This window comes from Dermacentor andersoni, chromosome 1, assembly GCF_023375885.2.
Source record: "Dermacentor andersoni chromosome 1, qqDerAnde1_hic_scaffold, whole genome shotgun sequence".
NCBI classification, from domain to species: Eukaryota; Metazoa; Arthropoda; class Arachnida; order Ixodida; family Ixodidae; genus Dermacentor; species Dermacentor andersoni.
The window spans coordinates 321645050-321717138 of record NC_092814.1 but is presented as its reverse complement, the minus strand read 5'-3'; the positions used below and the strand labels follow the sequence as shown (position 1 = coordinate 321717138).

The 72089-nt window shown below is 45.8% G+C and overlaps 2 protein-coding genes and 1 pseudogene across 2 annotated transcripts; 1 reads left to right on the top strand and 2 right to left on the bottom strand.

Annotated features, from left to right (window-relative positions):
• The first annotated feature begins 18501 nt into the window (after positions 1-18501).
• On the top strand, positions 18502-20838 carry LOC140219206 (uncharacterized; annotated as a pseudogene).
• Positions 20839-23703: 2865 nt separating this feature from the next.
• Positions 23704-46010, bottom strand: LOC126516475 (sodium-dependent multivitamin transporter-like). The gene is made up of 7 exons (XM_050166601.3): positions 45907-46010; positions 41721-41788; positions 38269-38355; positions 37220-37380; positions 29951-30057; positions 25309-25403; positions 23704-24084 (listed from the first exon to the last, which is right to left on the bottom strand). Exons 2-7 carry the CDS (start codon positions 41766-41768, stop codon positions 24004-24006), a joined length of 579 nt encoding a protein of 192 aa, XP_050022558.3. The 5' UTR covers positions 41769-41788; positions 45907-46010; the 3' UTR covers positions 23704-24003.
• Positions 46011-58142: 12132 nt separating this feature from the next.
• Positions 58143-61031, bottom strand: LOC140219203 (sodium-coupled monocarboxylate transporter 1-like). Its single transcript, XM_072289041.1, has 2 exons — positions 60699-61031; positions 58143-58163 (listed from the first exon to the last, which is right to left on the bottom strand). The coding sequence occupies exons 1-2, from the start codon at positions 61029-61031 to the stop codon at positions 58143-58145; spliced, it is 354 nt and encodes a 117-aa protein (XP_072145142.1).
• Positions 61032-72089: the final 11058 nt, after the last annotated feature.

Below are 72089 nucleotides of genomic sequence, written 5' to 3'. Positions count from 1 at the left end.
GGACCTCATATATATTTATCTATTTTATCATTTAGGTATCGTTACACAAGCAGAGATTGTTAAGTATCTTGGCGTGACGTATGACGGTTCTCTGTCTTGGAAGGCGCACATTGGCTTTATTCGAGCAAACTGTGTTCGTGCGGTTGGTTTGCTACGTAGGGTGAACAATAGTCGATAAGGAATGCGAAGGAGAACGCTATCATCAATATACCGCATGTATGTTCGCCCGGTATTGTAGTTTGAGTGTGTGTTGTACTCTGGAGAACCTGCATATAAACTTCGCCCCCTTGTTCTCCGGGAGGGGCAGCGCTTGCGATAACGTTTAGGTCTATCTAAAAATAAAGTTTTACATCTGAAAGCTAGGATGCCTTCTCTTGTTACGCGTTTTCGATTGTCAGCTGTACAATTTCAAGGCTATGTGAACCTCCTATAAGGCCTTAACAAACAGTTTTTATCTCCCAGCCACATTTGTTTATTGGCTTGTACTGCCCGCGATTTTAAACACCTCAAATTATTTATATGCAAACCATCTTAGAAAAGTTAAACGTCCAAATTCGTGAATCAAAAGGAAAAAACTACGCACTCACTCACTGATGCAGCACCATGCCATCCGGTTCATCGGTCTGCTGTTCTCGGTTCCTCCGGACTCCTTGGATCGAAGGCTCTTTCTTCTTCGCTGTTCCCACTTCCTCAGTAGTTCTTTGGACGAAGGTTCATCCTTACGGCTGCTACCAGTTATTAGATCTTGCCGTTGAGGAGTGCGGGTGTTGGCCGACGTTGAGGATGATTTTGAGAACTGAATATTTATTAACATTATTTACAGTAATAACACGAAGTAATGAACAGTCATAAAGTCATCGACGGCCGACAGCAAATCGGACGCTGCGGCCTGTAAGCAAGAAGAACGAAAAGAACTCTTCTCCCTGTCTCTGGCTTTTAACCCCTTCACCGTCACTTTAACCCCGTCACGTCACTTTCGGCCAATCGTCGAGCCAGCTTAGATGTCATCATTTTCCTCCAATGGTAGCGCCCGTGCAAGTGCCTCACATTCGGCCAATGGGACGCTCCAGGAGCTCCATTTTCCGAGGGTTAACTTGCCTCGAACGACCTTCCAGAGCCACAAAACAGCTTTGCTCGGGACCAAGATCAACTACCTGGAACCGTGCCAGCTTCCCGTTGCACTTTCGGGAAGAGCCAAGCGGGGCAGAGACAATAGCTCGGCGTGCGGCGCATAAGATGGGGGTCGCCAACCTGTCTGACGGGTCCGGTAACGTAGTAGGCGCGCCCCGGTGCACCATTAGTAGAATACGATGGCGATTGGATGCGGTCGGTGAATTTGAGTGATGCCAGGAAAAGGGTCCGTATCCAACACCGCGTAGGCACTGCATCAGCCGACCGGGCACCACCACCAAGGCACTCTCCGGCAACGTGTATCTGGTGAGGAATGTCTTCCCCTTTCAGGCCGCTCTTCAGCTTGAGACGAAGGGTCCTCATGTTCGAACATTTCTCTGCTAGGCCTTGAACATGTCAATTCTCCCGGCTCAGCTCAGCCACCTTGCCGAAGGCCGCCAACGCAGACCGCAGATCTTATTCCTCCACGCCATGCAGCAGCCAGTGAAGCCGGAGTTTCACCCGCTGGTCCTCAGGGTCGACGATGACACATCGCCGCCCCTTCACTTGAAGATCCTTCAAAGCCAGCAGGCGCTTTGTTGCAGCCGCTTCACTGAGGTTCACCGCCCAGACACGGTTGACCTGGCCCCAAGGCAGGCAACATCCGGCAACAGGCTCCTGGGCGTAAGTGCATCCCTAAAGTCCTCGACCTTGTACGGCCTCGTTCGTACGTCACCGGGTAGGAACATGGTGTTACTACCACTTCGGTTTTTTGGCAGCTGAGTCAAAAGAAAGTGGTAGCCCAATTCTTCATCGTTTCTGAACCTGTCGTCGCGCCTCTTCAAGCCCACGATCCGATCAGCACGGCTGCCGGATGCAGAGTAACCGCTCGGGCACGGCTGTTTCTTTTTGTATTTACTGACTCGTAATTGAAATGCAATGCGTAAAACGTTGCTGAAAGGAGAGTCAGATAAGCTTTTTCTGACTCGACGCAATTAAAATCGTTTGAATTTAACTAACTCATCAAACAGCGGCAACCGGTGGGGTGGTTCTTCGCTTTTTACATTTCGCGCATGTAGGCGACACTTTCAATAAAGTTTTCTCGGACAGAACGGACATTCACACCAGCATCACATACTAACATTCTTGTGCACCATATGCTGTGGAGGTTCACTAGCATAATAATGTCATATGGAACATAGCTATTTTCTGTACCTAAGTATCTGATACCACGTAGAGTTATTGGTAATTCTTTCTTTAATGTTCGTTGCATGATGTCCCAATGAGGAAACGGCTACCAACAATCAATAAAGATGAGGTCAACAATCTCTGGCTTAATACACATTAGACAATTGGTAGCCCAGGACACCAATATTCCCTTCTCTGCCAGGCAAGTCCTTACTGGCAGGTTATTAGTGTGAAGTTTAAAGAATGATTTTACTAATGGTATAACATATAAGCAAGGACACTAACTTCACTGTGGCATAAAGTGTAGCCATGAAAACCCGGATTCGCAAGTACCTTTAATTTGTTGGGAGCTTGGTTTAGCGGAAGCAAGTAAGGCCCGTTTTTACAGGTTGAGAACGGAGAGTCGACTGGCTTTATTCAAAAGTAAAAGCAGGCTTGCCGAGTGGTTGTGGTGGCGGCACCGTCAAGCGAGCAGGTGGCAATGACTCACACGTCGAGGCATGGTGGGGGGAGCATAGTGCGATGACCCCCAGAGTAAGGTGAACTGGGTTTCCAAGGAGCGGGGACAACGAAGTGACGGATAGTCGCTACAAATACAAAGGGTTCCAGGTAAAGATGAAAAAGGAGTGATGGCAAACCACATACTTTATTTACAGATCATTCAACGCAAACAGTTTCCCTCAGTTTCTTATTGATCACAAGTTTTGCTGTACATTCATCGTACACCATTTTCACGCCATCTACAATTACAGATTTACATTCACATGGTTCAGGATTATGAACAATATTTCGTGCACATTTCTATCAAATGCTTTTTTCAAATCTGCTTGAAGCAGAGAAATTCGATCCTTCATGGCATCGTAGAATTGGAGATCAGTTTTTGCTGCGTGGATATTTGTAAGAATGGATCTACGTAAGATTCCGGAGGTCTGATGTCGACCTACAAGAGAATTGATGGCACCTTGGAAACGGTGAGCGAAAACATTCGTGAAGATCTTGTAGTCAGTATTTCTTACACTTATCAGCCGGTATGCTTCTATTGAAATCAGTTTCACTGTGTCATTACTTTTCGGAATGAGCATCATGTGGGATATTCGCAAGGACGATGGTGTCAGCTTACTTTCATACCATTATTTCATTCTTTTATAACCCGGTGTAGAGATTCTGCTGTTTCACTTTTGAAGTACTTGTATACAGCTGCACGGAGACTACCTGGACCAGGTGCTTTACCAGGATTGAGAAAGGACTGAGATTGAACTTCTGCGACTGTTATCGGCCTTTCCAAGTGACTTTTATTTTTCGTCATCAAGCCTAGGCATAAGCGGTACAAATGCACTTTAAAGCCTTTCAGTATGGCATGTTTTAAGACTAAATAGTTTTCTGTAATATTCAGCAGAGGCAAGCTCTGTCCTTTCACTCTTTTGAGTAAGGTCATTTAGAAAACTAATTTTGTTAATTTCTTTCAAATTTACGTTTCTTCTTATCGCTGAGCGCGCGTTTTATCGGCATCTCACCCAACCAAAGCCGCTCACTCCTCGCTTTTATCATCGAAACGCGAAAATGTTCTACTTCTGTGGTTTTGAGCTTCTCCTTGACTTCCTTTATTTCTTTCGAGAACAACCCCAGCTTGGCATTCTCTGCGCTGATTATGGAATATAACGCGCCACAGCTCCTTTTCCTGCTGTTTTTCTTTCTACATCAAAATGCTTGCACTTTCCAATGCAGCGATTTTGAAGTCGTACTTAAAATGTCGCAACACTAACTACAAATTGCATGTTCTATTCGAACGAATACTGTCTAGATATTCCTTTATCACTGCAGCAAAACTCTTACCTTGTAGTAATTTGCGGTTGAATTTTCACAAGTCCCAATTAAACTTTGACACTCTGTACGTGCGGTAACCATGACTAAACAACGATCAGCAAAGCTCACATGCTCCGTATGGTGTTGGAAACATAACGGTACAAAACTCAACTAGCACATAGAATTGATCCAATCTGCCATGAGAAACATTTTCAAAATAGATGTATGTTACTTGGCCCTCATGCCTCAACACTAAGCCAATAGCTTCGAGTTCATAATCCCCAATCGTTACGTGTAATACTTCTGCACTGAATCACTATGAGTATATGATTAGATCTATCTACGCCTCTACCTATGCAATAGTAAAACGCTTCTTTCGCTTGTGGGGACTCTCGACTCTCACGCGTCACGTGATATCGTTTTCCCCGCATGACGACCGCATCTCCTGTAAACCAGCTTCGCCGCTTAGCCAAGTGCCGCCAGCGGTCGGGTGTAGTTGCAGAATAGTACGAGAGATGACACGAATGTTGCGCGACTAACTCCACCTAACGGCGGGGTTTTCCGGCGTGAACGGGAGTACCCGCTGCCTCTTTGGCTGGGGGACGACGACATGCGCTGTCATCTCGAACGCCGGCAGACACGCTTCGCGGGACCAACTTCCGCAGATGCGGCAAGAAGCCGTCTATAACCACAGCAAAAGTTGGCAGTCACTTTAGCATACGTGAAAGAAGATAAAAGCGAAAGCCTGCGTGCTCACGAGACATTCATTAAATGATTTAGACATTCTCATTAGAATGCATTGTGCCTTCCTACTACTTGTCTTTTCCAGTCATCTAGTAATGAGCACTGGTTCTGAGTGTTTAATGGCAAGTTAGGTCATGGCAACTCAATGAAGACAATTAAGACACATAGGCAGATTCACTCAATGAATTTTTTTAACAGTTTAATCAATGAAGGTAGCTACAAGCCTTCTACTTTTTTGTAGCTCAGAGAAAATGAGAGGAACACGGAAAGGCAAATTAGACAGACAGATACCGCTAACTTTTAACAACAGATTTATTTAGTTTTCGCAGGCGTACTTATAATACTCAAAACGTCATGAGACACGGCAAATACGAACAAACCGGGAACACCATACGCAGACACTTTTGTGGCTACAGTGATTATTCAGAAGCGTTTCCGTTCAACGCTAGCAGAGATAATCCAGGTCTTTCTTTCTTATTGATAAAGAAATACTGGCGCATGCACTTGAATTTTGGTGCCACAACGCCGGACAGTCAATTTTCTGACCCATGAGCCATCTAAGGCTTGCGCCTTCTTATGTGAACAAGCACCGCACGCGCAGCCGGTTTCTCCCATCTTCCGCTGTACCCCCTAGAAGGCAGCAACTGTGGTCGAGAGTAGCGGTGCAGCTGATACTCGTGCTTCGAGGTTATCGAAAATCTTCTCTATATCATGGGATGGCCGGTACCAATTAAAAGTGCCAAAACTGTCCTTTCGGGTCAAATATAACATCAACCTCACACTCGTTGATGGTGGACGGCCACTCGATATCAATAAACATTCTGCTCAATGTAACACTGCGCGTCACTCTGCGCACCATTGCTGTAGAATATATACGCTGAGCTATTGTTTGATCATGAAAGGCGAGAAGGTTACACAGGTTTCTTCAGATTGTATTCACGAGTGGATGGCATTGCACAATGAGTACAAAGGAAGAGACCGGTTTGAAAAGCACTGCCATTCGCTTTGCGCAGGAATTCTTAACTCTTGCAAGCAGGAACTGGCAGAAGCACACCACAATGAACGAGGAAACGCGCACGGAATCTGGTAAGCGCGACCACCGCTTGTGTTTTCGTCAAGTTAACGCACGAACGCTGCTGAATCGATACCGCCGCGAAAACGACGATCAGGATTTAGTACTCGAAGAGAAGAACTTGCTCGTTCCGCCGTCCTTGCCTTCATTTCGGCAGAGCCCAGATACTTACAATGCTCGCAGTATCCCGTCCTCCGACACTGACCCTTCACAATCAAGTGCAACCACACGCCAGCCTGCATGCGTGGACTCGAGCTTGGAGGATGAAGATCACGCAGGGAAAATGGACGCCGCCGCATGGTCCAAGGACGCTCAACTGCCTTCGCTGCGAAGTCCTGAAGCCATAAGCGACTCTGAGGATGAATCCACTGGTTACCTCGACGAGAGTGGAAGCAGCAGACTCACGTGCTGGATCTGCCATGAAGGCGACGAAGAGGATCCACTCGTATCCCCCTGCAGCTGCTCTGGCACCATGGGCTTCGTGCATGTGTCTTGTCTGGAACACTGGCGGAACGAGCAGAACGTACGCTACTGCGAGCTCTGCGGTCAGCCTTTCCACGTGGCGGCCCAACCCAAAAGCATGTACCGGTTCCTCCACTATGTTTGGCAGAGCGAGGGGCACCAGCGACTCGCATTGCTCAGCGACCTATTCTACTTGGCCATGGTGACGTCAGCCATAGTGTTCTCCTTGGTCATGCTGATGGCAGCGTTGGGAGGGATTCAGTCGGAGGGTGTTGTCTGGCGATTCGCCATCGTAGTTTTAGTAGGCAGCGCCTTCCTTGCTTATTGCTTGCAATGTTCGTTCCAAATGGTGCGCAATCAGTACCATTCGTTCTCGACGTGGCATTTTGCAAACCCAGCGCGCCGGTTCGTGGCGGAGCCTTCGGCCAGAGAAGTGAATGTTGGCCAGACAGAACACAACGACGCGCGCGAAGCCGGAGAACCATCTACGAGCGGTAGGCGTTGTCTCCGCTAGCATCAACAGGGGGACCGATCTTCTGGCTACGAAGGATTCTGAAGATACAGGCGGCTAATAAATGCCGTTAGAACCGCTGCTAAAGGTGCTTTACCAGAAGACCTCCCATCTAGGTCTACAGGCTGCAGAAGACCAGCTACGTGCTTGAGACTCTAGTAGACTGCACCAATGAAGCGTTGAATGCATTGAGGTGTTCCGTATGTTGCTTGATCATTTTAATGCTTGAATTTGGTGATGGCAAGATATTATGTATTTAATTGGTACACATGTGCTCGATAAACACAAGCCTCGTATGTGAATGTGGTTCTAGCATTTTTACTACTCCCGCTTCGTCCAAATAAAATCCTTGTTTTATGTATCGTAAAAGTTGTAATGTGCGGACAGAAATTCTTTCAGTTGGAATTTTTCAAGAGTTAATAGTAATGTTTTTCGTATACATATATGGTGAGCCGAAGGAAAAAGCATTGGCGGGTATGAATCTACGTTTTCTACGCGCTCTTTTCGGCACTATCGTATTAGCTGGAGCAAGACACGCTTAAAAAGTCGTGGCTACGCAGACGCTCCAGTTCATCAACAATTAATGGTATTCGAGCGCTCGGCAAGGAAAACATTCGCTCTCTCGCTTGTTCCTTTGGCTGCTTAAAACACTATGGGGAACCAGCGCTGGCCTGGAGACACTACGATAGTTTCCATGTGTAACTATAGTATGTTAACACCGTCGGGTGGGGAGGCTACGAAGACGGCACGACATATTTAACGATAAGAAACGCGTGCCTGTAAAGTTTGCTCAGCCCGATGCGCCCAACCAAGTTCCGTCCGTGGCCATGCGCGTCGCGCTGAGCGCATGCGCAGCTGCGTCCTAGCACGTATATATATATATATATATATATATATATATATATATAGGTTTCCTGTCATGTTAGGAGCCGTGAAAGGTGTGTCTCATGACAATCAGTGAGCACGCTGACACGAAAATCGCTGCATGTACTAATGGAAACTGTGCGTTACGGCGCTGCTGATGGCACGTGAAGCTTTAGCACTAGTTGCCCGTAGGCGATCGAAAAGCGATAAAGAGCGTCTATGGCCGCTACAGGGCGCCATCAGCTCGACATGCGTGGGCATCTCTTGCTGCCATGATTCGCACATTGTGTGGCATCACGAATGGATGTCAATTCTACAGGTGAGTCTGTATATTTTGTTTCCTCATTGACACGTATTGCGGTATCGCCTGTGAAAAAATAACGCAATTATGTCCGTTGAGGTAGATTATATATGACGGCGAAGTTGCACACTTTTCGTCTATATCATTTATTCATGTGCTCGACCTTTTGTACGCGCATCTCTTCCTAACATACGCGAATCTAAAGAGACAGTCATTCCTTGCAAGTCGCGTGACAAGTTTAACTCACCATGTAGCTGTGAAGCGAAATGCGCCAATAAAGTTCCACGGCGAAATTGTATATGACTAGCCGATTCGTCCGTCTTTCGGTCGCCTGGGGTGCGATCGCAGATCGTTGTTCGGCGCAATCGTTCGGTTACCGGCGCGCGCGATTGGCCTAATCCGCGCAGATGTCGCCAGCCGCGGGTCGCGGCCACGATTTTGGTGACGTCAAAATGACGACACGCTCCTGTCAAGCATCGTGCACGAGCACGTCGTCTGCTATGCGCCGAATCCGACGGGAGTTGGGAAATTAGGAGCGATCATACGTCGTTACGAGACGGGCTTCGCATGGCGCGTCTGGTGGATTGGATTGGATCCAACCGGCGGCTGCGGAATGGCACGTTGCAATCCATAGTTTAATTAGAGAAAATGGCGCTTGCATTAGGAACTTAGGGTGCTATTCTCGACACGCATGGCGGCTGCATGGCCGCCATTATCCGCCATGTTGACTCTCTGATTGGCTGTGGCGAGCTCACGTGCCTTGAAATTTGTGCCGGAAAACGGAAGTTTTGCGAAATGTCATTTTGCGTTTTCATCAAGATGACGAAACGTGACGTGGAGCTGCAAATTTTATGGACTAATACATTTTTTGGTCCTTGGCAGATATATTGTGATGTTAGCGCTTCAAAAAGGATGTGAGCGGTAGCGTGCAGAAGCCAGTGCAGTGCATCTGCAATTGCGCGAATATGTGGTGGCGATCCAAGATATGCGCCATGCCAGCTTGCTGATTGGCTGAAGGAATATCTCGTGAGGAGCGTCACAGGAAGGGCTGTTTCGTAAACGTCATTTTGACGATGCGTGACGTTGCGCTGGGCCGCCATTGCTGAGATTATCCGCCATAATTTTTGCTCCGACGAGCCACCCGAATTATGCTAATGAGCAGCCATATGCAATGACAGCCGAGAGGAATGCGTATCGCCACATTTTCCCCGCCGTTTGGCGCCACGCAAATCTTTTGCTCATAACGCATGCTAATAGTATTTGCATCGCTCTCGGGTAGTGTTGGCATTTGTGTTTGGGGCCATCATTTTTTTAAAAGAACGCGTTTATACGAAATAATATTGGTTGAACATAGCAAACTTTCGGCAATGTTGTCCACTTTTCACTGCTACATTTGTATTGTAATCAAGATTAATGCCTTTTCGCACAATCAAAAGTTATGACAACGGCCTCTTTTTAATTTATAAAAAGAAATGTACGCAAGGCGGCGCCTTGAAGTTTCCTCCCGCACCAGCGAAATGAACAAGAGATGGCAGCGCCGGCGCTTGCGTCGCGCTAGTGGATATCTCTGGCGCGCGCAACGCTATCGATGATATTCGGCCGTTTCTCAGCCAGCCGAGTCCGGCTGAGTCACTTGCGTTTCACGAGATAGCGATAACGTGGCCTAGAACGTGCGCGCATCACCACTGGTAGGTCGCGTATGTTGTCTCAAGCAAGAAAACAAGCGCGTTGGCGCCAACATGCGATAACTCATTCCAATTTCCGGGGACACGCAACCTAGCTATTGAAGCAGACGACGGCTTGTACGCAGCAAACGACGGAAGCGAGAAACGTTTTCGAGGGAATAATCGTATGCTTTGAGATAGCTGCTTTATTTTTACTGCGGAGGAAAACTGTTTTGCTTTCACTGATAACGCTACATTCAGTGCCTTCATTTCAGTTTCTCAGGCGAAACGTCAAGATGGCGTCACATTACGTAAGCAAAACTGGGCCACCAGCGCCATTTCGTTTGCGTCGCGCCTACGTCACGCACCGAATAAAATGGCGGAATGTCCAGAATAGCGCCCTTAGCACGGAGGAAGGAAACTAAGGAGAGGCCCTGACGTCACTCTTTGTGAAGCAAAAGTGAAGCCGGAATTTGGCGTTGCTCATGGCGATGCTCCGCCTTTTGGGCCACCCTCCTCTCTTGTTTACATCTTTCGCGAAACCACGCCGCGCTGCGCGTGGTGTCGCGCGCTCGCGCAACATCTGGCAGAACACGTTGCAAGTAACACAGCGCAACAAGACACGGTGACTAACGCAAACCCGCCCACTCAGCGCCTTTGCCACGGCCCGAAACCTACCAGAGCAACACGTGTGAGCGCTCAAAACCATAACAACGCCGCCATTTTGGCCCAAAAGGCGTGGCCATACAACAAAAAAAAATAAAAAAGCAGCAAAAAAATGAGAACCTACTACGTCATTTCCGCCACACTTTTCTCCTAGCGCGCGGAGGGGGTAGGGCCTCTCCTTAGTTTCCTTCCTCTGTGGCCCTTAGCTTGGGGTGCTATTCTCAACACGCATGGCGGCTGCAAGGCCGCCATTATCCGCCATGTTGACTCTCTGATTGGCTGTGGAGAGCTCACGTGCCTTGAAATTTGTGCCGGGAAACGTAAGTTTCAGAAAACGCAATTTTGCGTTTTCATCAAGATAAAGAAACGTGACGTGGAGCTACAAATTTTATCGACTAATACATATTTTGTCCATGCCAGCTATTTTGCGACGCTAGCGCTTCAAAAAGAAGGTGAGCGGTAGCGTACAGAAGCCAGTGCAATGCATCTGCAATTTCGCGAATATGTGGTGGGGATCCAAGATATGCGCCATGGCAGCTTGCTGATTGGCTGAAGGAATATGCTGTTGGGAGCGTCATAGGAAGGGCCATTTCGTAAACGTCAATTTGACGTTGCGCTGGGCCGCCAATGCAGAGATTTTCCGCCATAATTTGTGGTGCGACGAGCCGCACGAATTATGCTAATGAGCAGCCATATGCAACGCCGGCCGAGAGGAATGCGTATCGCCACGTTTTCCCCGTCGTTTGGTGCCATGAACATTTTTTGTTCATAACGCGTGCTCATAGTATTTTCATCGCTCTCGGGTGGCGTTGGCATTTGTGTTTTGGGCCATATTTTTTTAAAAGAACGCATTTATACGAAATAATATAGGTTCAACACAGCAAACTTTCTGCCACGTTGTCCACTTTTCACTGCTGCGTTTGTATTGTAATCAAGATTGATGCCATTTTACACAATCAAAAGTTATGAACGGCGTCTTTTTAATTTATAAAAAGGAATGTACGCTAGGCGGCGCCTTGAAGTTTCCTCCCGTAAAGTCCCTCAATCATTTAAAAGTACCGCCAGGCTTTGATCCAGCCGACAGCGCCTGCGATAGGCTGATCGGTGACATGTGACCTTGCTCCGCCCCTTTGCCGCCATGAAAGTTCCTGCGCGCCGGGCGAAGAGCGCGCGTTTCGCCTGTTGTGCTTTGCATATCGCTGCGATAATTTCGTTCCGGGAGGTCCGAAATGCCTCGTTGCTGTGCGGTTGGGTGCCGAAACCGGACGAGGGATGGCAAGAAGTTATTTTTCATCGCGCGCGGCAACCAGAACCTAACCAGACGAAAAGTATGGTTACACAGAATTGCACGGACGGACTTCGAACCGTCGGTAACAGCACGACTATGCGAGGCAAGTAACATACAACGATACAAAGGTGCCATAGAAAGTATACACGTGCGTGTGTCGAGCGGTGATAGTATTTCACTCGCGTGCATGAATGTTAAGGGCCGCAGTTTGTGGAGATTATTTATTTTAGTTCGCTGTGAGCCCGCTGAATAGATCGACATGACCTAGGATGCGAAGGACCGAAATGCCTTGTTGCTGTGCGGATGGGTGCCGAGATCAGACGGAGGACGACAAGAAGTTATTTTGCATCCCGCGCAGCAAACAAAACCTAACCAGAAGGTGATTCTGGTTGCATAGAAATGGACGGAAAGACTGAGCCGTCGGTAACTGCACGACTATGTGAGGAAAGTAACGTAGGTGCGTAGGTACGAAGGTGCGAGAGAAAGTATACACCTGTGTGTGCAGAGCTGCAGTATTATTTCATTCGCGCGCATGAATGTTGACGGCCGAAGTTTGTGGAGATTGAATGTTGACTTGATTGAATGTGATTTTAGTGCATTACGAGCCCGTTGACTTAGCAAGTGCAGTATGACCTAGCATGCAAGTAAATAGTGGGGCAGAAACGCATTAACTCGCTGACAAATATCCGCATTGCGTTACGTGCGATAAAAAATAAAATTCAGCAGCGAATTCTACTTTTACACTTTCCTGTGTTTGTGCGCGCGTTGTTAACTGCGCTTTACAACATGTCCAAAATGTAATTTCCAATATCCTAATCGTATTTTGTGCATTGCATATGTGAATAAATATATTGCTAAGTGCCTGCATTACTCTGTTTTTAAAAACGAATACTGCATAGCCACAGCCGTCAAATAATAAAGCGTAATACAGTATATCAAAGTATATTACATACAGCTGCGAGCTCGTTCCTTCCAAGTTTCCCTTACACTCGAAGATGTTTCAGTAATCGGCAATGCCATTTTACTGATGAAAAACACACAACTGCAAATGAACATAAGAAAAACGCCACAAGCGATACGCGGATTGCCAGCAAAACACAGTGCAGTAATAGCTGGGTCAATCCGCGTGCGTTTCGCATAAGGGCCCTCTAATTCTTACGGGGATTTAGCGGTGCACGGAGGCGACAAGGGATAAACACAACAATGCGCGTCATGATTCGAGTTTACGCGGCGACGTCGCACGGTTCACGAGAACAGTCAACCACATTCACACACGCGCACACACTACGCTTGATGTTGGTGTGCAGCGAGATCAGATCGCGCTGGCAGCCCGAACACGATCGAGGAGACACGCTGACACGATCCATACCACCTCTTCATCATGTCACCACAGTTGCACTGGCTCGTAGCATTGAACCACAAGACACAGCAGTCGTCGTGTAATCGCTACACGACAGACACACTCAGCGACAAAAAGACTGCTGGCGCACTCGTTTCCACAAACACACAGGATGTTGTTTAGTTGCCGTGAGGGTCGCGCGCTTTGAGAATCGCACGTTTGAGCGACGTTATGTCGAAAGTTTTCCGGTCCAAGCGACTGTCAGCCTTCATTTTTACACGACTCCTTCGTTCAATGCAAGCGCTATGTGTACGCAGCACACTTACATGCAAAATATTTCACAGAGCATACGGGATTAAGCATAAGCAATCACCAAGGCTCGCGCGGCGATTGAGCGCAAGCGAACGAAATGTAAACACGCGGAATCGAGGCGATCAAGCCCTCATTACGCTCTCTTGAGCTATTTTCTTGGAGCACTTATTTGAAATTAAAGGACTAAATTTAGCAGTTCGGGTCCTTCTTTCGTTTTTCGCCACAGTCAGGCACCAGAAGGTTTTATTTTCGCGCGTATGCAGATATTTTTTCACCTCACGAATGCCGCGGCGCCGCGGTTTAGCGTGGGCGCCGTCTGCTACAGGAACTTCCTAGGTGGCGCGCGCGGCAGATGGCGCTACCTTGGAAATTATAGAGGGACCTTATCCTCCCGCGGTGCGAGTAACCATCGAACTGAACAAGAGATGGCAGCGCCGGCGCTTGCCTCGCGCTAGCGGATATCTCTGGCGCGCGCAAAGCTATTGGTGATATTCGGCCGTTTCTCAGCCAGCCGATAGGGCTGAGTCACTTGCCTTTCGCGAGATAGCAATAACGCGGCCTAGAACGTGTGCTCATCACCACTGGTCGGTCGGGTACGTTGCCTCGAGGTAGAAAACAAGCGCGTTGGCACCAACGTACGATGACTCATTCCGTTTCCTGGGTGCACGCATCCTACCTAATGAAGCAGGCGACGGCTTGTACTCAGCAGACGACGGAAGCAGAAGCATTTTCGACGAAATAATCGTACGCTTTGAGCTAGCTGCTTTATTTTTAGTTGGGAGCAAAACTGCTTTGTTTTATCGAGAACATTAGGTTAGGTTCTTTCATTTCAGTTTCTTAGGTAAAACGTCAAGTTTGCGTCACGTTACGAAAGCAAAACGGGGCTATGAGCGCCATTTTGAACGCGTCGCATGTACGTTACGCCTCGAAGAAAATGGCGGAATGTCCAGGATAGAGCTATACGCGTAGTGCGCGCCGATGTACGCGCCACTGGTGGCGGCCTTGCGCAGAACACACGGGAGAGGAGCGAGCCGAGCGCCGTAGTTGGTTGTGTCGTTCATAGTACTTCCCTGTCTTATTCACGTTTTCAGAGCAAAATAGGCAGCACCCTTCGCATGTGTGGGGTGGCCAAAGCTTCAAGAAATGTCTGAGAAGAATTGTTGCAGGGTGGGGGGCTCAAATACCGGCGAAAACGTGCCGGCGATACGGTTCTAATCATTCCCCGCAAAGCCTCATCAGCGGGAGCAAGTGTAGCAATGGATCGTCGCTTCGGTGGGGAAATTTCTTGTTCTCATCCTTTCCTTTTTCGTGTCGGTGTTTTTTTTTTCCCACTCGATCATAGTTACTCGCGTAAGCGATGAAGTTCGTCTGCAGTGCAGCATGCGGTTTAAAGGCATTTCGCTAAAATTCGGAATGCCGTTTGCCGCTTATATTGTTTTCAGCTTCTTTACCGCGTTGCGCTAGCTAGGCAGCACGACTGCACGAGCGCATTGTGTTGTATGTTAAAGCTACTGAAGATTGCAAGAACTGAAATTGTTGGTTTAATGTGGCCCGGTAAATTCTCGCACCACCTGTCACGCACTTCATGTTTTAACATCTATTTTATTCGTGGCTTCGCACATGTTTAACAGTTGCTAGTTGCTTCATGCATAACTCTTGTTGATTCTTTTGACCTGCGAGGTTTTCACCCTGCCTCGTTTGTAAATGGTATAAATCACGCTGTGTCTTATCGGAATGATACCAAGCAAGTGCTTTATTCTTTATAATAAAGCAAAAGCATTATTCTTTTCGCCCGAGGGCATCTTAGATATCGTGGTTTTTTGGGGAAATGTGTTTAGAAAATAGGTAGTTCCGGGTGAGAATTGCAAATTTAGTTGCTGCATATGGTATTTTTGTTACATTTTTAGCTGAAAAGTTCACATCACGTTTGGGAAGTCATCGCACCTCGATGCTGTCCGAGCAGACTTAACACGCCGAGTAACTTATTTGTTTCACAGCGTAGTCCCTTCTTGCATGTGAAATTTGTACTCAAGTGAATTCTTTCTTATTATGCTTACGCCGCAGAGGACTAAACCCGGCCTTTTGCCGCCAGCACTCATCTTCTTTGACTAGCGCTGCTCTGCCTTTAAATGTAGCATCTCTCTCTCGTACCATTAGAAAAAAAGTACTGAAAAGTTAGTCAGACTTAATCTTTGTATGCTTCCAAGCAGCTCCCTTGGGGAATTTAAATTTACAAGAACAGCAGCGGGAACAGCAGTTCATCGGCGTATGCATCAGAATTGCATCGGCGGTGCAGCACTAACACGCGCTTTTAATAACCCGTGCGTTTGGTGACTTCGTTGACTAGTGTACGCGTTTCCATCAATAAACTCGCAATTACGCTTCTTGGGCTGACTTTGAGTGCACTTATTCGGCCATGTCACATGTATTCAGCACCAGAAAAATCCCAACGGCATATGCAGACATCACACCATGTGGATTTGTTTGATATAAGTCCGCACTAACGACGGGTGCTTATTACTGAGGTACAGAAGCAGCATTATGGCAAGGGTAGAATAAAAAGAAAAAGAACGATCGAGACATCGCATTACTAAACAAAATTTTTTTGTTTAGTAATGATTTTAGTTTTTAATGAGTAATAATTTTTTATTTAGTTAACATGAGCTCCACTTCATGTAAATGGGGTTCATGGCATTTGTCTGCGGGACGCACCTGGCACGTATGTGGACCATGTTGCCCCAAACACCGGTAACATCGTGTTCATACCCGCTCCCACAGAGGTCAGCGTCTTCCCTACAGCTGTCACCGCAGTAGAAGCAGTCTGGCGCCCGAACAAAGGAGAAATCGCAGCCGCGAACTTCATCCATCCTTGCTTCAAAGCGTTGTCGTCTGCTACTGCTCCCGCGCGTATTGTTGGAAGCGCCCACTAGGTGGCCATCAGTATACGCCTCGTGCACCGCCTATAGAGGCGCCACTGAAAGCCACCTAGCGGGCGCTTCCAACAGTACACGCGGCAGCAGTAGCAGACGACAACCCTTTGCAGTAAGGATGGCTGAAGTTCGCGGCTGCGATGTCTCCTTTGTTCGGGTGCCAAGCTGCTTCTTCTGCGGTGACAGCTGTAGGGAAGATGCTGACCTCTGTGCGAGCGGGTATGAACACGATGTTACCGGTGTTGGGGACAACATGGTCCACATACGTGCAAGCTGTGTCCCGCAGACAAACGCCATGAACCCCATTTACATGACGTGGAGCTCATGTTCACTAGCCGATAAATTTTGTTGAGTGATGCGATCTCTCGATGGTATTTTTTATTCTACCCTTGCCGCAATGCTGCTTCTGTACCTGAATAATAAGCACCCGTCGTTAGTGCAGCCTTATATCAAACAAATCCGCATGGTGCAATCTCTGCATATGCCGTTGTGATTTTTCTGCCGATGAATACATGTAACATCGCCGAATAAGTGCAGTCGAAGTCGCCTCAAGAAGAGTAATTGCCAATTTATTGATGGAAACGCGTACACTAGCCAACAAAGTCACCAAACACACGGGTTAATAAAAGCGCGTGTTAGTGCTGTACCGCCGATGCAATTCTGCAGCATACGCCGACAAACTACCGTTCCCGCTGCAGTTTGTGCAATTTTAAATTCCCCAAGGGAGCTGCTTGGAAACGTACAAAGATAAAGACTGACTAACTTTTCAGTACTTTTTTATATTACTAGAGAGGTGTCGCATGATATATTTAAAGGCATAGCAGCGCCAGTCAAAGTAGATGAGCGCTGGTGGCAAGGCCCGGTTTAGTCGTCTGCAGCGTAAGTATAAGAAACAATTCCGTTGAGTACAAAACTCACATACAAGAAGGGACTACTTTGTGAAACAAACAAATCACCCGGCGTGTTAAGTTTGCTCAGGCAGCATCGAGGTGTGATGACTTCCCAAACGAGACGCGAACTTTTCAGCGAGAAATGAAATAAAAATACCATATGCTGCAGCTATTAGGCATTCTCGCCCTGAACTACCTATTTTCTAAACACATTTCCAAAAACGCAAACAATATCTAAGATCCCCTCGGGCGAAAAGAATAAAGCTGTTAAAGACGCACTTCCTTGGTGTCATTCCGATAAGGCACAGCGTAATTTATACCCTTTACAAACAAGGCAGGGTGAAAACTTCGCGGCTCAAAGGAATCGACAAGAGTTATGCACGGAGCAACTAGCAACAGTTAAACATGTGCAAAGCCACGCATAAAATAGATGTAAAAACACGAAGTGCGCGACAGCTGGTGCAAGAATTTACCGTGCCACGTGAAACCAACAATTTCAGTTCTTGCAAACTTCAGTAGCTTTACCATACAACGCAATGCGCTCGTGCAGTCGTGCCGCCTAGCTAGCGCAACCCGGTAACGAAGCGGAAAACAATATAAGCGGCAAACAGCATTCCGAACTTTAGCGAAATGCCTTTAAGCCTCATGCTGCACTGTAGACGAACTTCGTTGCTCACGCGTCGAGCTATGATCGAGTGGAAAAAAACACCGACGAGACAAAGGAAAGGATGAGAACAAGACATTTCCCTTCGAAGCGACGATCCATTTTTGCTACCGTTGATCCTGCTGATGAGGCTTTGCCGGGAATGGTTAGAACCGTATTGCCGGCACGTTTTCACCGGTATTTGAGCCCCCCCACCCTGCAACAATTCTTCTTCGACATTCCCTGAAGCTTTGGCCACCCCACACGTGCGAATGGTGTTGCCTATCTTGCTCTGAAAACGTGAATAAGACAGAGAAGCACGATCAACGACGCAACAAACTACGGCGCGCGCCAGGCTCCTCTCCCGCGTGTTCTGCGCAACGCCGCCACCAGTGGCGCGTCCGTCGGCGTGCACGGCGCCTATAGGCGGTGCACGAGGCTAGATAGTTCTAGGAAGTTCTCCTACTGTCGGGAGCGGGCGCCCTTCCCCGAAGCGCCGGAGAAACCAGTTTGGATGCTTGGCGGGGTAGTTCGAAGAGGGCGCTGCGCTCCTGTGGCGGGTTACCGACGCCAGCCGAAGGAATGCAGACACAAGTCGTCGTCAGTTTTGGGTAGCATGTGTACCGACGTAGTTCACTTTGTTCTAGCCTTTATTTTCGTTGACACCGTAGTGCCATGGCTTGGTGCGATGCGATGTTCTGAACTTCTGTGACAATGCCTTCAAAAAAAGAGAGGACATGTTTTGTTCCCCTTTGTAAGGGCGGTTACAGTCGTCTATAGAAAAGGTGTCGTTGTTCCGCGCTCCATCCGACCCTGTTCGCTTGAAGGCATGCGCAAGGAACATCAAGAGAGACGATAAAGTGCTGAGTGAAACTTGTGTTGTGTGCTCTCGCCACTTCGACGAGCGGTTCATCCAAAGGAAGTTCAAGCACGTTATTAATGGCGACATTGTCGAGCTCCACCGTGAACGTCCGGCGCTTTCTGAGGACGCCATTCCTACTATTTTTCCGGACGCACCACCTTATTTCACGAAACAACTACCGAAAAAGAGAGCAGAAAGAAACATGGCCAACAGCGATACCCCGCCAGCGAAACGCAAGGCTCCGAACAACGACCAAGCTGAAGCCGTCGAAACACAGGCCTGTACTGATGAAACGCCGCAAAGACCGCGCAGAAATAGAATTACCGTCGGCATTTTGCTGCAAGATTTCGCTGCCATGTGATGTCACTGTTTTGTGCTTCGCGTGGCACACCGCCACGCAGCCCGGCGATGTCCGCGTCTTAAAACACGTTACTTTTTCGACGTCCACGGAAGCTGCTGCTACGCAGCAAAATTCTCATATTTGCATCGTGTTTTGCCGTGGCATTAAGACAGAAGAGTTCTGTGTAAACAACGAGTGCAATGCTGCCCAGCCATTGAAGAAGGTCGACGAACTACAACTTTGTCCAAGATGTGGTATTGAGCCTGTCACCGGCGGTCAGTGCGTGCAGTTTGGTTCAGAGCCCTTCGCAAAAAACTGCCGTGTGGTCAGCCCCGATGGAAAGCCCTGTTTGCACTGCAAATATACCAGGAAACTTTTTAAAATCCAAAATGTGTAGATTGAAGAAAAAGCAGGCAAAGACAAATTTCAAGCGTCGCATGGCCAGGAAATCGCTTCAATTGTTCCGAACAAAGAAAACACTGGCGCAAGCACAAAGGAGTGTAGAAGACCTCAGAACGATCAACCAGAATATTTCTTCTGCAACTTTGGGCGAAAGAATCAAAGGTCTTCCTCCGAAGCAACGCCTCTCTGTGAAAGCATGTTTTGAGGCGGCCACTAGAATGTCAACGAGGGGCATGTTGTATGACAAAACATGGGTGTTGGAGTGCATACTCATGCGCATGAAGAGTCCCAAGCTTTATGAACATGTAAGAAGGCATGAGATACTTGCACTCCCCAGCAAGTCCTGCCTGGACAAACACATGGCTGGATTCAAGAGCTCGTTTGAGTTCAATGCTACTGTTTTTGAGGCCATGAAAAAGAAAACTGATGAAATGGATGCATGCAATTGCCACGGTGGCATTGTCTTCAATGAGATAAAGCTCTCAGAAAACATTAGTGTGAAAGCTAGCCTCTGGCAAGTTGAGCGGCTTCGTGGACCTCGGCCCATTTAGTGAGGACAATGATTCCACAGTGAGTGACCATGGACTCGTCGTAATGTACCAGCCCTTTCAGGGTAAGTGGCTCAGTTTAACGCATAATTTGTTTTCTCCTTTACCTGGCAAACTGATTTTCAAGTGAGCTTTAAACTTAGTTGCATAACAGAAACTTCTTTTTGTAGGAAAGTGGACCCAGATCTTTGGAGTTTTTGCTGCCAAGGGCAATGTGAAAGCTGCTGTTTTGTCGAAAATTCTTGTGGATGCCACTATATTGGCCGAGAGGTCTGGTCTCTTTGTTCACTACTGGACCAGTGACGGTGCCCCTTGGAATCGGAGTCTGTGGAAGCTGTTTGACATTAAAGGTAGGTAGTTTGGGTCCTTACATTTGTACTTAATCCTCTATTGCTTGATGAGCTGCTCTCATTACCCCAATTCTCTTTACTTCCACAGCTTCCATGAAGGAAATAACGTGCAAAGTCCCCCATCCAGTTGACCCAGGAAGAATCCGCCATTTTATTTCCGATTTTCCGCACTTGGTTAAATGTGTACGGAATGCTTTTGTAACTAAAGGTGTACAAATTCCAAGTGGTCATGCCAATGCAGATGTAATCAAAGAAGCATGGAAGAAGGACATGGATTCACTAACTCTTAAAGTAATGCCACACATTACCCGCTCGCACATTCATCCAAATGCATTTGAAAAAATGCGCGTGAACTTTGCCTTCCAGCTATTTTGCGAGGAGGTACTAAATGGGATTTTTTTCTATAAAGTTCATTTGGACAGGCACTTTAGAACAACTGAGCCGACAAAAGTGCTTGTGAAGATTATAGAAAGGTTAATATTTATAATGACGTCAAGAACACCATCTAAAGGCGTCCGAGCCAACTCTCCAAGTGCAAAGGGCAATTAACAGGAAGCTTTAGCTCGGGACCAACTCTGACGCAGGCTATTCAAGTACGTGTAAAACGCAAAAATGTTTTTCTGAAATCACCCCTGGACCGCTTTTAATGATATTTGTTGCATTTGAGAGAGAAAGTTAAATTCTAGTGACTGTTGGAAGCGGAATTTCAATTTAGGGCGTCAATATTGTTAAAAAGGTTTTCAAAAATTCAAAAGTTTGAAGAATAGAACCACGAACTTTATAAATTAACAGCTCTGCATCAACAACAGACATCGCGGTTCTGTAAACGGTATCAACTAGATTATTGAAAGCGTACAAATTTGATAGTCATTTGATATCTTACGTGAATTTCTTACGTTGTGTACAAGGGTTCCGAAAAAGCTGTATTTACATATTACTATATTCTTTCAGGTTCACGTGTAACATATCAATCTTGTCCGCTTTATATGTACTATTAGATGAAATTCACATGTTTGTTACATCATTTTTCTTTGCTAAGTTACAGCGTTGTAAACTTGATAGTTTTGTTTTCTGCAAATTTTAGATTTTTGCCACATTTGATTAAGAAATTGACGACCTGAATAAAAAATTCGGAACCGACAGTCCCTATATTTAAATCTTTCTTTTAAATGCAACAAACCTCGCCAAATTTGCAGAAGTGGTTGCCCAGAATAACGAATTCTCCTTTTACATGTATTGAGATTGGAGCAGCCGAGCTAAAGCTTCCTCTTAACGCTGTTTATTCGAAGGCAAGCAGTTCGAAGTTTTAATATCAATATACCAGCGAACGTGTGCCGTCGAAAGCTTGCTTGGTCGTAGAAGCGACGCATGACGCAATGATGGTGCAGGTTTAGCTTGTCACTGGCTTGAAGACAGTGAGCTGCCGCCGTGGGAAGGAAGCTAACGAAGGTGAACAGCCAGGTAGCGGCTCACGGAGCCGTGCCGATGGTGATGGTGCCATCGTGACGAAATCTGGGGCGGCGATATTGACGGCTCATGCGGTTCTTTTTTTTCGGTTTTTTTTTTTTTGCCTTGATTTCGTTTTCAGAAAGAGATAGCGCTATAAATGCTGAGTCATTCGTTCTTGTCTCGTAGATTTAAATACGGGTTTAAATAAAGAGTACATCCCATTCATCCCGGGGAAGTGCTCTCTCTCTCTCTCTCTCTCTCTCTCTCTCACACACACACACACACACACACACACACACACACACACACACACACACACACACACACGCACGCACGCACGCACGCACTCACGCACTCACGCGCGCACACACACACGCACGCACGCACGCACTCACGCGCACACACACACACGCACGCACGCACATGCGCGCGCGCTCGCGCACACACAGAGAGAGAAAGAGATACGGCACATATTCGCCCGCATCCGCATTTATATGCGTCCACACGCGCACACACGCACAAAATTGTACGCGCGCATGCACACGGAACTGCCCGCATACACAAACGCGCGTATGCTCGCACACGTATACACACACTCGTGCGCACGCAGATTCAAATACGGAGGCACAAACACGCATGCACATGCAAATGCAAGAACACACGCACGCATGCTCAAGGCATGTACACGCATATACACTCTCTCCCCTTCCCTGCTGCCTCCCAAAAACATGCGTGTGCAACAGACTGAATGGCACTCGTTTTGCAGTCACCGGTCAAACTGCAGCTGTAATAAATGGCTTTATGGTTTAAATTTGGCGCTTCATCAAGTCAATGTGCCCTCTGCCCAGAAGGTACAAAACCATCTGTTCCTTTCGTGTGACATAACCGCCCATTCCCGACCAAAACACTGCTTTAACGCACCCCCAATGTTCCGACTAAGTGTCATAAATGCATATGTTGTTACAAAAGACTACCCTCCTGGCGCAGACAGTGAAACTTGTTGATACTCGGCTATTATATGGAAATAAAATTGTTGAAAATTTTGCCCATTCAGTTACGCATATGAATCGCCGTTAAGTTCCACAGGATGCTCAAGGTGCAATGTCCAAAATTCCTGAGAACGTCCATGCTACAAGGCACGATAGTATATTTCTTTAACGTAACACAAAGACATGCGCAATATTTGTTGCTATGTTGTCCAAGGAATAATATATGATCATAAAAGCAATGACTTAACAAATAAACAACCCATTCCTATGTTTTAGGAAGTAAAAATAGAAAATATAGTATTTAAAGAGCCCTCCTAAGAAAACTAAACCTGAAACCAAATCGTGAGTTTTGTGTTTCGGCCGCCTGGTGGAAGACTGTCGAACTCAGTTCTACGCGGCGTAAAAGAAATCGTATCACGGCATCGACCCGCTGCCCGCAAGGCGTGGAACGATAGGTGCCATCGGTTAAACGACTCGGCCGTGTGTTCCCCAGTTTCCGCGAGAGATACGCTCGGGTTTTTATAGATACCACGTTAACTTGCACGACTGTGTGTGAAAAATTGCTTTTGGGAACAGTGTTACGCCATGTTTAGAGAGTAGAGATAGGCATCAATCGAAAGCTGAGTATCTGGACTACAAACGCTACAGTGACTTTTACGATAGACGCCGTAGTTTTATCACAGCTACTGTTTCTGTCTCGAAAATCGAGTACGAATTTTCGTCGTTCCCATAGGCTTTCATTGCTGAATCTTTAACTGCTCTGGGGATAAAATTCTTGCTTGCCACAGCGTGATCACTGCATTTGGCTCGTGTGGATTGTCTTCCAGAACATTTCTGTCCCCTGCCTTTTTCAATAATCTACCTGCAGCTTTTGTTATTGACGAAAACCCCGCTCGTTCCATTTAAAACGCGCTAGCTTCGTGACGGGGTCGCTTGGGGCTCTAGTTGGTACGTGTCCAGTAAGAGACGATTGGAAGATTGGTGAAAGAAAAGTAGGGAAACGACGAAAAACGGAGACGTCCAAAGGCAAAGTCCAAAAACGCCCGCACGTTGGGTGCATGTTAAAGAATGCCCCAGGTGGTCAAAATTAACCCTGAGTCCCCAACTACGCCATTTTTTTAACCACGCCGAGCAGTTTCACATATCTTCTCATACTTGACAACGGGTAAGTCACTGCAAAAACGCTTCTTTTTCTTCTTCTCCTTCTCCTCTTTCTTTTTTTTTTTGATGACATATACAGCTTCTTCAAAGCACGGCAGGTAATGGAAAATTAAGTTTAAACAGCCGTCGAAGAATCTTCCTCTGGAGGCACGTGGCAGGCCGTGTTTTTCAGGAAAGAAGTGGTTGGTTGGCATACCTGTGTGGTGTCCGCCAAAAAGAAAGAAAGAAAAAGTAAAATAGCATGATTTGCACGTAAAAGAACATATCCCCGGAAGCATCCAAACGTGGAGGACAGTTTGTTTTTGTTTTCTTTTTGTTACTGCAAGACATGCACAAAGCGTATTTGCCTCCTCTTCGGAAATATGGAAAATTTATTTCTACGAACGCACAATGGCAGTTACAGTTCGCCTTTATTTATTTATTTATTAATTTATTTATTTATTTATTTATTTATTTATTTATTTATTTATTTATTTTTGCAGCGGCCTGCTTATGGGTGTCTCGTGAGGATCGCATCCAGCGATAAATGTCGCCGGACACAATTCTGGTCGCGCAGAACTTTATGCCCCACCTACCAACAAGAATAAAAATTAAGCATGCAAAGGACGAAAACCGGCCTTTCCTTGTTATTTTGTATTTGTTGTTTAGGCTCGACCCGCCGTGGTTGCTCAGTGGCTATGGTGTTGGGCTGCTGAAGACGATGTCGCGGGATCGAATTCCGGCCACGGCGGCCGCATTTCGATGGGGCCGAAAACATCTGTGTACTTAGATTTAGGTGCACGTTAAAGAACCCAAGGTGGTCGAAATTTCCGGAGTCCTTTACTAAAACGGCGTCCCTCATAATGAGACAGTGGTTTTGGCACGTACAACCCCAGAATTTAATTTTTTGTTTTGTTTAGGTTCACAAAGACACCAGCTATGATGAAATTCGCTTCGCACATGTATAAGCAAAAAAATAAAGATGCGAAATTCCACTCCTAGATAAGGCGTAATCTTCGACCTGGCAACCTGGACCAGTGGTGTCACCACAAGCAATGCGTAAAAAAAAGCATGGATTGAGTTTGCATGCACACACGCGCACAGACACACACGTGCAAAAATTAAGTATAGTAGAATCGCTCTGGCATTCTGAACCAGTCGACAGGAGGAAATACTACCCATATCGCAGTAGACGCACAATGATAGCCATAACTTTAGTTCGCCGACGAAATGGCTTGTTAAGACGGCGAGGCAGCGCTTGAATTCTCTGCATTGCTACAAATAAACTACCGACAGGCTGCGCTGGAACTGGGAAATCGTAATAACTGGTCCACGACTCTCTAGCACAGGCATTGCGCAAATAATAATAATAATAATAATAATAATAATAATAATAATAATAATACGAGGCACCGGCTGGCGACTCGCAAGCAAAGCTTACCGACTCGGTCTCGCTGATCAGTCCAAGCTTCCTCCACAAAGTGAGAAATAAGCTCGATGTCAATGGTATATTCTGGCTGTACTGCTTGCGACCACCTGAAACGACATTTTATGCAGTCGAAAACTTCTGCGGGGTCAAGGATCTCTCTGTCCAGGCCCGGTATACTGTCCTACCATAGAGCACGTGCGCGTGTGTGTGCGTGCGTTCGTGCGTGCGCGTATGCGTATGTCTGTGTGTGCGTGTGTGTGCGCGTGTGCGTGTGTGTGCGTGTGCATGTCTGTGTGTACGTGTGTGTGTGCATGTGTGCGCGTGTGCGTGCGTCTGTGTGTGCGTGTGTGTGCGTGTGTCTGTGTGTGTTTGCGCGCGTATGTGTGTGTGTGTGTGTGTGTGTGTGTGTGTGTGTGTGTGTGTGTGTGTGTGTGTGTGTGTGTGTGTGTGTGTGTGTGTGTGTGTGTGTGTGTGTGTGTGTGTGTGTGTGTGTGTGTGTGTGTGTGTGTGTGTGTGTGTGTGTGTGTGTGTGTGTGTGTGTGCGTGTGTGTGTGTGTGAGAGAGAGAGAGCGGCTGCAATGTCTCAATGTCGGCACCGAGGCGGCAACCACTCTCGCCCGCTCCGGTCGCGGAGACTCAAGTCCAGTATCCTCAGCCCAAGTATCCGGTATCCTGAACCGAAGCACAGCCGCAGTGCGGTTCGCGCAAGCAGAACACTTGCAGCCGCCCAGCAGTACGCTTTGCATATAGACATTATAAAGAGTTTCTAAAAAGACATGTACATAAAGCTGGCGTTGAGGTAGGTCATGTGGGAATGACATCAAATCCCCCGTCTTGACGCGGACGGTTTTGAATTGAGGAGCAACAGCGGTGACTCGGAGGCAATTTTCTACGCAACAAAGTGATATATCGCCGCTCAGGCAGAAAACGATGGTAGACTTCTCGACGGATGCTCTGTCGATCTAGTTCGACTTAAGAGGACGCTTTAACTCGGGGCCTCCGGTCTAAATACATGGAAAGGGGAAACCGTTTTTCTCGGCACCCACTTCACCAATGTTGAGGAGGTTTGTTTCGTTTAAAAGAAAAAAAAAGTTAAAATATAGTGACTGCTGGTTCCGATTTCTTTATTTAGGCCGTCAACTTTTTAATAGAAATTGACAAAAATCACAAATTTTCAGAAAACGAAACTATCAAGCTTGCAACTCTGCAACTCAGCTATGACAATTATAGCAGAATTGTGTAAATTGCACCTAATGGCATATCTAAAGCGGACAAGATTGATATATTATACATGGCTTTCAAGTCAACCACTAATTTGTGAGCAGGACTTTTGCAAAACTCTTGTAAACAATATAATAAATTCACGTAAGATATAAATTGACAAATCGAATTTGTCCGCTTTGGATGCTCTAACGGATGGAGTTCACAGAACTGCGATGTCTTTTCTAGGTGCAGAGCAACGAATTTATAAACTTCTTGCGTGTACTTTTTTCAACCTTACCAATTTTTGAAAATTCCATAAAAATAATTCAAGCCATAAACCGAAATTCCGTTTCCAACAGTGACTATATTTTAACTTTCTCTCTCAAATGCAACAAATCTCCTTAATTTCGCCCAGTGGTTATCTCAGAAAAGTGTTTTACATGTATTTGAATAGACGGCATCGGAGTTGGACCCTGCTAAAGCTTCCGCCTAATATTCTTCTTCAGTGCCCCTTTAAGGTAGAGGTGGGCGAATATCATTCTTTTAATACTAATTGAACACGAATAGTAAATGTCGAATATCTAATAGAATATTGTATAGTCAGACGAAGCAGCACACATTTATAGCAGGAAGATTCACTGCGGTATAACTGAGTACCAAGCTTGTACTGACTAGTGAAAAAACAGTCTTCTGTGACGGACAATTAGCCTCAGTTTTAAACAGTAGAGCACTAATTGTCAGTGCAAAAATAGCCTTTCAACATCTTTAGAGCCTGGTTGCAAACAAACTTTTCACTAATGAATGGTGGCTGTGACTAGCTTTCCAAAAACGCCAAATAAGTAGCTGATAAAAAAAAAACAGTGAAACGTTGTGAGAAAGAAAAACTGCACAAGGACTTGTGTTCCATAGGCACATGTAAAGGGGCCCGTTCCAAGAAACACATCACTGCTTTTAGCATGAAAAATAAAACTTCTACATGACTAGACAGCAAGAAACATTAAATTACAGACTAACAAGCGAAAACCACAGGTTTTTATGTAGGCTACCGCCGTGAAACCGCAAACACAGCTTAAGTTGCCCAGTTTGTTTTTGCATTGCTTCGAAGACTTTCTTTCCTTGTTTCATTCCTGATATATTGCGATACTTTGTTTGGCAGACGGAGAACAATAACCCAGGTGATTTTAACAGCCGGTTCTTGCAAAATATAAGGTCAGTTTCAACATTCGAAGTAACGAATAGTTCTTTTTAGAATACACATAGTTAGTGTGTAATATTCGATTCGTATACGAAACTTCAAAGACTCGCCTTTCCCTACTTTAAGGAGACCGTTTGCTAGCGAGCTCGCTGTGGAAGTACTAGAGACAAAAAAAGGCTTACTTTTGCCTAAAACACTGAGGTTGCCGAAATGTTATGATAAAGAAAACTAGATGTGTCATGACGTGATACGATGCAGTTAAGTGCGATATTTGTGCAAAAAAAGTGCAATTCGCGACCATTTCATTACCCATCAGCGAGACGCTGTTGCTCGACACGGCTTGCGCCCTTGTTCACTGCAGGGCACGCGCGTAGCCTTAGTAAAATGTCTATTCAACGCTTAGCTAATTTGCTGACAGTCTTGCTTACTTAATATGCTGACGTACGTGCACATGTATTTTTTGCATTAATGAAACGCGCTGCGGCGTTCACCAGAGTGCCCTAATGGAATGGCACCAAAATAGATTGATCAGTCCATCCGACTAGATTTCAATATGGCTATGCAGCTCACCGCGGTACTGCTCCACCGCTGACAAGACAACAATTTTTATTTGCTGTTTTACACGACAGCAAAAAGAGGCCAGCTGTGGTCGCTGAGATCCGTCTCCTGTGATCCATGTGTTCTGTATCCCTCGCTATGGAGTAATGCAGCGCATTCACCATGTCAAAGAAATTTAATACTGCTTCGAGTAGCTTTTGTTTCAGTGAAGAAGCATACGTGCTCTGTAATTTGAGTGTCAATGGGTGGCATATCCAGGGCCGGAATTTCGTCGGGCATGTTATTCTCTTTAACAGCTGCAGCATGAAAGCCAAAGCGTGCATATATATACTTGCCAGCGTGATAATGCGCCATTTAAATATGCCGCTGAAAGGCGACTCGCAACTGGGTGCTTCTTTGATGCAATACAGCTGGCACGTAGGCGTCTGTACATCTGTGTGCGAACTATCTAGGCTGTTCCGAGGTTAAAGTAGCTTTCTGTTTGTGCCGCTTTTCACACTTCACCTATAAAATGCGATGCGTACTAGATGAATTTCACGGAGACGCTCGACTCTCACTTGTCTCCTGTAATCTGGCTTCTCCGTGCAACAAAGAGCCGGCGGCGTGCGGTGGGGTTGCAGGTTAGCACGAAAGATTGCGCGCGTATTGCGCTGCTAACGCCGTCTAACGGCGGGGTTACTCGGGCGCAAAAGGGCGCAAGGCTGCTGCTCTTCTGGCTTGAGATCGGCGAGCGGCGCGGCCCTTTCGCGCGTTTGCCCGCCGTTCGCGGGGCCATCCTGCGGAAAGGCTTAGGAGCCGGACACTGGAATGGACGAACACGATCGTTCGAACGCGCCACCGTTCGCGTGACCGGACACGCCAACGGTTAGGCGTCGGTGTCCAGCATGGGGGCGAACACGTACATTCGCTCGCTATCCGGTCGCGGTGAGTCTGACGTCCTCCATTTGTCGCGCGCCCATCGGCATGTTTCATTCGGCTAGCAGGCATTAGTGATTGAAAGGTGCAATGAATGCCCTTGTGATTGTCTGCACTACTGTATTGTCGTTCGGTTTTTCCAAGAGCACGCGTGAGACCCCAAAATCTGACGCTACTGCTGGAAGTTACACAGGTTAAAACTGGGATGATGCACATTCCCCAATTAGACATAAACGCAAATCCCATATCGTGATAGCAGACATTCCTGGTTATTTTAAGGCATGTAAGTAATTTGCTAGGAGCTCCGCCAGAAGGAATAGCAGTTGTTGCTTTGGATGAACAGCTAGATTTGATTAGAATGCAAATTAGTTCTTGCTTGCACTCAAAACTAATTACCCAGACCTGTGTAGGTGCCGTAAATCACGGGGAGTCTGTAGAGAAACTGGAGAGCGTTGTTGCCGCCCGGCTTCCTTTTTGTACATCTCTTTCCGCAGTTAAGAAGCCTCTACTTAGAGTAAGAGTGGCCGTTTTTCTATTTAAGAAGCACGTCTTAGTAACAAGGATTCACTCATTATTCCTCTTTATTGTCTCTTTAGCGCTACGACCAACCTCAATCTATATGAACTTCTGTATCCATATCGTGGTTTGGTTGACAGCCATAAGGGTTTGAAAATCAATCTCTCTAAAAAAAAAGCTTGCCAAACATTTTTACACAACATCCGCCTGTAGCCTTACACTGCAACGAAAAAAAAAGAGAAAAAAAAAGAGCGACATCATTCGTACCTGTTATTAGGCTCAGCGTCAAGCCAAGGATTATTGTAAGAGCCGCACTGAGAAAGCCACTCCAATATGATGAAAATTTGTAGAGGGGAAACAGATCGTCCAGGATCCTGTAAGATGCAAATGCACAGCCCGTAAAAAACAAACAATAATAAACTCGTTGTGTAACGTAGCCCTAATGATCGTAAGTGAGCCGACGTTCTATTATGAATAAACTAAATATATCTTTTTTAACAGCAAGAGGCGTGACATATCGGGTGATAACAAAGTATTTTTCAAAGCATAATTGTCTGCTGCTGAACTTTCATATGCTATAGTGCGCAAGGCCTGGGTCACCGAGAGTGCACGACTAGCTTGGCGGCTCGATTTCGTATACTTGCATCCGCCAACATGAACAGCAGCCACTCACAAACATGGACACTCTTTGAACTAGAAGAAGATACCGAGGAACCGAGGAGCCAAATTTTTGTTAGTCACAATCATATGAAGCCAACAGACAATAAAACAAAGGAAGACGAAGAGTAAATTATTCGTTTTTTATTGAAATGATAAGATATTCGGTCAATATGGATGACCTCCCGTCATTCATAGGAAGGAAAAAAAAACTTTTCCTTAGCCGAATGCCTTGGTCAACTAAAGTGTTTTAAGGACATGTTAATACGGAACAATTAGACAACGAAAATGTAGAATTCTGCGTAATTTAACCACAATATTAGCGGTATCTGATCACGATTTGTCACCAGTACACTGCACTACCTCATGAAGTACGTGCTTTGAAACAATCACTAGTGGATAGCTTAGAAGACGACAGCGAGTTGAAGGAAACCGGGGTATTAGTGGTGCTTTTTGATGACTGGCTGCGCTACGAAGTATTTAAATTTATTTATTCTTTAGTTTTACGTACGGCAGTAAGAGGTGGTCTATGGCAGTAGGGGTATTGGTGAAATAATGGAACAAGACTCCAAGTGGCGAAAAATAAACTACAACGCCGAAAAATATAAGGCCCAACAATATTGGCAAGTCAATTCAAGGGGCATATAACCCAGTAGCTGATTAATTGCAGAACGTGTCTAAACACTGATGCAATAGCAATCCACGGATAAGTGACAAATATATGCCTCGACTAAATGAGAGAATGTATACATGTGCACACGGGAAATAGTTTTATGACTTCTGTGAGCTCTTGGTGGTCGATATATTTCTTTTTACGAATTTCTAATCAGAGTGCTAGTACAGAGCCCTGTTGAAGCAGCTTGGTGTAATATATTTCCTAAGTGTTTGACCGTTTTAGTTCTTTTATGTCCGCAAAGCCTATGTTCACTGCATACCTACAAATTCATTCAGCGCTATAATATATCGAGTTGGGTGACGGTATAGAAGGCATCGAGCTTTGTGGCAGGCATATCTTGCGTTTTTAATGCTTTATTTAGCTACTTCAGCACCTCTGGATGGTTGGACGCCGACGGCGATCAACCGCGATCAACTGGTGAACGCAACACGAGTAAAGCACATGAGAAGGCAGCACTTGCATTGGATAGGCGCCCCCGCGTGGTCCCCGCTAAGCAGACATCTCGCTACCACGTGCGCGTTGAGTCACCACCGAAGCTCGCGTCGCCTGTGATCGCCAGATACGCTCCGTTCGTTGAAGCTCGCATGCCGGTATTGGGGGCGAGGACTTGCGGCCTCGCCATCTGTCGGAAACTACTCCCTTGCATAGTATGAGGGATCACGCGGCGCGCTCCTCACAAGCTTCGCTTACGGCGCTCAATAAAAAACACCACGCGGCAGCCCTCCTGGACATTTCTGTAAGAACTCTCAAAACGAGGGAAGTTTTTTTACTATCGAAATAATAATCTTGGGCAAACTGAAAGCACAGAATGGTTTACAGGCGCTATCTATTTACCGAATACGTACAGTGAACGCCACTGCGCGCGGTCGCCGCAATGGAGTCTCCCGAAACGGCCTCTTGCACGAAAGGTCGTCAAACGCTGTGAGCAAAGCAAGCGAAATATGTTCTTATAGTGGGCTGTCTGTATACAGGGTGTCTACCAAGTTCACATTTCCAAATTCCCTGAGTTTTCCAGGTTTTCCCTGAGCACCTTTGCAAAACTCCATGAATGAGCCAGAACTCTGTTTTCTGTCAAGACATGCTGACACCATGTTGACCGATGCTGTAGTATGCATGTTGAAACAAAAAAAAAATGACTTAATCCAGTTTGAATAGTAAGGAGTAATATGTATTTTATTTAAAAAGAGAATAGAAGGAAGGTGTTAGTAAAATGCACAGCGAGAGAAATGATAAAACCCATTGCAAATTGGGTCGAACATTTTCAAATACGAATGTAAGGAGATGCATACATCAGTAAATATTTTTGAATATGAGCTATTTCTATCAACTGATAGCAAGCTCATCGGTATGAGGCCTGAACTTTGTCACAACTAAGATTCTCTCTCAGCAGCTGGGAAGTTAACCTCAACTGTCCTGACATACTCTCAGCCCGTACACAACATCTCAGTGTTGGGTTTCACTGCTTTAAAGAGCTTATTTTGGTTTGGATGAGGGACACCTGCATCTCGGCATCAGCCAACGCTTTGTTTTTTGAGCTCTAGCTCCTTCAAAGAGGCGGCGGCACGCTTCCTTTCCCGTTAATTCCTCAGTACGTCGGTCCTTCCTGTTCTCATCCTCCTTCTGCCACGCGTTCACCCCATGGATCACTTGAAGCATCCTCTTGGCCAGTTGTACAGTCAACGTCCCATTTTTCGGACTCCCTAGGGGCCGCGAAAACATCCGAAAAATCGGGCAGTACGAAAAAAATGAATGCATGTCTTTAGCTGCCCTTAAGGGCTAAAATTGCCACAGGCACGTCCGAAAAAGCTCTTAGGGCTTGCCAGTACACATATTAGGCATATCGATGCTCGTACTGTGACAGGAGACGGGGGTGCACGCATGTATAATTAAGGAATACATACTGTGCCCCGTGGCAATTGCCCCTTCCCACGCTTGTTATGCTGCACCGCGTAACACTGCTATACTGAAGCGAAGCTAACTTTCGAAAACTGGCATTACGCAACGCGTTGTAAGCTATTCGCGAGGATTACAAAGGCGGAGTCGGTGCCATTGCTGACAGCGGCGAATTCTTTCAATGAAAAAACACCGCACCGCACGGCAAGAAGCTCAATAGCGAACATAGAAGCAGCTAGACCAAACGTTGCCGCGGTGGTGGCTACGGCCGCCAGCGGGTCTGCGTGGTTCCAGGCGGCGAGATAAAATGGCGGCAGTGGTGGCTTTGATTATTGCCATTTCAGACCTGCAGTCAGGGCAATATACACTGACTATATGGAGTACGTGGTGGTGCCGCAAAGCCGTGCGAATTATCGGGCATGTCCGAAAAATCGGGCGTCTGGAAAATCGGTCGTTAACTACTCTGGCAATACCTCGTGCCGACCACACGGCGTCAATGACGATTCGTTGCGATTCCTGTGTTACTGTAGCCAGCATTAACACGACTTTCGTTCCCTTTCAGTGAGCTTACAGCTAATTTTCCTTGATAGAAGCACAAATTCCCTGAGTTTTCCCTGAGTATTTCCAGACTATTCAAGTTCCCTGAGAATTCCCGGTTTTCCCGGTTTTCCAGGTTGGTAGACACCCTGGTATAGCTAAATGGAGTATAACAGAATGAGGCCTCAATGCAGCGATAGCACGGGTTCGCGGTGACCGACTGCGCACCTGCATCCATGTACGCGCACAGTGTTTCCCTTTCGCTGCGATCGCGTTTTCGCATCGTGCCCTGAGCAGCAGCATATGAGTAGCATATTGACAGCAGCATATGAGCATTTGACAGCACACAAGCAACCAGTGTTGCGTGGAAACTACCAGAGCTGTTCAAAAATAATTTCGTTATAACTACGGACTTCGACACCTACCAGGGCGACTTGGGATGTCCCGCCGCGATGATTGAATCTTTCTTTTTCTAAGGTCTTCGATGTTTAAATACCATTATTTCTCAAGTTCCTTCGCACTGTATATTTATCGGTCTTCTCAGCCAGCAATTACCCGCGGCTTTGTTTATTTAATCCAGTACATTTCATTGTTTGGTGCTACAGAAGCGTGAGCATATGTCATGCCTCTTTTTATTTACTTTTTATGGTTCCCTTTCCATTACTGTGAATTTGCCAGTATCTAGCATCAACAAGTTCATAGGCCAAAACTTCATAACATTAGCCGGGCAGCGCGCGCGGGCGAGCGTCTAAGTGCGCGCTTTCTGCTACTCACCGAACATCGCAGCCCCGATGACGTATTAGAAATCTTCCTCGCGTCTATGCTTGCTTCACACTCCATTTGTAGCCGATGGCTGTCTGCCGGTTCTAAGTTTCGTGAGCCAAGCTTCACGCAGCTTCTTGTCCCGCGGCTACGTGTGAATAAAGCTGACACCGGGCTGCATTACGTACGTCTGGCACTGCGGCACCGAGCACTAGCCTACCCTGCTGCACGCCTCCAAAGGCCGCCACCACCTATTATAGTGCTTTCAAATGTTGTCAAGCAGACACGCAAGGCGGGAAAGCCTCAGGACTTAATCAGAACCGCAGCACAGGTGGGACATTAAACTTTCGTTTTCAGATCGCTTCGGCGCTTCCGAAACAGCCGACGCGGCCGCTGTGTCCGCGTGATCCCTCATGCCACGTCACGCCGACGGTGGCGCAAGCTTTTCCAGTGGTGGAGCTCGCCCCCAATAGCAATGCCTCCCCAGCGCATTCTCTCACCCGATGAGATCGATAGCTGAGAGAAAGCAACGTTGTGCTGAAGTGGTGTATCTCAGCTATGCTACCAAACAGGATGATGCACGGGAGAGGCAAATGGACAGATGAAAGAAGCCGCAAAACAACGCGAAAGCGCCAAGGATGCTGAAAAAAGTGAGTTGCCATCGAGGCGGAGGAAAAGCAAGAGCGTTGCGGCATTGACGCGAGACTCGTCGCAGACTTGACCCAGCCGCGACTAAGAAAGAAAAAAATTGCGACAATAATATGAAAGCGATGGGAATCAACGTTAGAAGCGAAGCTTTCGTGAAACGTTGCAGCTAAATGCTCTCCAAAGAGACACATGGCGCGGTGAAATCTTATTTGATATGCACAAGGAACTGCTCACGTTCTCCACCCATTACACAAGTTTTGTGTCATTTAGCTTCGCGGTAATGCGCATGCAAGTATTTATCTTTCGCACTGCATTTTGCGGCATAGTGATTACGCGATTGGCGGACAAGACTGTCAGACGCACACGCGACCTTAAACGCGAAACCCATGCGATCCGGCTTACACTGCCTCCGGAACCAGCCCAGTTTATAAAAAAAAAAAAACACATTTGCGGGATCGGCTTACTTCGGTAGTATACACTGTTGTCCAAATCGGCCCACTTAACACGGCGATAGATCAACCGACAAGACGTGACGAATCCAGGCTAAGAAGAAGGCTTAGGAAGCTTCGCATAATAAGGGAATTACGCCCTCAGAATACATTTATTTGTTACAGTTAGGACATTCATATATCGTTTTTGTTTCATTACATGATTCCGCAGAGAACAGAGAAGGTCACCGGCACATATGTAAGGGTCGGGCATATATGGCTATGTGAGCCGATTCGTTGTATGCGTGCTGTACAGTGTGCGTGAGCTATTCGGCAAGACGACAACAGCAGCGGCCACTGCCGCCGAGGAGGAATAAGGGGAAGGATTGGTTCGCTAAGATTTAGACGTTTCACCAACCAACTATCCCGGCAGAATGTCCTACTGAAGTTCGCTACGAAAGCGTCGTTTTAGATTAACTGCTCCGGAGACGCGAAGTACGTACGTCATCCGCGAATATACCCCTAAGATCCACACAAAAACGCTATCGCTGACTCTGAAAATAATCTATGATGGCGTTATCTGCCACACGGTAGCATATCGCAAAAAATCCGGCGTCAGTGTTGCCGTCGGCGCCGCGGTGCCGGCGTCGCCGACGTTGTCCGTATGAGAAAAATCATCCCGAAGTACGCATACCAATCCACGCAGGCGCTCCGCGAGTCGTATAGGCGTTACTGAGCTAACTGAATTTCTCAAAGTAAAATGCGTCAGGAAATTCATAAAGTACGACTTACACACACCATCCGTACATGATAGCGTCGGAATGTAATTAGAATATACGAGAAAACATAATTCTGTCACGCGGAAACTCAAACACAAACCCCTTTTCCAGCTGCCGTTTGAGGTTAATCTTAGTAGCAGCGGCGCGCCACAGACAGCTCGCCCCTTCGTGCATAGCGTTCACCGCCAGCGTTTCCCGTTAAACATTACGGTTACATAAGCTGCAGTTGCCGGGAAGCGTGAGAAGCAGTCAGGGATCTTTGAATGCTGTCGCGTTCCACTCTTAAAGGCGAAGCTTAAGCGTTCTCCTAATGTTTTTCTCTTTCCTTACGTGACGAAGATCAAGCACACAGGGAGGATGACGAGAGCAAGTGGCTACACGGCCTTTATTTAGTTAAATGTGGAAACCCGCCCCGGTAACTCAGTGGCTATGGCGTCGTGCTGCTATAGGCGCAACGTTGTGGGTTCCATCCCGACCGTGGCAGCCGCATTCCTATGGGGGTGGATACTTGCACCGGGCTTTGGGTGCATGTTAAAGAACCACGGGTGGTCAAAATCGGAACCTTCTTTTCGGCGTCCCTCATAACCCTCTGTACAGTTTAGGGGCGTTAAAGCCCTATTTTATGTTGTATGCACTTGAGCAAATGTAGTGCGCGGGGACCGTAGTTTACACTGTCTGTTTGCTTTTGTTTTTCATTTGACAAACTTTCGAAGAATTTTTTAGGCATTACAATGTTTCAGCCTAAGGCAATGTTTATAAAACACAGTATAATAGAACAGACAGTAAATCTAACTATAAGCCGTAATGCAACAAAGTGTCTGCAACAAAGTGTCTGCAACAAAGTGCAACAAAAATGCAACAAAGCGCTACAATAAATCCATAACTGTGAATATCAATAAATACAAAAGAAAAAATAGATCACAAGGGTTGCAATGTGGGCTTGTTGGTAATGCATCTCCAGGGGGAGTACGGTAGCGCGATTAAAAGACGGGACAAAAGAAGACACATAGGGACACACACAGCGCTGTGTGTGTCCTTATGTGTCTCCTTTTGTCCCGTCTTTTAATCGCGCTACCGTACTCCCCCGGAAAAAAAGAGAGGGGACGCTCGCTGTCGTCATCGGCACTAAACTGTCCCATTAGGACGCTGAACTTACACGCTGCTCTCTTCACTGACGGGAACACCAGGCAGCGTCAGGTTGGCTGGACAAAGTTCGGTCGTGACGGGCATCTTGGGAAAGCGCACACCGCTCAATGTTTTCCCGATTGCTTGCCACAATGTCAAGCAGCTCAGCAAAGCTGTCGCAACTGCGGCGCCCTGCGAATGTTTAGTTTACACGTAGTATTCTAACATATTAGGTGCACAAACGTAAGTCAACATAGACTTCGTGAATTATGTTAACAGATGGAGAAGACCCAGTCGTTCTTTAAATGACAGTGAGAATGGGGGGGGGGGGGGGGTAGGAGAATACCGAGATACAGATACATAACTTCATTCATATCATCGATGAAGGAGAGAGAAAAGAAAGCGTAGAAATAGCTTGTTTGGACCTCTTCCCCTCCCGCATGAGTCAGGTGATGCTCAAGAAAAGTTAAAATAAAAACAAAAATAGTAATGCCAAGTACACGTGCACGTCTAGATAGGCATTCAACAAAAGAGTAAACATAATATAGGGGGCACACGCACGCCCTTCATGATTGTTTCACATTATTTTATTAATTTTTTTTTTCGTAGCGCTTTCTTGAGAATGCCGAACACATGCACTCTGGTCAATCCAAATATGCGCCATGCTTCACTATTTTGTGAGAGATCATAAAGTTGCTTGGTAGAATTGATTTAAATCGCCTGTAGCATAGAAATGTGTCATACTTAGCAGCTCGCTATGACAATAGTTACCGCTAATTGGCAAGAAATTCTACCTGTGTCCCGCTTGCAGTGCGCGTTAGTTACGTAATGACGCAGTAAATATATATACCGAAGGAATATGTGGAGTTTTAATTGCGCGTTGGTGTGTTTCATGACGTCACCACTTAAGTTCGGCACTAAAGGTTTCGTTAAAATTATCCTTGGAGTTCCAATCTTTTTTTTTTACTTAAATGTCCGCTAAGTCTACTTCCATATGTACCCAGCGGCTAACATTCCAGACACTTTGAAAGCCAATTTTCTTGCATATTTCATGTCGCATTATAAATTATCAATACGTACAATGCCGTTAGCCCAGGGAAAGACAACCGCCATAAAGAAGAGGCCGACAAAAGGTCCTGTTGCGCTGTTGTAGAACACCATGATTATCTGCAAGAGATGATAATAAAATTATTAAAAACATGCTCTGTTGTGACATGGCGGGTCGTTATGCGGCCATAAGCTAAAAGCGAAAGCGAACAGCTGCTGCTTTTTTTTTTTTTCCAAAATGAAGTTGCTACAGAATACTGGTGGGGGCACTTGTGCAGCAGTAATCCTCACGCAAGAACTTGTTTTAACCATAAAAACGACTTCTTTATCTAAAAGTTGCACTAACATGCACATGGGTATCCCGCAATGTGGATGCTATAGACCATTTTTTCATGGGCGCCACCATATTGCTACGCAGTGGCGCCATCTATGGGCTGTCGGTATGCTGGCTTGGGCGAGCGCTCCGTCTTGCATGGCAGGTATACGCTGGGCTGTAGTTTCTGGCGTTTGTTTTCGTGCTCGTGCGGTCTATTTAGTATTACGTGGCATCTTCTGCGTGGAAAACGGTTCTGTGAGACTTACTGAAGTGGTTTAAGTTGGTATGGCCGGACTTCCTGCTGGCGTTGAGGCGAACGGAGCACGCAGCGCGATGTGTGCGCGCATGTTTGAGCCTACAATCAGCCTCGGAGATCAATTGTGTATTTCTGAAAGTTCCATTCACTGATGTGACGTTATTGCAGTATTATCCTCTAGTTCTAAGCTGCCGTTTAGGAGCGACGAAACATACACGACGATCGTAACAGCGTGGGTACCGTTCTGCTACCGCTAGGGGCCTTGCTGCTATACTTTGACAAGCGTTCAAACTGTTAGCTGCAGAATACATTGCGTGATTGCTTGGTTCGGTGGATGAGGTTTCGACCATTTAATGAAGAGGTTTTCCTTAGTAATAACAGCATACCTTACAGCATGAATTATACTTGTCCAGCAAAGCTACCGTTTACGAACTGCGAGAGTATCCTGAGCAGTGGTAAGTGCTGAATTACAGATATCTTTGTTCTATATAGGGCATGGTTCAAGCATGCGGCATCAACGATTATAGATCTATAAACGTTGTGCGGCGTGACTATGCGAGGTCGTACTGCGGCGTAAGGTCGTTTTCTCTTTCTTTTTCGAGAAAGAGGATCATAACCAAATTTTTTTTTTTCGGTTGTGTTCGTTCCGTTCTCTACGACGCCCTCACACGTATTACGAAAATTTTGGCCTCAGAAATAGCCATCGCATTCTTTTTATACGATCTATCTCGGATATTATGACTTCACAGGGTAAAAAGGCAATGCTGAAGCACATAGCTCATATGTATCATGCTGATTGACCGACCGCAGTTTGCGCTCTGTCGAGAAGCGCCAGCGGCCTCATGCAGGAGGCTAAAGTAGACATATTGGGATTTCAAGCCTACTATACTTGAAATACATGAGAACGATGCCGGTGTATCGTAAATATTTGATGCTGCCTGCCGCTGAGATGTTTCGTGGTTGCCTTAGGCAGGGCATACACGAGCGTGCGCACTTATGTTCTAATCTCTACACCAAGCGATCGGATAGAGAGCATATTTACCATTTCACGCTGGTAATACAGAGACGCCGGTTCTCCTTGTTGAATTAAAACCGATATACGCAAAATAGTTCACAACACATACACACACCGCGGCTGATAATGCGTGTCGCATGTTTGTGCCCCCAAGAGATATCTCCGCGTACTGTAGCTACCGATGCAACGAAAGGCTTCCCTGACGACCTTCTATGAACGGACATTGCGTAAATTTCACAAAGTACGATCTAACACATCTCGAAATCGTTCCGCAGCACGCGACAGCAATACTTTCAAGCAGCGCCGCGCCGGATCGCACAAGCCAGAGAGGAGGAAAGGCTCGCCGCGCACCCTTTCCTCCGCGCCCGATGAAAAGGTCTAAAGCTGCATGCTGAATTCGAATCATAAACCGTCATTGGCATGGATGTCGAACAACGGTACGCACGTGGTTACTGTTCGTGGGGTTCGTCCCGTCTCCTTCCTTGTGTCGTGTGTATTTTCGCGCCTAGTACCCAAGATGAATTGTGACCAACTCGCCCAACAACAGGCGCTCTGTCCCGCCTCCTTCCTTGTGTCGTGTGTATTTTCGCGCCTAGTACCCAAGATGAATTGTGACCAACTCGCCCAACAAGAGGCGCTCTGTCCCGTCTCCTTCCTTGTGTCGTGTGTGTTTTCGCGCCTAGTACCCAAGATGAATTGTGACCAACTCGCCCAACAAGACGTCCTTTTAATATATCATTTGACTTAGAAATGCTGCCTGGCTAATGAAATCACACGATTCCGAGAAGAAAGTAGTTTTAGGAGAGTTTTTTTTTTTTGGTCCTCTGACATTGACCGCTTACGCTGTGAAGTTTCTTCAGCCGAGCCTCTTGTGTAACGGTCACGCACATCGCAAAAATATCCACAGCAAGACTGCGTAAGCCACGGCTCTAATTCTTTGGTGGCTTACGAGAACGTCATTCTCTGCGGCTTCAGTAGACACGGCGAACGGCACTGGCGAAGTCACACTTGCGAGCGCCCCCTCTTCCTTCGCACTCACCCTCGCCCATTGGCCTTTTAGACTTCGCCAATAAATAGCTTGCGTGTTTGGTTGGCCACCACACGTATAGTACTCCACTTAGAGTTCTCTCCCTCTCTCTCTATCACTGGCTTGTCGACGTCGCCTTCCTGCTCTACTCGTCCTGAATGCAAGGCCTCTAGCACCAGACCCCCAAGCTTCCGCTCGCGCCGGTAATCAAGCTTTCGCGCTATCAGGCACGTGCTATTTTACCATACACGCACATATCTTGCACAAAGAACTCTATGGGGAAAATTCAAAGAAAAAAAATAAAACAAGGTGCACTGGCAAGTGCGACGAGCGTTTCCTGAAAGCGGTGCCATTCGCGCTTTCTCGAAGGGGAGACGGCAGAAAGGAACGAAAGTCACTAATGATACTCTGAGCCACGACTTAGCTAACGAAGCGGCAAACTGATGCTGTGACTTCGTCTGGTTGTTAAGTAAATGCACTATTATCAGGATGCCGACAAAGATGGGGTTGGAAACGCTTAAATTACGTATCGGTTCTGCATACAGAACTCTCGTTTATTTGAGCAGAAAACAAAACTCATAACAGCAAGAGTCAGTTCGTTTCAGTAATTGTTACGGGCGTGTCGCGTACGTAGGTAGCAGCCGCCTCATAAATGTGTGAAGTACTAAAGTTGACAAAACATTGTATCCATGTAATTAGCAATTACTCCCGCGCTCGTGAGTCATTGCTACATTTGGTGAAATGCCATGCTCACCATAATAATACCCAACATAGCCGGAAGTGAAGCACACGTTCAAGGAGGCCAGTAAATAAGACCTCGTGTATGCAAAACGTGCGAGCTATAGTATGATCAGTACTGCGAGGCGCTCACCTTTGCCGCTGATCCCAAGTGAGGTGCTGCGATGGCGTACGCTGTCATGATTGCACCGACGACGAGAGCTGAAAAAAAAATGACACAATGTCGTAGCGCCGCGCATGCATCGGGGCCAATTTATCCACGGCACGGCGCAGCCCCATGAAATTAAGGCCACGCATGGCATTGTCGAAAGGGTATATGATACTCGCGGTGTGCAACAAAAGGCTGACTTCGAGCTGTTTATAACGGAGCTTCCGTTGCATCGCCCGCGCATCGCGAAACTCTGGACAACGAAGCACCTGCGTTGTCATTCTTCTGTCGCGACACGGGATGCTGAATGGGCGATCTGAGGAGATCCGAAATAGTGTTCTGGTTCAGCTTTCGCCATACGGTGAGTTGGCCGCACACTACATTGGCCGAGCATTGCAAAGCCTCCGTCATACTTGACGCAAACACGCCTTACGTGCCTTTCGGGTTCTCCTGCGGCTGGCGCTGGAGATTTCTGCTTGGCGTGCCTTGAAATAGCTATAGCTTCGTGCATCTTCCCTTGAAAGCATTCGACGTTTGCTCTTCCTAGCCTGCGTTTTCTGAACTTGGGCAGCTTGTACATTTGTCTTGGTCGTCCGGGTTAAGTCTGATTTTGGCTGTACATCAGTGGTACCCAAATTCATCATCAAATACGCTTCTTATAGCGGCTGCGATGGGGAAAAAAGCTGAGTTTTTGTAGAAGAATGTCTTTCTTTTTACAAATGAATAATCGCAGAGGCCACTAACCGAAAATATCCGTAAGAAATAGAATCTACGAGGCTCTAGCCGGTACATCAAGCATGAACGGTAGTAGATCCCTTGGTCAGAAACTTGTTTCGAATTGCATGGCAAGCTTGAGCCATAGTAGTCTAGGATTGTCAAACATTCTAGCCATCGCTTAACAAACAAAAAATTTCCATCTATTCACTGTGCAAACCATCTTGCTCCCTCCCTCCCCCCTCCAAGTTCTGGTTTTTCTCTAAGTTCAAAGGCGCAGCTTTCAGGTTGCTGCAACAACAGGCCTCGGCACATACAAGAAGTTGTTCCAAACTTGCTGTTTTTGTCACCGTAATGGCATTGCGGGTGAGACGTCAGTGGCAGAAAAAGTTACGCACTGCGTACAGTCAACAGCAAAAGTTTATGGGATGAGGTTTGCCATGCAAATGTGAATTCCTGCACTCTTAAGGCATGCTACATCTAATTTAAGGATTCATTGTGTAGGTGGCGAAGGCTACTATATGTTGGAACATTTAATTCAGGGTTGTGTGGCCACTCTTGGCCAGCATTCAGCTTCTTAGCAGATCCTGCGTCCCGTAAGCTTTTGCGTTTGACGGTACAAACCTTTGCAAGAGAAAATTCGCAGTTTGAACGTCGTTTTATGACTAACCACATCGGAATTACGCATGTGATGGGCTAGATTGTTTGTGTGTTGTCAAACAATTTTTAGACACCTCCCTAACGTTCTTGCGTTGTCGGCATAGACTAAAGACAGCATTCTTAATTCGCGTGAACAGTGCGACGAACTGTGTAATCCAAAAACAGGCTCTTAAAGGGAGACTAAAGGTTAACATTAAGTCAACGTGAACTGTTGAAATGCCATCCCAGAAACATCGAAACGCTTGTTTCATGCAAAGAAGAGACTTATTTTAAGAGAAAGTGCGTTCTGAAGTGTCCGCGTACCTCTAGCGCAGTTCAAATCGCGCGCCCTCCGATCAAGGAGTGGTCACGTCATGGTCTCATAGTGACGTTGCGCCATCGGTGAGTAAAACGGCGCCCGCAGACGGTGCTGCGGCTTTTCTGCACAAAACGCAAACGCGCTGCCAGAAACAGAGCCAAGACAGAGCCGACAGCAGCGCGAAAGCGGAACTATTGTGGCTAGCGGAAGGGAAAGCACGCGACGATAAGCTGGTTCTTTATTTTATCACGCCAACTTTGACGCTGGTTGCAATGGACAACCCTGACAACGACACATTGGCTCGCGATGCTGGGCTCGACTTCAGCGATTTAAGCACTGATGAACGTGACCTGCTGCTGAGGGCTCGCGCTGCCGACGTCGTTGCGTACTACTACGAGGGAAACTGTATGTAATGGCTGTACATATTCCCGCATTGTAGCTTTTCCTTCGTGAAAACCAAATGCCGCACTTGAGCTTCGGAGAATGCAGGCAAGACCGACGGAACAGCGCTACGGGAAAGCATTGCTTTAAAAGTCCACACGACTTCAGTAAGTCGGCGTTGAACTCGTCATCCTCTGAACGCAAGTGCAGCGAGCATACTTTGCCAACGCGCTGTGGCTAGGTACGGCGCTTAACCACTTCGAACGGAGGGATTCACTCGTTGGACACAGTGATAAGTAACGTTGGATTCGCCGCTTCAACTGCGCTTGGCCAAGTTCCGCGGACTGTTCGCGCATCCCACGACAGCACATGGACGTGGAATTCGCGCTGCTTGTTCCAAATGCAAGTTTCGCGACCCAGCAAAACTAGCGCAGCACGACGCGATAACGAAACAACTGAAACTCCAAAGCGCGCGCAGAGTCGAGCGAAAACGAAACCTTTTGACCACCCATACTACTGAAGGGTAACGCCAAATGTTATTTTTTCTTAGAATCGAACAGAAGTAGACAAGTAGCAGTTTTTTCTTTCTTATAACCTAATGAAATGATCTTTTTAATACGAGTAGTTGAGCACTAGTGACATTAATTATGGTGAGGAGTGCCTTCGTCATCGGGCTAGTACCGGAATGTCGCTGGGGGGTCTCAAATCGTGTCATGCATTTACCTCAATTTTTCGGTTACTGAAGCTCTGTTCGCGAGTATATTGACGACTTAGACGTTCTAGAGCATTGCTTTATCAGTTTAACTTGACTTCATAGTAACCTTTAGTGTCCCTTTGAAATCTATAGCGGAAATGTATAAACTCTATTGTCAGGCTAAGCTCTGACATGGGCCATCGCTAAACAGTGTGGACAAGCGGAGAGAGCACACCGAGATTGAGTCAACGTGACTTGACTGGCTCGAATATTCCACCGCGTGGGGTGTTATACCGTTCTGCTGTTCATGCTGAAATAACAGATTGTTCGTCACGTTAACATACGTCCCTTTATGCGCCATCAGGGATAATTGTGAATTTTCGATGGACTTGGAGCGCCAAAGCTAACGCAGATGTACCGAATTCTTGCACGTGGTTAGTTCTATTGTTTAATAACGAAATTAATGACTTATGAAAGACAAGTCGAAAGTAATCTTTAAGAACAGATTTTAGTTTGTCCGTTAAGCAATTGTCGTCCTGCTTCTGGTAACTGCAAACGCGCGTTACAAACATCCACATCTACTGAACGCTCCTATTTTATAGTTTTTGCTAAGTTAGCGCGTTTTCGTGCTTGTTATTCATTAACTGCCTCTAAACCCTCGCTCGCATAGCGGCAATGAGTGAACACATTCGCATAAAAATCAGGGATGGTGGCCTGATGTTTGCTGTGGCGCCTTAGGCGCGTGGAGACGTGCAACTCCTTTTACAGCTTTCCTAAAATATTTGTACACCGTGTAAAGGTGATTTTTGTTAAAATGCAGTTGAGACACGTGATGTTCGAGTTCAGTGAATTAAACAAAAATATTGCGGTGTTGTCAGACTTTGTCTACAACATAACATAACGCACGGCGCATATTTTAACCCCACAAGACCCAACGTATAATTTTTTGCTTTACCCTGAACTTGGAACCCGAACATTTTTATTTGTTCGCGGGAAACGTAACAGAAAGCACATAGTAGCGTTCTTGATGCGCTGCAACGAGTTTTCACTTGTAGATACTTCACAAAGTCAATGAATAATTTACTACAATTAATAATTTTTTTTTTCCTAAATCAACATATTATTGTTTTGTTATAGGCATGTAGTTTCCATGGCAAGAGCTAAAGATGAAGAACTTGATTTATTTTTGCTTCATGTGGAACGAAAGTTCGGTCTTTGGATGGTTAAGCAGGATGTCGGATACACAAACGTCATGTTATTACAGATAGGAAAGATGGCGCACGCCTCACTGGCACTGCCGAAAATCTGTGACGTACGTGTGTATTCTCCAGCCTGTGAACCGCATCTCATCAGACACGGTACGTCCCCTTTGTTTAAACTGCAATATTTTTGTTTCCGCCAAGTAGTATCAACAACAAACTTACCTATTCCTTTTGTGACTGCAGCCGAGTGCTTCTCGTCCACGTTAAAGTATCGGGCTGCGATATCGACGTAAATGATTGCCGATTGAGAGTTGATCAGTGACGAAATCGTGCTGCGAAACGCATACGCTGTTATGAATAGCACGCAGGACGATGAATGATCAACAGCCGTTAGTAAATATCAACTTAGCAGATTCATGCAGGACAAATCTAAAGAAAAATGAATGAATAGTGAAACATATTATCATATACAGGGTGCATTTGGCGAAGGTTATGAAATTAAGCCGGAGTTGTAAAGGAAGACGCAACCAAAAGTATTCTTTGCTATTGTATGGAGAAGTCACGCTCTTTTTGTATCCTGCCTAATTAGATAATCGCACGATATTAATCAATTTCGAAATACTAAATTAAGGGCAAAACTGGCAATGAGAAAATTGTCGAGCGTTCTAAGAAACATGTAATTCAGCAGCTTCTAAGTTCTTACGTGCTAAGTAATAATTTTTTTCTGCGTCCTAAAAAAAGAGCTAGATTTTAAGAAAGCAGTGAAAATTGTGAAAAGCAGTGAAAATTGTCCGGCGACAGCATTCCAACATAGAAGCACGAGCACATCAGCCCGATTCCCTAACCGTGACGCCAGCAAGCCTCAGCAGTTGGAATAAAACATGCATATAAGCATTTCCGGCGTGCAAGCCAGGGCGTTGAGGCGCTTAGTGCGTTTTATCCCAATACAAACGCTCGACGCCATCTTTCGCTGCCGCTAATAATTACGCATAAAAATAGAGACTTTGGGCCCTATAACGTAAAACTATTCCAATATGTTTCTATTCCAATCTTCTGACGTCACATTTGCGTAACCATCGACGCAAGCACCGGGCGGTCACCCGCAGGGTTGTCTGAACAGGCCAATCAAACGCTTTCCTCGTTCATAGGAGGTCACTTCTGTTTGCTTGAAAAACAAATAACATTGCCTACACTGAGTGGCTTGTCGTATCTAATTGGCTGACAAGAGGCGAGGAGAACGCTCAAGTGGAGAGGGATTCACTGGGGCAGAGCCAGTGCACTGAAAATCGATAACCGGATGAAGAGGGTGGTGCCGGCGTCTGCGATTGGTTGGCTTTCCCTTACTTAGCTTGTGGTGGCTGGTCGAAAATCACGGCGGCATGCAACGGAAGCTTAAGAATGACGCAAACATTGACCCTCAGGAAAGAAGAGTTGGCAGAATGAGGTGGTAAACGTGCCGAAAGGGCTCGGAAACGTTACACGGCCACGCAAGAAGCTTTATTATACGCAAATACACCCATGCTCTCCGGCAGGTGCGAGTAGTCAGCGTCTCAGGGATCGGCGGCCGCTATTTTTTATTCCATTCGGAACGGGGCAGCCTGCGGCTATTCCGAAGAAAATTCAGTTTTGTTCGGCATATTAATGCATCTTTATCGCGTACACGTCACTTTGACGCGGTGAGTTCGGGCGGTTTTGTGACGTCGCGTTACAGGCAGGTGAAGTGGGTGCAGCCCGAAAACTTTTGACCAATAGCCGAAGGCTGATGGCGAAAAGGGGTCGAATCAGAAATAACTTTTTTTTTTCTCTCAAGTCATGCATAATCAGTGTATACGCATCATATCAGATGGGGAGGTATCGCGGTTTTCGGGAGGTCGCGTGACAGAGAGGTGAAGTGGGCGTGGTCGAAAAAAAGTTTTTCACCAATCGTGGAGGGCTGATAGCAGAATTGGAATAGAAAACTTTGGAATAGTTTTACGTTATAGCGCCCTTTGTTTTTAAATTTTAATCCGTATTACGAAAGAACATTACTCACATTAACGCTACGATTTCCATTTCAGCCATGCTAACGGGAGGCCGAGGCTAAGTCCACAACTCCTACGAGACCGTGCAGTTCAAAAGCGCTGACGCACACATCGTGGCCGCCGTGAGCGTGCCGGAGTACGAGGGGCCGGCGCAAGGCGACGACGCCGCCGAGATCCTGTAGTTCTAACCGATTCTGCTCGCGGTCATCGAATTCTTTTCCATTCATGTGTGTCTGCGCCCGTCATTGCACACGTGTTTATACAGCCAGCTTATGTTCGCCGCAGTTCACAGTGCCACCAAAGCTGCGAGCCTTAGTTCGCGGAACATTCTAACATGTTGATATTGCATTCATTGTTTCGCCCGTGTGGCGTAGTTACAATGTTTAGATAAATAAGCGAGTAAAATTGTCCGACGACTGGGCTCGAACAGAGGACCTCTGGCACAGAAGCCCAGTGCTCTATTACGCTACGGGCACTTTTCCCCCTTTAACGTCGTCCCTCATAATCGGATTGTAGTTTTAACATGTTAAATTCCAGAATATACTTAAAATAATTGACGCGTCGTCATACGTTAGATGTGGGCCGAACCAGAAAATGGTGCGGTAATATAATTCGAGTCAGGCGCTCCTCCTGCTCCCCTCACGCGAGGAGTGGCGCGATAAAGTGTGGTACACAGTGACTACGCCCCTATCTCCTTCCCAGCTAGCTCAGGAAGACTTTGTCTTCCACCGACTTCAACTGGAGGTTGAATTGCCTTCCACCTGTCTTTTTTCATAATTCGCGCGCTTTCATTAGGACGCAGAAATGACGACGTGACAAACAGACAGTCAGAAGCTGCTGACTTAGATGTTAATTATAACGCGAAGTGAATACCTGCGAAGTTGGTTAATTACGCTCGACAAATTGTGCAATTAAGCAGAGCAGAACCCCCCCCCCCCCCCCATAGTGTGACTTGCTCCATATAACACCAATGGTATGCATTCGGACGCGTCCTGCAAGAGCACATCTGCATATTATTAAACCATGCCTGAGCTTAGGTTAGACACCCTGTATGTGCCTGACACTTGAATGCAGGTGCGTGAATTGTTGCCAACTGCACATGTTTTCAAACTTGTGCGACACTGAGAATACAAAACGAACATTAACGCTTTCATTTACTTTTTTTGCACCATTTGAAATGGAAACAGCACGCATGTGAAGAATTTGAACAGGCCTTTCTTGAAATTCACCTTGCTCTTCAATGCAATTTGGTGAATGCCGTGGTTTACATGTTCGAACAAGTTTTCTATTGCGAATGGTAATTACGGAATCCTATACCGTACAGCTTTCAACCAATTTAATTGCACATGAAAGCTTCCGCCCCATACGCCGAACGCTCTTGAAATTGTGCAGTTTGGTTTTTTAAAAAATCAACAAGCGACTAGAAAGAGTTGCACGAAAACGAAAACATGAAGGATGAAACACAACTATTTGTACAGTTCCTGCGGAACTACAATGGTTGATCGTCACATGTCGACGTAAGGAAGTGCACATGTTGGACACAACAGACGTCGTGTAAAGGAAATGTTGCGATAGCATGCGCTAACTTTGAAAAATAAAGAAGACATCGAATTTCGTTGAGTTGACAAGGTGTGCGGGAGTCAAGCATTTTTGAAGGGACAATGATTTTTTATCGAAAAGAAAATATGAAGGCGAACTAGAGTAGCAGTATTCTGCACACAAATTTTTGTGGGGAAAATGAGCCAGCTTGTTCTCAATAATGTCGCATGAGAAATCTTCACCTTGACAAGTAACCTGACTGATTTGCGGAAGCTCGATGTTTAAAAGTGATGTTTTTTTTGTTTCCCCATTATTTCGCCGTTGTTATTAGTTTTTTGTTTTCAGTGTTTTTGGTGCGATAGATCCGCAATTTTTTTCATAATATGATTGCTTCGGACAGGCTATATGAAAACCTATATGTGCAGCCATCGTGAAAAGTTTACGGACTACGCGATCTGAGAATAAGCTGAATATTTACTCCGGGACACAGAGTCCGGTATTCGGATTTCCAGCTTGCACTCCTATATCCGCAAAACATAGTTTTGTACGGTTTTACTGACTACGGTCACAACCCGCTCGGAAATTCGACATTTCATCAGATCCAGTGGTCCGTAAACTTTTGACGGTGACTGTATATACATGCTTGTTTCCTTTTCAAAATTTTGTTGAGAATTCAGTGATCTAGCTGGTCGTCCTATTCTTTCTGGGTGAGTTTTATTTCCGCTCGTCACCGTCGTGCTAAAAACCATAGTCCGTTTGACATAACGATTCTATTCCAATGTTTTTCTGTTTTTTGTGTGTGTGTGTGTGCTTCGCCAGTGGTCCAAGCAGTGTTTCAATTTGCATAACCGCTAGATATCAAGTATATTACTTCATGAAGAACAGTGCATCATCGTGAAGTTCAGTATAATTGGACCGTATTTCGATAAAGGTGCAAGGTTCCCTTCCCTAAGCTCTAGAAATCTGGTAACGCGTCGCAACATAACAGTAGGCTCCTGCATAGGAACAATCCTTCTTAAACGAGAGTATAAACTGAGCACGTGTTCATAAAAACATTCTTACGTTAAACTTCTTCGTAAGAGCAGATGTCAGCCAATCATGATGCTGGGCAAACTAGTACCGAAGGTCACCGGTAAATGGCAGAGATTGCTTACAAACAGGAAACTTTGTAATTTTGACCTCTGACTTTAGGCTTTATTTACAGTTGTGCGAAAATTAAGTGTCGGTTTAGTCGTGCTTTCCTCGTGAATCAATGATATCTTGCTGAAAGATGTCATATTTCTTCTTTATTTCAATGGCGCTTACACTTTGCACGAAACTTACATGAGCGATTTGTGAATGCAGTGTAGAAGGCATACTTAAGTTTACCTTGTTGCGGCACTCACTACGCCGGCGAGAAACAATCCTGAGAAGCAGGGAAATTCGTTGAGGTTTTTCTTCACATAATAGGGAACAATCTGAAAAGATACGTGAGACACAGAGTGTGAACACTCATCGACCGCTTATCGGCATTTCGTAAACAGTACATCGCTGTTTAGAAGTCACCTGGTCGTAGGATTTGATCGCACCGGTCAGCATTGGATCACAATCACGAAACCAGTAGATGAGGGCAACACCGAGACTCGAAGCAACTCCGTAGTAGATCAGCACGAGAACTGTTCCGACAACCGCGGTCCTGAGTGCGTAAAGCAACGGAATAACAGTACACATGTTATTACACGAGATTACACAGGTTACACAAGGTAACTAAGTACACATGTCCATATAACTTTGCGTGCTCCTCCTTAGTTGTCACCAGAACTGACAGTTCCTGAACGGTGTATGATAAAAAATAAAATCAGGCGAAAGGAATACTTAAATTATACCGTTCCTTATTTACATTGCCCACCACGCGGCGCACCGCAACCGTCAACGCTATTCAATTTCAACTTCCAACTTCAACATCAATATTCAATTTTCTTTCTTTCTTTCTTTCCTTTCTTCTTCTGCTGTGATATGAACAGTGCCATGGCGTACACAATTTAGGCAACGAATAGGTGAAACAACTGGAATGACTGGGGACATAACAGAAAACAAACCCGCGCGACACACACGAGTTTAAATCAATCCAGCCTCCTCAGTTTCTAATCACCGCAAAATCTGATTGGCTGATGCCGCAAACGCTCGCCACCGTTCGTATACGGCCTTGCCGTTTTTTTAGCGAATGCATGTACTACCGCGAGCACAGGATCGCGTGTCAGATAGCCTTGAACCCTGCTATGGGCGATATGTGCGGCCGCCATCGAAACAAAGTGGAAATGAGGACGCTGTTCTAATAACTTTTAGCACTCCCCCCATGCACCTCTTTATACAAAGTGCGGAACTTCCCATCACCAGCGAACACTGATAAAGCTGTTTGATATTGCGGTTACTGATAACCTTGTGCACCGAAGCGTGGCCAGTAGCAGCACTGTTTTGAAGCGTAAACATTTGAGAGGCACTTCCCTGGGAAATCTGTCCGTCTTTCTGGAACTCGGGGCACGATGCGCTGCATAAGCGATACAAAAGGTCCTATGGGGGTATACTGAAGATAAATTACGGAACGGGCGCCCAGGAGCTGCGCTCTAAGAGAAAGCATGACTAAAATAAAAATTACTCGCTGTAAGTTACTGTGCACGTAACCATCTTATCGGCTATCGGCGGCCAGTGAAATGCCGTAAGCTGCCGTTTTCGGCAAACGCAGGCACGGTGGCAGTGCCAACAGTTAGCGGAAGAGCGTCCCCCTTTCCCCTCTGTTTTAGACAGCGCCATCCCTGTATCGCTACAACTCGGTTTCGAGGCTATTTGCCACGCGTTCGCGAGTTCCCCCTCATATTGCTCACGATCGTACCGATATTACCAATAGTACCGATACACTTGCACTATATTTTTGTGACCATGTTTTGAAGAATTATTTTGGGCCAATTCTTACGTTGTTGGTGAAGCAATGATTTCTCGATTTCCCTTCGCGCGCAGTGCCATGGCGTATACAATTGGCGAATTATCTTTTTCTCTTCTGAAGAAAATTCGAACATTTCTACAGCCCGTTGCGTTCAGTGGCTTTGGCTTTTTATTGTTGAGCGCGAAGTCGCGGGTTCGATTAACGGCCACGGAGCCCACATTCCGAAGGGGGTGAAATCCAAGAATATTTCGTGCACTTAGATTTAGATACGCCATAAAGATCCCCGCTTAGTGGAATTTAGTGGAGGGCCCTGCACTACGGCGTTCCTCATAGCCTGTGTGTTGCTTTGGAACTTTATAAACGCCACAGTTTGATTTAATTTTATTTTTTTGCTATTTCCACACACCCACATAGTTACACCAATGCGTGTGTTTGAGAAAAAAAAACGACTTGTGTCGCATGAAACAGCACCGCTGCGTGCGTGGTTATCAAGCTGCGTGCGTAGTTATCATGCAGCGGCGTAGAATGTATTCCGTCGACCTAATTCCTGTTCGACCTAGTTCCTGACCTAAGACCTAATTCCTTGACCTCATTTTTGTTACTTGCTGGCGTGACTTGGTATTTGCGAAAAGCATGAAGCATCTCTCCGTCAAAACCGTCCTAAATTTATACGCATGAAAAAGAAACTGAAGAGAATTATGCTTCTTTAAGTTAGCACGATGTGTCTGCCCCTTCTAAGTGATTGCAGACCAAATAGTCACTACAACGTTCCAACAACGTGGCAAGCCAGCATATTGCGCGGTTATATAAGCACGTTTACCGAAGGATGAGCGCAGAGCTAAAGTCTTTCATCAGGTTCGCATCGTGTACAGGTATGAGCAACGAGAGGACACTGCAACGATTGCATTCCAGTGCTACTCGTTTTCCTGCTTCCTCAGTGGTGAGAGTGGCTCTCCGCCCACGGTATTATCAAGACACCGCGAATACCGTGAACAGTGGAAGATAAGAAAAGCATAGAATCGAGCGATATGAATCCTTATATTATACCGTCCCTGCGAGGGAGGTACAAGCAATGCACTTTTAAAGCGATATGTTTCTTTAGTTGCTTCCCCGGGTTTTTATTTTGCCAGATGGCCATCAAACGAAATAGAGAGTAAGCAGGGTGACGAGAGTAAAGAGCGTAGAGGGAAGCGCATGCACAGAGGAAGAGGGGAGGAGAGAAGGAGGAGCGTGATTGGTTCGTGCAGGTGGTGATTTCACGCACATAGGAGGACGAAGGTCCCGATGGTCCGAGAAAAAGATCACAACAGGATAATAGGTTAAGCGATTACTGACGTTAACAGGCATCTTCGATAATTTCTTGCCGAATTTTAAGCAACGATTACTCCTCACTTATAAGCTTCAAGCAGTTTGGCAAACCTGCGGCAACCAGGGCCCATACTGACAATAAATGTGAACTTTTGGACTCTTCCAAAAGCAAACGCCAGCCAATCGCAGTGTTGAAAATATCCGTGAAGGCGACTGGCCGGGCTGCTGAAGGAACTGGTTTAACGGTACTTAAGAAATAAAATATTTGTGAATTCAGTCCCAGATCTTGAGGAATAAAAGTTGAGTGTGAAGGGAAATCGGATCACTTGCAAGTAAGTTTTTGTGTAGTTTGCCACCATGCATCATATTACTCTACATATAATCGCTAGCACATGCGCGGTCCGCAGTTCATCAAGTGAGCATTGAGCAATGTCACCACTACATGGAAAGTGGATACCACGTAAGTTAATAAACTTACCAGTTAAGAAAAGTGTCAGTTTAAAGAATCCTCAGTTCACTACGCGATGTTGGCGTGATGGATACGACTGGTTATTTTAGTCTAATTTTCAATTAAAATCTCATTACTGGTGTCAAAATTATTTTTTTTTAAATTGCTTTGTTCGGTCTAACAGCACACCTAAAATTTGCGGATGGAAATTCATTACTCCTGGATACGAGTGCCTAGCTGAAAGGTTAATGGAACAGCACGCTTTCCTCATAAATTACCTTTGTGCTTCCTTGAGGTTTCTAGAAGCGAGAAATCTTTGCACTATCATTTGATCAACACCTCCTCTGTAGATGTACATTGTTGACAGACCTATAAGGCAAGCCCAGATGTTTTCATCCTTTGTGAAATCAAAGCTGCTTCTGAAAATGAAAAAAAGAACGCTTTTCCACATTTTCCAACACAATGATCAATTAAAAACAACGAGTGCTTACTCAAACATGAAAGTTTTGACAGCGAAGTCACTGAATGGCCGTAGGTTCAAGTCCTTCATATGAGCGTCGTAAGCAATCTTGATCATAATAGTTGCTGGAGCCAGCAACACTATCCCAGCCTGCGCGCAGTCAGTCCATACAACGCCCCTCAGACCGCCCTGCAATACAGAACGCAGCTATAAGGATATTTCCTTCAGAGAGACAAACGTTCATGTTCTGTTGTAGTGCAAGTTTAAAGCCGCGGGGACCGGTTAGCATGATAAAACGCCCCTCACACTATATAGAGTACTTTACGTGGTAGAGCTGATGGTACGAAGACCTGCAATTGAAGAAGCGTTGATATATAAAGGGTAAGTGCAAGGGTATAATGTACCATGAGAATAGGTATTCATGTGGATTTCTTTTTTATGCTAAGGATTGCTCCTTGTACAGAGTATAGTTGCACTTAGCTGTGTACTTACGCTAGCTAATGCTTCTACCTTGACCGTAACTATGGATTACACACATTGGCACTTTCTACATGTGCCCTTCTGTATGTGCTAACATGGGGCCGAATTCACGAAGCTTTTTGCTCGTAAAATCCCTTCGCCATTGGTCGGCCACCTTCGCTAATAATGTGTCAGACGTCACGATCGGCTCGCATCAGGCTCTTACGAACGGTTTTAGTGCCAAAACTTTTCTTGGGAATACCGCCCCCCCCCCCCCCCCGCTGGAATGATGTAACGATCCTATTTCAATGCTGCTCCTTATTGGCCTTCGCCAATGGTCAGAGTGCCGCTTCGCCTACGTCATCACCGGAATCGGCTGGTCACGAGCGGTGGCTAACAGGAAGAGAATAGAATCGAGAGAAGGGAATCGTTGCATCATGAAGGCCCTGTACTGTGCCAAGAAAGACTGCCGTGCTGATAACCACACGTTTACGTTTAGTGCATTACAACCCCGTGCAGTAGTCACGCCTACCCACTGGCCATGGAGATGCGCTCAAACAAATCATTTTTGAGCAAGACACCTGGAACTTTCGCGAAATGGGACAATAACAATATTAAATATAGAAGACTATATCATTAAATATAAATGTAGAGCAATGTGATATAAATAATGGCTCACCAGAGCAGTGTAAACGCAGCCTGCTAAGCCGATAGTAAAGCTGCACCAGTTCGCCGAGACGCCGAAAACTGAAAGAAGAGAAAGACGTTGCTCACCATGAAGCATTCATTAAACTCGTTTGCTGCAGGCAAATCAGTTTGTCCGCATTTGCTGCAGCGGTGTCACGGAGCATTGTTAAGTAGCAATCAAGCAATATTGTTTGCGTGTACTTGCTTGTCGCAACAGCTGCCGCTGCCGGAAATATCGCTACGGCGCCCATGGTTTGCTGCAGAATACAAAAAAAAAAAAAAAAATATGTACCTGAAACTACTCCGTGTCAGTTTTCCAAAACTAATGCCTGTAGAGAAATAGAAAGCATTACTCACACTTAAAAAGAAGTACAGGACGCACGAGGTGAGTCCGACTTTGTTCCCATAACGCATCCTAAGGTACTGCAAGAAGCAAATGGAATATTGGTTTTTGCGACAAAGAATCTCAATTACAATTTTTTTTTTACATTTAGTTGAGTGGTCTCACTGTGCACAAAAACTTTGTCATATCGACCTTTCTCTTCTTGTATACTTGACTATATTTAACTTACACTAAAATGTAGCTTAGGTGAGCAAAAATTTAATAGACCATAAAATACTAAATGGGCTGTTGAGATCCTGAAGTCGCGAATATTATGATTGAACCGCTTCTCGCACTACATGGGTAGTTTGAGGCCTCTGGGAGAGGCCCTTGGCACTGCAGAACATTTGCCTAGGCTGCCACTGCAGCAGCAGCAGCGGCTGGTGCAATGACACCTAGTATGTTTGTTTCTAGTCGCGGTAATGGTACCTTGAGTGATATGTATCGTGTCCGCGGTAATAAATAACGTCGCTCAATCTTACGTGCAATGAGACTCACAGTGTTTAGAAAGGCATCAGTTGCAGAACAGAATCGACGCGTCGGCGCGACGAACATCACGGTTCACTTGAAGCCAGTCTCTGTACGTATACTCGTTGTTGTGGCCTCTAAACATGGCTCATACCCACGAAGGGGCCGATCACACTGGAGGTAATGAGTACACATAGCAAAAAAACGACGAAAAATACAACGAAAAAGGAGCATTGCCTGACATAAGGACAACAATTTTTTTATAATAAAGTTGTAAATATGTCACAGTTGGCACCCCGAGCACCATAACCTTGCGGACGCCTCAACGAACATATATAGAGCTGTTGTCATGGAGCTGGGGCCTGTGCCCGACTGACAGGCACCAAAGGACCACATCTTTGATGTCGATTGACGTAGGCCTAGATTTCTAGTCGGATGCAGATGGAATGTTCTACGGAATGAGCCGGGTACGCGACGAGTTCGCGTCCTCGCCGGACCTGCAATAAAGTTTATTCACTCACTCACTCACTTACGGAAGGATGAAAAGCTGTGGCAGAAAAAAAGAAACTGACCCACTGTTTGAGTTTGATTACAAACAGAACAAAGTATAGTCAAAGAAAAACCAGACCTGTGAGGGTAAATATTTAGGCAGCGGTGGAAGCTTGATAAGGCCACCTCACATTGTCGCACTGTCGTGGTCCACGCGAATTTTCGCTGCTTCGAATCATCAGAGAAAATCAGAGATGACGATTTTGTGCCTTTTAGAAATAAACGGGGCTTAAATCTAGCACATGTAATCAAATAAAATTTAGCAGGAACCTTAAAAACCGGTTCATTAAGTCAGGACGACGCGAGAGAATCGGCGGATTCATTTAGGAAGATGCCAGAGTGTCCTGTTCTTCCCATAGATTTCTCTCATAAGTTCCCAAAATATACGCATCAGGAGCGACCACTCAGCAGACGTTAAATGGCAACAAACCGGAAGAGCATCTGTAATAACCCTTACGTTAATCGCATGAGACCCAACTTTGTGATAGCTGAGTTAATTGCGAGACATTTAGGGAGAAAGATCGGCGTGTATTTAGGCAGGCGGATAGCAAAGGACTAGTCAAGCTGAATAGAAAAGTTGCGAACACTTGGCTTCTCTAGACTTTGAGTGGCGTCCGTAGAAATGACAGTGACAAGGAAATTGAACGACGCGATCTTGAAGTAGGCCTGCAAAAACACGCCCAGGAAAATATTTTGCGTGGTTTAAAAAGATATAAAAAAATCAATTCAACCTGCGTCGAATTTGAATTTGGAGCAATTTGAATTTCACCGATCAGAGACTCTACAATGTATGTCGGTAGAAACATTTGGCTAATAACAAGCGTTTCAAGCTTTTTTTATTTTTTACATTTCGCTAATTGGGCATGATTTCATTGTATGTAACCGCCCCTTGTGCCAATATCTTGCGTTTTCAAATCATTGTATGCCCGCCGGACTTTTGTAAGTGCAAGTGTAGAGTGCCAAAATGTATTTGCGTAGAAGTGATTGTCCTTACTTATGGAATTAACCTTTACTTTTTGCTAAATTTGTCCAATAACAACCGTTGAGACTTTTTTTTCTTTTTGCTGTTCTTCTGTAGACTTGATTTGACTCTATGTTAACTATTTTTGACACATCGTTTTGTTTTTTGTATTGTTGCATGCCATATCCTGCAATGCTCTCAATCGAGAGCAGCAGTACTGAAAACAAATAAATAATTAAATAATAACACGAGTCCATCAAAGCGCCACCGATGTGCTCTGTAAAAAAAGAATAACATGAAAAGAGATGTGAACATTAGAGCTTCAGAAAATGTTGTACAGTAAACTGCGGAAATCTGTAATCTAACGGAATACTCCAGAAGCTTGACTATTGCCTCTTCCTGCTTATTATACGATTATAATTCTGGTTATTTACAATTATGCATCCTGCTGCCACCTGCTTTAGTGGGCATGTGCAGAGTGCACATGCCCACTAAGAAGCCCGCGAATATCGGCAAAGTGCCTCGAGCGGCGAGTCGCGCGGCAACTTTGCGTGTATTTGCGGGATTCTATCACGCTCAGAAAAACACTTATGCAGCACGTATTGAGCAACAGAAAGTTGTATCGTGAGTTTTTCATGTTGCTCTACAATCTTCTCATTGACACTTTTAATATAACTATAATATTTGATTATCGATTAATTAATTAAGACTATTTATCTTATGAGACGGAATGAAAAAAATAATCTGAGTATCTCTAAGCGACGGCAAATAACATTACATTGGTTCTGTCCAGCTACGTGGCATTTGCATATATTTAATGTTCGGCTCAAGTTACGTGAGACACCCTGTGTATATCGTGATTTAATATAAAACAAAACGAAGCCGAGGAAGTCACTAGTGTGCGGTATTAAAAGACCGTCCCGGGTAATGTTCCTGTTTAGCAGGGACTTTGGCCGCGGGGTTTCTGACATCCCCAGAATATGTTTTATATGTTATGCTGATTATTATGATTATTGTAATGCCCGTGAATCCCGAACCCTTATGGGCACATCAGCAGACACACGAAGTGGAAATCTCGCTGCCAACCACAAAGCCGAATGACACCACGACACAGTAATCTTGTTGTAACCCCTGCCTCCCCCCCCTTCCCATTGAAACGCCGCAGCAACACGAACTGTCGCTAGTCTTCTGGCTACGACTTCGTTACAATGGCTTTCCATCACACAGCCACGTCCGACGCGGAAGTGTCTGTTGCGAATGGGGCGCCATCACTTTAACATGTAGGGTGTCCCACGTAGCTTGAGCCAATGTACCTCAAGCGGCCAGTCCCGCGGCCACTTTTCATGTATTTGCGGGCTTCTTTCATGCTTGGAAAAACATTTTTATGCAGCACGTATTGAGCAACAGAAGTTTGTATCGGGAGTTTTTCATGTTGATCTACAATTTTATCATTGACACTGTTCATCTAATTATAATATTTGAGAAATCATCAATTATTACTAATTATGTATTTAGGCTCAATGCAAAAAAAAATTAATCTGAACATCTCCAAACGACGGCGAACATTACCTTGGTTCGGTCCAGCTACGTGGCATTTGCACATTTTCAAAGTTTGGCTCAAGTTACGCGGTAGGACACCCGGTATATTTAAGGCTACATAATACTTGCGTCACCTTGGCACATCCTTTCTGGGGGATAGGACGAGAAGGGGCACATCGCAATATCGCATAACCAGTGACCCCAGTTGTCTGCATGGTCAGATAGTAGCGAGCAACAAGTTGTCTATTCGGTCACATGCTCAGTGATTCATGTTGTCTGAGCGGGGCGAGACAGCTGCCAGTACACACCCAGTGTTTCAAGCTAGTAGACAACCTTCGTCACTGGGTATGTCGACGAAATTTCTGACGGAAGGAAAAGGCAAGGTTTGCGTCACCCTTTCCTGCCTTGATATCGAGCGTCCACCCAGATGGTAAGTGCCGATCTTGGCTATCGCAGAACGCTCAGGATACGGATTTACCATTTATGTGAAATCTAGATCCAAGGCGACTGTTCCTGTGAAAGCGATAATTAGGCGAATCTGACTCTTCTTGGTTACACATTAGCAAAGCATACTGTAGGCCTTAAAATATTTATGGTGAAGTAATCTTTAACAGAAATTTGTAGTACGTTGCTTTTATCATTTCATGAGACTCTTTTTCGATATTGTTTTGGGAAAGAAAAACACCTGACACTTGCGACTTTCGTTTTGTTCGTATCGACTACCGTATCGTCAGTGTTTTCAGGATCTCTTCATACGTGCATTGCTTAATGAAAAAATTAAAAACCCTACTATTAGGAGTGGTGTAAAAAATACAAGTTATATATTTTGTCATTCTTGGTGTCATAACTGTACGACGCGTTCCAAGCGCAATTCTTCATTACCTTTGTCTAACTTTGCAAACCAAATTCTAGAAGCAGTGCGAGGGACTTTGTCAGCGCACTTACGGGTAAACACGTTCGATTACCAAATAGCCAATGTTTAAAGGAGGCCATCGCAAAAAGAAAATTGTGACAGGGCGCGTGCCTGATATATTTGCGGCGATATTATTTTTGTAGCCATTCTTTTCCTATCAGGTACTGTGGGGCTTATGTATCACTCGTAATACTGCAAAGCTCCAGATTACAAGGAACAGAGGTCCATTTGTCTTCCAGGTTGATGTTGCGATTAATGCAGCATGAGCCCCGCTTTCTTTGTCAGCGGGGCATGAGCCCCGTGACACAGAAAGGAAGTAGACTCGATGCTTACTATTCCTTCTCCGAGGCCTTGGCTTACCTCGAATACGGAGGTAACCCTGAGACGGTAGAGGACGGGCACCACGACATGTGCCACGATGAGTGCATTGAGGGGCGCCAGCACTTGATTCCAGAACATGTGAGTGCCGTAGGCGTACACGTGCGCTGATATGCCTATGATGCCGATGGACGACATTATGGAAGCGAGCGCGGACACCGCTAGCGGCAACGAGTGCAGCGACCGGCTGCCGAGGAACACCTCGTCGGCAGTCGACTTGAGGCTCCGCCGTCGGAAGGAGAAGTAGAGACCCAAGCTGAAGTTGGCCACCATAAGGGTCGCGAACACCACATACTCGGCCCAGGCGGTGTCCATCCTTCTTTAGGCCGGTTGGTCAGTCGGCGCGCAGCGCTTTCTCTGGGAGAGGTCGCTGAGTGAAGGGCCACGCACGAAGATGCGACGAGTGATGTGCGGCACTGCGAAGCTCCACGTATAGACGTCGCGACGAGAGAGCAGTTCTGTCCACAAAGCGGAAGGATGAATCAAGGAAAACGCCAACTGTGACTCCGGTGTCTGGATTACACGGTTGTACGCGACAGAAGGACAGCAGCTGTCCGTCGTCCGTCCAAAAGCTTTCGTCGCTAGAGCCCGACTCCCATCATCAATTCGCTCACTCTTATCTTTTGCATTTGTTCAGTTTGCTTTGTTTTGCTGTTGTGCTAGTGCTCTGTGGAAAGGCCCTTGTTTCTTTTTTTTCTTTTTGGGACCAGCGCTTGTCCATGGAACGATACCCATTTGAATTGAAATCCCATATGATAAGTTAGGCGGAGAGAGAGAGAGAGAGAGCGAGAGAAAGAGAGAGAGAGAGAGAGAGAGAGAGAGAGAGAGAGAGAGCGAGATGCTCAGGAATAAACTAAATGCATTTTCACTGAGACAACTCGTGTCGTTATTTAAACTGCATTGACTACCATATAGAATTCCACATGGATGCAAAATGTACCTTTGCTAAGAATATCAATTTCCCATTGTGCGCAATTTTATCGCACCTCACTGTCGCGGGTCATTCTAGAATAATACAGGATGTGCAAAACATCGCCTGAGAGTTCCTCTGAGTAATATTTCTAATTGTGCTCCTGACGCCTGGAGAATTGGGCGAGTGGTCAGAAAGAAGTTTTACGCTAGAACACTTTACCCGCCGTGGTTGCTCAGCGGCTATGGTGTTGGGCTGCTGAGCACGAGGTCGCGGGATAGAATCTCGGCCGTGGCGGCCGCATTTCGATGGGGGCGAAATGCGAAAACACGCGTTTACTTAGATTTAGGTGCACGTTGAAGAACCCCAGGTGGTCGAATTTTCCGGAGTCCTCCAATACGACGTGCCTCATAATCAAAAAGTAGTTTTGGCACTTAAAACCCATCATTTTAATTAACGCTAGAACACTTCGTGATATCGGACGTAGTGAAGGCGAACGGCTGATGGCGAACATCGCTCACGATCAAAAACAACTTTGTGCATGTGGGCCCCTCGTGTAAGATGTAAAACAAAGACGCATGCATTGGAGGGTTCGTCTCGCGAAAAAAAAAATTGCAAGACGAGTTTTGTGACCTCGTGTTTTGTGTGAGAAAGGCTGAACGGAAACAGCAGAACGACGTGGGTGATAAGGGCTACATGGTTTATAGTAGGCACGCAGTAAATATTTTCGAAAAAATGCAGAAACGCGCTGAAAGCATCAGGAGCACCGTGTCAGCGTTTCTGAAGTTACCTGACGAGATAAGCAGCCTGTTCCTGCAATAAAGGTGTTCACGGCGCAATAACTTGGGATTGGCCGGGTTTGCTGATTAGCCCGATCTTGAAGGTATCTGGGATGTCGGAATTGCAGTGCTATCTCAAAGGGTATGTTTTGCCGGTCAATTGAGAAATAGGCACTATCAGTTGCCGCACGCTTGGGGTGACGCTCGACATGTAAGCCGGAAAGGGTGAAGGAAATGTTGCCTTTTCCTTTCGTGACAACTTTCCTCGCAAAATTTCCACTAAAATTATTTCCGCTTCAAAATTTCAGTGCTTCGTCTTTGGGAGATCGATCTCGCATTCTTCTCGCAAGCGTAACTTTCCATTCACCTGAAGACGTCTTTCTTGCTGGGCAGCCATTGATCACCAGCGAGGTAACCTTGGAGTCGCCTTGCTGGTATGCCAACGACAAGCACTTGTTGCGGGTAGCCATCAAAAAAGCCCTCAGCAATCCCGGCACCACCGTCCTTATCTTTAGTGGTGAATGTCTGCTTCTTCCGAACGTTCACAAAACATTAGCACCAACAAGACGCCCCAAACATTTGTCCAACGTCACACCGGCCTGGTGTAAGCAACCACTCTACACTGTCATTCGCATTGATATTTCTCTAACGAAACTCAAAAACACAACGAAACCTATAGAGTATAAAATGTCAACATTGAGACAGTCAATAATGGTCATTGTACAGGTGCGGCCACTGCTAGCGGAAACACAGGAGCTCGTAGCAGCCCCCCGCGGAGTGCCATCAAGTGCGCCTCATGAAGGCTTGGCAGACGACTCACTATAGTAGCCAACTCGCCGGACATTCCGCCAATCGCTTTGATTGCCCATTCGCCGCAAGACTTCATGAGGCGCCGATGGTGGGGCTCTCTGCAAAGCGATAGCATGGCTCCCGTGTTCCCGCTAGCAGTGGCAGCGACTGTACTTTCATTGACAGCTATCTCGATTATTTTGAAAAATTCACCGTGCAATCAAACTGAAATTTACTTTCAGCCAAAGCGAGAAAACTAACAAGTAAAGGCATACTTACTTACGCTATATTTCCCAATAGTAACGGGGAAGGGTACCACCGTAATAAAAGATAGCATTAAATAATTGTCCAACAATAAAAAAACGTGTTTAAAGTTCAACAATATAATAGTTAGACGACGGCCAGTGGGTAGCATAGGAACAAGTCTCTGCTGAGTATGTTGCCGCCATGAAAAAACATAAAAGAAGCACTTTAAACAACACATTAGCCTCAATTCCCACATCGGACTCAATACAGACCTTGGGCCTGCATTCACAAAAATCTCTTACGATAGAATTGTTCCTAAGAGCAAGTTCCAGCTCCTCCTGATGCTCGACGTATTACAAGCGAAGGCCGACAGCCAATGGCAAATACCACTTACGAACGAAAATCTTTGTGGATTCGGCCCCTGGAGAGATGAGCCAGCTTCCTGCGTTCACAACGGAAATTCAAGACTACCAACGTTTCATGCTTGGTCCACTCATCTCGTTGCATTTTACGTTGTTTCACTTTCTTCGCCTATATGCTTTCCGAATTTATTGCCTTTCTTTAGAGGTTGTATCAATTCATTATATTTTGTATTATACGAATCCGATGCAATTGATTTATTTCTCTTAAGCCACTCCACTCTGTAATGCTTCAGCCCCGAGCGCACAATAAAAGTCGCAGTTTCGCCTGAAAGGGGAAGCATTGATAGCAATTGCGAAGTATTACACATGCGAAGTAAGGTTCGTAGTTCTATCTGCCGTATAATTGCAGTAAACATTTGCGTACTAACGAAATTGGCGATTATGGTGTCAAGCGCACACAGGCAAGCAGGAACCGATCTCACTCGATGACCGCGCACACGCTGTCGCAACGGTGGCTTGGGGAAGAGCGCAAATCGAGTGGAGCGAACGCCTTCTGCTGCCTCTCCCTGCAACGCGTCGCATTGTTAAACCCCGCACGCGTGAACTCATTCACAACGAAAGTTTGCTCGATTACTGCCTCCAAATACCCGAACGACTTAGCCGAGACGGGGGGACACCGTAGCAGCCGAAGAAGAATACATACGTAAAACAGGACTGGGTACAAAGAGAGACAACGAGACAGAAATAAAAATGTCAAACGCAAAATAAGATCAGGGATATATGCCTTTTACAGAGCTGTTTCCTTTTCAGAAGTCTGCTCTTGAGTGTTTGTGAAAAGGTTAAGGTGATATCCTTTTTTTTTTTTTTTTGGACAGTGGAATAGATATGTCCCACCGGAAGGGACCGAAGTTTTAAGTGATTTTTTAGGTTCATTGTAACAATTTAGTGGTCCCACTTTTTACTGTAGCGCCGTCTACAACGATGACAGGAAAATGCTTCAGTATTATTTTAGCTATTTGGTGTCACTGTACAGTACTGACGAGTTGTTTTCTTCGGGTGACTTTTTCAGTGCGGGAAATGTGAATTTTCTCATTTGTTAAGAGAACTTTGATATTCTGCTATGTCTGGTACGATAGCAGTCATATTGCCAGCGTTTAAAATGTACCAAGAATTTGTTATACCTGATTGTCCTGTGTAGCAGCAGTCTGTATTTTTATTACTCATAACTTGCAGGCACGGCAACATTTGTTGGGCTCAGCGCAGACCGATAGGTACACACTCCCAGTACATGCTCCCATTTTTGGTGTAACAAGCAGCCGTTCGCTTGCATTGTCCTGCTTGAAAAAAATAGGGTAACAACTGAAGAGGCACCAAACCTATTTTTGAGCCTTGCAGATCGCTCTGGTAGCAAAACGTCTGAGGCGGTGCCGGGTTCCCTCCGAAGAGCACCGAAGCGCGTATAAAGTACTTATGTAGGAGCTACAAGCGCGCCTTTGGGCCTGCAGGGTACTAGCGTTTCGGTCCTCGTCACAGCCACAATTGCACCAAAGTAAGGTGGGCATGGTCATGCGCATTTCGGTCTGCTTAGGGAACGGGACAGATGGTGTCCCACTTCGCACTGGGCTGTGAGTTGGCAGTGGGACATAGCTTTCCCACCAGTGACGATGTAGAGTATTTCGAAAATAATAATAATATGGAAACTGAATCAACCGTGTTCTTGTAGCTGAGATAAAAGAGTTCTGGGTAAAAAATTCAAGTTTTGAGTGAACTTGTTGGTACCAGAGAAAGGGATATGGCATCGCAAAAAAATCCCCGCATGATACTTTGTGCAACATTCAAACGTTATCTTCTCGTTCCTGCGACCTCACACGATTTCTTTTTGGTCGTAGGTGGACGATATTAGCGACTAAATCGTCGTGTACATTCGAATGCAGAGAAGAAAGAATATGCAGATTCAACCCAACTGTTGGAATCTGAGAAGCGAAGTGGCTAAATAAATGTAACGCAACTGATTATACAGGGTGTCCCAGCTAACTTTAGCCAGAGTTTAAAAATATATAAATGCCACGTAGCTGGACAGGACCAGAGTAGCGTTGTTTGCCATCGCTGGGAGATACTGAGATTATTCTATACGTTCCGCCTACTTACATAACTAGTCCTAATTCATGTTCTGAAATATTACAATTATATAAAAAGTCTCAACGAGAAAACTGCAGAGCAACATGAAGAACTCCCGATTCAGCGTTCTGTTGCTCAATACGTGCTACATGACAGTGTTTTTCTGAGCGTGAATGAAGCCCACGAATACTCCCAAAGGGCCTCGAGTTGCTAGTCGCGCCGCAATTTTGCGTGTATTTGCGGGATTCTTTCACGCTCGGAAAAGCACTGTTATGTAGCACGTATTGAGCAACAGAAATCTGTGTCGGGAGGTTCTCATGTTGTTCTACAATTTTCTCATTGACACTTTTCATCTAATTATAATATTTCAGAGGCTGAATAATTAATTAAGACGAATTACCTAATTAGGTGGTATGAAAAAGATAGTTTGAGTATCTCCAAGCGACGGCAAACATCATTACATTGGTTCGGTCCAGCTACGTGGCATTGGCACATTTTTAATGTCTGGCTAAAGTTAGCTGGGACACCCTGTATAACCTACACCGCGTTTCCCACACAAGTGATTACCTGCCTGCCAGTGAAGACGGCAAGACGCAGAGATACCCCCACCAAGTGACCCACGTGAACGTGCATTATGTTCTCTCCGGAATTGGCCCCTATGCTACGCCACTGTGTCCAGGGTCGCCGCGCCGACAACAGTGGGCCGATCCTGGAGATAACGCAACATTAAACTGCACTTCACTGCGCCGGCCAAGCCGATGTGCCAAACCCGTAATGCTAGGAAAGCTGGCATAAAGAAAGGTTTGCTTTATTAAAGTACATGCGCTCTCGGTGACATATTTGATGGAACAAGGATAGTCCGGTATCATTTCATCATCATCATCAGCCTAGTTACGCCCATTGCAGGGCAAAGGCCTCTCCCATACTTCTCCAACTACCCCGGTCATGTACTAATTGTGGCCATGTTGTCCCTGCAAACGTCTTAATGTTATCCGCCCACCTAACTTTCTGCCGCCCCCTACTACGCTTCCCTTCCCTTGGAATCCAGTCTGTAACCCTTAATGACCATCGGTTATCTTCCCTCCTCATTACATGTCCGGCCCATGCCCATTTCTTTTTCTTGATTTCAACTTTGATGTCATTTACCCGCGTTTGTTCCCTCACCCAATCTGCTCTTTTCTTATCCCTTAACGTTACACCTATCATTCTTCTTTCCATAGCTCGTTGCGTCATCCTCAATTTCAGCAGAACCCTTTTCGTAAGCCTCCAGGTTTCTGCCCCGTAGGTGAGTACTGGTAAGACAGAGCTGTTATACACTTTCCTCTTGAGGGATAGTGGCAACCTGCTGTTCATGATTTGAGAATGCCTGCCAAACGCTCCCCAGCCCATTCTTATTCTTCTGGTTATTTCAGTCTCATGATCCGGATCCGTGGTCACTACCTGCCCTAAGTAGATGTATTCCCTTACCACTTCCAATGCCTCGCTACCTATCGTAAACTGCTGTTCTCTTCCGAGACTGTTAAACATTACTTTAGTTTTCTGTAGATTAATTTTCAGACCCACCCTTCTGCTTTGCCTCTCCAGGTCAGTGAGCATGCATTGCAATTGGTCTCCTGAGTTACTAAGCAAGGCAATATCATCAGCGAATCGCAAGTTGCTAAGGTATTCTCCATCAACTTTTATCCCCAATTCTTCCCACTCCAGGTCTCTGAATACCTCCTGTAAACATGCTGTGAATAGCATTGGAGATATCGTATCTCCCTGTCTGACGGCTTTCTTTATTGGGATTTTGTTGCTTTCTTTGTGTATCATTTTTCACTGAGTAAATCCGTGAAAGCCAAGGCCAGCAGCCAGGACACCTGCAAGAGTAGTAAAGATGGTAGTTTGGTCCTGCGTGTGAGCTATTCGGCAAAACAGCAGCACCCAGCTACGGCGAGGAAAGTCCGTGAGGTCGTGCAAAAAAAAAAAGAAAGGTTTGCTTTAAAATGCTGCCAAGTGGTATAGTGCAACCATCGAAAAACGCAATACCGTAGCGCTGCTCTGGCGACTAAGCAGCCGCTTCTCTAGTAAAATATTAATATTTAAGCTGAACAACCGATGTCTAAGCAAAGGAGCAAGAAGTTATATTAGCGACGTTCCTTTCATTACTGAGGAGTTCACAAAGATAACTAGACACATATTACGAATAGATTAGGCGGCGAAGGAAACAACTCTTGAGACAACTTATGTTTGGCATCGTGCGCCAGTAGGGGCATCTTATTGTATTCGGGTATTTAATTATTACAATCGGCGGACCATTAGGGCTACAGAAAGTGTGTCAAAAGAAGGGAAGCGCTGTCGAGGTCAGCCGAAGACTAGGTGGGGCGATGAAATTAGGAAATTCGCGGGTGCTAGTTGGGATCCGTTGGCGCAGGACAGGAGTAACTGGAGATAGCAGGGAGAGGCTTTCGTCCTGCAGTGGACATAAAAAAGGCTGCTGCTGCTGCTGCTGCTGCTGCTGCTGCTGCTGCTGCTGCCGCTGCTGCTGCTGCTGCTGCTGCTGCTGCTGCTGCTGCTGCTGCTGCTGATGCTAATGGTGATGATGATAATGATGATACATTTTTGCAACACAACTGCACTACGGATCCGCTTGAAAGCATATATCTGTCATCCGCGGCGATCGCCTCTAGTAGGTCATGTATTTATGCGTGTAGACTTCTAATAAAAAAAAAAAGATAAAGGCAGCGAAAGGCTTTTGACTTTTAGGGTCATCGTGTTTCAAAAGCAATGTCGCTTGTGTTCCGATATCTGTGCGCGTTTGCGAAATTCAACTTGCCTGAACTCTCGAGCGAACGGAGAGGTCGATTTCGATATAGGCCGCACAACTCCCATCTGCTCGAGTTGCTCCGGAGGTCTGTACTTGCAGCTATTTTAATGATACAAACCTTTATTTGTACTTGAGCTCGATGCCTACAAGCCTTGCGCTCGATACAAATGACCGCAAGTTACAAGGGTAACTGGCACTGTAGTGTCTCCGGGAGCTGTAAGAATGGCGGTCAAGCCAGCATGGGATTGATGGTTACTGCAAGGATTTGCCTAAATTTCTTCGTTCTGGATTAAAAGGGCTTTTTCACCTTTGCAAACTAATCGTGTTCAACAAGATATTGCGTTATGAGTGCTATAATTCTAGGTGATTATGTATAACACGCAGAGCCGTATTGCCTTCTCTGTTTAGAAAAATGACTACTTCAAAATTTGGGTCATAAAAGTCAGAGAAACAGTGCAAGAAAAGCCAATAGAACGTCTGACGCAGCAAGCACGAAGGTCACACATTTATACGTACTAACCATCGTTCCCATGGTAGTTGAACTATCACAGCACCGGAGTTTCCCCTAGTGACATTAGTTGGAAAGTCAATGAGTGCAGGGACAAGAAAAAAAAATTATTACGTTTCTTCTAATATACTGAATATGGATAAAGTAATTACGAATAACAGTGCCTACCAACGCTCAAAAATAATTTAATGACGTTTCCAGCGCAGTTTTGGTTGTTATGGATATTGGCACCAATGTTAAATGGACAGCAACATCGCATCTCGATACAAACGCGGAAGAACTATGGGAAACGTAAGACTGACGCTTGTGACGCACACTGGGTGCGAATATTTGATGCCCTGTGGCATAGAGAGGAGCAGGACAGCGCGTACACGTGTAAAGTTTACGCGTCAAGTTGTCGCTGTCATGTCACTACGGGTGTTAATATGCAGCGCAGCTGGCTCGGGTTGTGACGTGCCGGCGCGCATTTTCCATCACCTTCTCTGTTCGATTTGCGCGTATCGCGCAGTGCCTGCGTTTGTAATAAGGAAACCAGTGAGACACGTTCACATGAAAGACGAGCGCTCGCTTTATGACAAAAAAAGTAAGGGTTGCAAGTGTAGCGCTGATTAAGACAGAACTATTACGTAAGTAAAGTGATTTGAAGTTTAAATCTAGTCCACTTCCTTTGTGTGCGCGTCTGTATGTCTCACTGGCTTCCTGTTTATTCTGAAATTCAGACATGCATACCAACTCGGCCAGCAGAAGATTATGCTGTATTATGGCTTGAATACAAGAGCGATTGCGCTCAGCTCCAATTACAAGATTGCAGGGTTTCAGATGCACCGCATCACGCCGAAATTTAATTGAGCGCATTGTGACGAGCGGGAACACTGCAAGGTCCATTGCTCAAAGATCAATTGACCCTTCATAAAACTTCTTCTTGGGCAAGTTCCTCTGACTTGGAAAACATGATTTTATGGCGCGAAAAACACACATGCTCTGTGTCGGTTTCTCCCTCGCGTGTGTCTTTTTTAACGTCGTAAGGTCATGTTTCCAATAGACACAGTACGTAAGTTACGTTCTCAGCTTGTAGTGAACCAGTATACACGTTTAAAGGATCGAGTGTCACTAAATTAAATTATGGGGCTTTACGTGCCAAAACCACGATCTGATTATGAGGCACGCTGTAGTAGGGAACACCGGAATAATTTGTACCACCTGGGGTTCATTAACGTGCACCTAAATCTAAGTACACGGCTGTTTTCTCATTTCGCCCACTATCGAAATGCGGCCACCAGGGCCGGGATGTGATCTGGCGACCTCGTGGTGGTTACCAGCCCTGCACGATAGCCACTAAGCAACTACGGCGGGTTTTCAAGTGTCACTGAAAAGTGTTTCATGGTGTTCCTGTGTTTCTTTAGCATTGCTGACTAGTATACTTGCGTTGTCTGAATATTTACAACTGGACCAGTGCATTGCGTATGTTACATTAAAGAAATGTAGATGCAACGGATACGTGGCATCAATTTTCTTAGGTGCATGCCGGACCAGGACGAATTTTTCTTCAACTATGAGGCTTTTATTTCGAGGAACCCGTATGGGTTTCCTTTGGAGCAATTGCTACGAACGGGTGGATGTCTGATTTTCCCTTTAATCATTAGGTGCACATAAATCATAAGAGAACGTCAGCAGTGAAATTCGATGACACAGCCTTTGAATTCAGTAAAGAAATATCAAGTATTTCGCGATGCTAAATGCATGATTTGCAGTGCCTTTCTCGAGAAAACCACCTTGACAGTTTCCTACCAAAATTAAGAAGCTCTTAATAGAGTACTGGAAATAAAATAATTAAGATCTCCAACGGCAATTGTGAGCATTTTTGGAACTCCTTGGAGCAGACATGAAATACAAAATGCAGTTTCTCCACATGTCAACGGCCATGTTCCAGCACTCACGAGAGGTACTAGCTGTAGCACAAACCGATAAATGAAGACAGTAGTAATGCCGTATAGTCAGAAGTTGCTGGTGGCAGGTGTATTAGATCTTTGTAGAAGGTGGCTGAAAATCTTCCTCCCCAGAAAGCGGGCAATCAGTGGTGGATATTGCGCAGTAACGTCACCCGATGGACCATTCGTATAATTAAGCACCTCGAAGAAGTGCGATTGGCGATGCGTCCCGCTGGCGGTTGCTTTTCTCGAAACCTGTGGCAAGAACTGGATGCAGAAATTCTGTTTCGGCAACTCACACAACTGTGAACTGATACACAACTTAAAGTGATTTCTTCAATTTCTTTTTTTACAACGTAACTACCAATGCAACCAAATCCCGCACGCACTCCGCAGCCGCTTATGCTAGGGACGCGCCCCTTTTTAGCCGCTAGCATTATGGCCGCCGCGACTTCACTCGCTCCCGCAGGCTGCGGCTGGGACTGCCTCTCCCCACCTTGAACGGCGGCGCTGCTTTCGAGGTATCCTGAAACGACAAAAGACGGAGACGTACAAAAGCGCAGTTCGCAATAGGGGATCGGAAAATTTGGGTGCGGTAGTTCATAGTGTTTTTCTTCCTTTTTTTTATTGTTTGACCTAGGTAGGACATTAGGCAGTATAATAGCAAGAGCTTGGTGGCGCAGCCCATCGCCTCGTTCTGAAGGGGACGCTCATAACATTCATCCATCCATCCTGTCATGCCGCATGCTCGGCTTATGCGCTATATAACAAGCAGTTCTATGGCCCAGCTGCTACCACTGCTTCGGACGCTCGCGCAGTCTGCAGCCGGTTGTTGGACGACTCTGCAAGCGTGATTCACACTGCACGGTATGCTGTAATTACTAACGAAAACTATTTTATTCGTAGGCGGAAATCACGTCTAACGAA

What these genes read in the sequence shown, in the direction of transcription:
- LOC140219203 (XM_072289041.1), bottom strand. Translation starts at nt 61,031, where the DNA reads ATGGACACCGCCTGGGCCGAGTATGTGGTGTTCGCGACCCTTATGGTG. An exon ending in GGGTTACCTCCGTATTCGAG is followed by an intron (nt 58,164 to 60,698) that starts GTAAGCCAAGGC and finishes CTTTTTTTACAG; the next exon opens with AGCACATCGGTGGCGCTTTG.
- LOC126516475 (XM_050166601.3), bottom strand. Translation starts at nt 41,768, where the DNA reads ATGACAGCGTACGCCATCGCAGCACCTCACTTGGGATCAGCGGCAAAG. An exon ending in GTCAGTGAAGAGAGCAGCGT is followed by an intron (nt 30,058 to 37,219) that starts GTAAGTTCAGCG and finishes TGCATCTTACAG; the next exon opens with GATCCTGGACGATCTGTTTC. An exon ending in TGATCAGCGAGACCGAGTCG is followed by an intron (nt 24,085 to 25,308) that starts GTAAGCTTTGCT and finishes GACACCACACAG; the next exon opens with GTATGCCAACCAACCACTTC.